General features: G+C 43.8%; 2 long non-coding RNA genes across 2 annotated transcripts in view; one reads left to right on the top strand and one right to left on the bottom strand.

Moving 5' to 3' along the window:
• The window catches only part of LOC118016441, a 9,941-nt gene extending 8,336 nt beyond the window's left edge, over positions 1-1,605 (top strand). The window contains exons 2-3 of the long non-coding RNA XR_004680830.1: positions 16-162; positions 1,337-1,605. This is a non-coding gene — a long non-coding RNA (uncharacterized LOC118016441). The remainder of the gene's footprint in view (positions 1-15; positions 163-1,336) is intronic.
• A 38,550-nt stretch (positions 1,606-40,155) lies between these two features.
• Positions 40,156-67,734, bottom strand: LOC118016440. The gene is made up of 3 exons (XR_004680829.1): positions 67,313-67,734; positions 66,514-66,564; positions 40,156-42,158 (listed from the first exon to the last, which is right to left on the bottom strand). It is a non-coding gene; the product is annotated as an uncharacterized LOC118016440 (long non-coding RNA).
• Between the last annotated feature and the right edge of the window lie 4,355 nt (positions 67,735-72,089).

Here is a 72,089-nt window from a genome sequence, read left to right as displayed (position 1 = left end):
ATCGTGTCCTTTCAGGCTGGGAATCAGACATATTCTCCACTGTAGCTGTAGCCCGAGACTGGAGGAACCCTTTCTATTAGGTTCACGCTGTTGAGATCGCCTGAGAGACGGTGACACTCATGAGGAAGCAAAGAGGAGGCCACTGAAGTGGGACGAAGACAGGTAGGATTTGGTATTTCTGTGCAGAAATTCATTAACATGGCTTTTCGCGCTGTGGCCTTGCCAGGATGCCGTTTGACAGAGAGCTCTCTGGCCTGGCTGTGAGGCTGCCCCTCAGACGCCCTGGAGCAGGTGGTCGGGCCTGGTGCAGCCAGTGCCAAGTGGGTGCAGGTGACCCCTCAGTGGCGAGTTGCAGAGACACCCCCTTCTGTGGGGGGTGGGGGGGGAGTGTGCTTCACGCCCACTCGCACCAGGAGAGGCCACAGCTCCTAAATGCCAGGGAGGAAAGCAATGGAACTTACCTGAGTCCTCAGTACATCTTCTTATAGGGCTCCTTTGTGTATAAAACCTCCAGAATGCACATTTCATTCCTCCTCACAACGTTTTCATCTGAATACTTCTTTGAAGCTAAGAATAAGAGTTCTTTAGAAACACAGCGGTGTGTGTATGTGACATTCTGTTCCTAGCATTCGGTGTGGAAAATCTCCATTCCAGCTCTGTGTATTGTTTGGTTGTCTTTAAATACCATATTTCAAATTACATTATGAAAGAGCAATAGAGAAGAGGCAGAGATGGTCAAACCTTGTAGTAAATACCCTTGTTACCTGTAACACTCTCAGGCAATGAGCCATAGGTCCATGTTCTCTAAAAGATCATGTTTCCCTGGGTTTGTTCTCTGTGCTATAGGATCTTGCTCTGAAGGGTCCTCAGGATTTACCCAGTTCAGTTCAAGGTAGAACAGTCTGGGAGAAGGCTAAGAGTATAGCATACATGGTTGAGCTCATGGACTCTGAGCTTGGGTCCAAATCCTGCTCCTGACCTCTCCAGCCCTCAGTCTCATTAGCCATGAAAAGAACAAGATAAGGACAACAATGTCCTTGCCTCCCAGGGTTTTACAGGGATTAAATGAGCTCAAATTTGTGAGCTCTATGTAGCATTTGTTATGACTCAGGACTGCCTGAGCACAAGGCAAGAATTTGTTGGAAATGACTTTAACCCATCTTCCACAAGGAGAAATACAAATCTCTCTATTTCTGCATCTACTTACATACAATGAACATAAAGGCTACACAGTGAGTTCACGTATTCAGGTCCACAACCTCGTCGTTGAAAGACTATTGATGACCCTTATCAATCATGGCCAAGAGAATAATTTCTTATCCATCTTCTCTTCCAGCTCCAGAGGACTTTTTCTTGTGTGTCTGTATCTCAGCAGTCCATTCTTGCTCCATTCAAAATGCTGAGACATCTGCTTCCTGCTCCAGCATCCCTACTATTAGCCCTAGCAAGCTAGTGGCCAGGTATGAACTTGCAAAAAGCACATTAAGAACTGAATGTTTAGGGGCTCCTGGGTGGCTCAGTTGGTTAAGTGGCTGCCTTCGGCTCAGGTCCCATGATCCCAGGGTCCTGGGATCGAGCCCTGCATCGGGTTCCCTGCTTGGCAGGAAGCCTGCTTCTCCCTCTCCCACTCTCCCTGCTTGTGTTCCCTCTCTTGCTGTGTCTCTCTCTGTCAAATAAATAAAATCTTAAAAAAAAAAAAGAACTGAATGTTTGATAATGAATTTTCACAAAAGGAATGATTTTCCTCCAATTGTCTCTATGTCTTGTTTACCACTGTGTTTCCACCTAAGCACAAATAAACAGGATAAAGCAAATGTATACATGAATGGAAAATGGTGGCGCTCTGACTTCTGGGACCTCTCCCCTAACCCCGAACTAAACGGCATAAGACCCTTCCTTTGTAATATCATGAAATATGCTCCCCCTCTCGGTAAATGTGCCTAAGAGAATTTTTACTTTGCCCATTCACTTCAATAGTAACCCTGTATTGATGGCAATGGCTACGTGGAAATGTTTGCTTTTTTTTTTTTTTAACAAAGCTCATATATTGCTTTTATAGTTTAAGAAGAAAAGCATTAGTGGAAAAAGTGGAGGGAGATGTGATTGTGATCTTGGAGCCATGTCACTGTTGTTATTAACTCATCTTAGCATCCACTAGCAAATGAACAACAGAGCCCATGTCTGTCTTTGGTGTCAGTGACATGGGTCTCAATTCTTATGCCACGGCATAATATCAATTGATTTTCAAGGTGGCAACCTGGTTATCTAATTACGTTCAAACTCCTCCAGGTCAACACTCTTCAGAAAAAGATCTAAACTCTTTAATACTTTTGATATTAGTGTGATTTATGCCTTATATTTGATTTTTTTATAGACAGAAAATATAGTGTCTATTAAATAAACTCTATTGTAAGTCCACTGGGCTCAGCAGTTAGGATTTAACTATGTAGACAATATTTTTGAAATGCTATTGCATGAAAGTATTATCTTACACATTTTATCCTATTTTTGTAAGAGATATTCAGCCAAACATACCCACATGTACCCTCATAGCCATATACATAAGTACTTCCTCAAAAGGTTATGATTGTGATTTTTAATAGTACCATATTTTACCCAACTTTAGAGGAGGCAATTTCTTACATGGCCAGTGAATTATTATAACACCATTTAAATACAGAAAATGTTATTCTCATACATGTTAAAATTCCTTAGTGTAGCGGGTAAACTTGAGGGCTCTGACATTGAAACACCTGGGTTAAACCTTGGCTACATCATGGTTATCAATTAGGATCAAGTTCAGCTACCTATAATAGAAAAGCTCAAAAGGATAAAGGCATAAACAAGATAGGAATTTATTCTTCTTTCAGAGAGAAACCCAAAGGAAGATATTCCAGGGCTCTACAATTATTTACTACCCAGGCCCATGGCTAACCTCCACATTACATTCTCTAGAGCCTGACCTGCATCTTACAGGCATAAGATGGCTGTGGGAGCTCTGGCTACAGTATGGAGAAATCAGCAAAAAAGGCAAACACCTCCTTTTTAAACGACTCCTGTAAGTCCCACACAATACCTCCTCCTACACATCATTATCTAAATGTTGGTCATAGGGCTGCATCTAGCCATGAGAGAGGCTGGGAAATGCATAATTTTAGCAGGGAACAATATAATCTAATATCTTGGGCTGAAAAAATACCCCATCTACTAGTGAGATTATATGGTAGAATTTAAGGAAGATGTTGATTACTGAGACTCAGCCATTCAAGTACGCATTTATTTAGAGGAGATGTTCCTCCAGGCCACACAGAAGTCCTGGGATCAGCGTGTATTTGTGGATGAACTTACTGTGCAGCATGTTTTCTGGAGAGCAGCCAGTTGTTTTTTGTCTCATTTCTCACTCTACGCTCCAACCACACTGGGCTACTCTGATGTCTTCGCAATACACTGTGGTCTCATGCCTCTTTCTTTCTTCATCCACTTCTTCTGTTGGAGATGCCTTCTCCACTCGTAACCTCAGGTCTACTGGCTAAATTCATCTCATTCTTTAAGATGCAGTTCAAATGCCTCCACTTCCTTGAACATCTTTTTGGCCACTTTAATATAAATAAATCCTTGGTCCCTTGGCTGCAGATTACATTCTATCGTTTTATCTCTCATATCACAATTTTGTGTACATGTCTTATTATTATATTTTGCACCTCTTGAGGGCAAATATTGTCTTATTCATCTTTTCGTCCTTCTCAGTACCTAGTACAGAGGATTGGTGTATAGGAGGCGCTCATTAAAAACACATCGATGAACTAGCGGTACAGGAAGTAGTGAAGAGAGTGCACTTATTTACACAACCAGGATAATTTTTCAATTCTAGAAGATTAACTCTCAGAAGCTGTATTTTGATGCAGTTCTCTGACATTTATTGATGCATTTCCACATGTTGAATTTGGTGCAGTTAGTAATAACTTCTGTGCTAACAGTTTTGGCAAATGGATTATCATATAAACAAATATGTCAACCAGCAAGGTCATAGCAAAGTTGGGTCTAAACTTCATAACCATGTTTACAGCTTGCCATCTTGTCCACTAAATTCAGCTGCCAGGCTTCTAAAACAACAGGCTGAAGTGATAAGTCTAGCTTTGGCTTAACTGATATGTTACCTGTCACAGTGCCAGTAGTCTGTTCACTTAGACGGACTATGGGAACATAGTTGTGGATTAATAAAGATGTCCTATTTAAATATAGGAGAGGGCATTAAAAATTTGAAGCCACGAAGACTGACTGCTTCAGTAGCACAGAAAACAGTGCCTGGATTTCACCTTTAGCACTAGGCACTAAAAGAAAAGCTGAGAACCTGAGGAAGATACTTAAGAAGACAGGCTAAAATAGTTAAGAATAAGTATAACAAAAGAAGTACAAGATTTATACACTAAAAAGCACAAAACAGAGACTCTGTGAGGGACTTTATTGGTCATCTAGACCACATTTTCCAGCCAATATAAGAAGCAATTCTGTATCATTCTTGGCATACTGTGCTCTTCCTCAGCAAAAGTTCTTTAAAAAGAAGTCACATGGGGGGGCGGAGCAAGATGGCGGAGGAGTAGGAGACCTGGATTTCGTCTCCTCTCAGGAATTCAGCTGGATAGGGATCAAACCTTTCTGAACACCTACAAACTCAACAGGAGATCGGAGAGAAGAATAGCAAAAGCTCTCTGAACAGAAAAGCGACCACTTTCTGGAAGGTAGGACTTGCGGAGAAGTGAATCCGGGGCGATATTCCGGAGGATAGACGGCGGGGGAGGGGCCTCCGTCGGCCGCTTCTGGCAAGTGATAGAACCGCGGAGCACAAAATCGGAACTTTTAAAAGTCTGCTCCGCTGAGGGACGTCACTCTGGTGGCTAAGCGGGGGGTGGAACCCCCCCGGAACAGTGTGGTCTCAGGACCCTCGGGGTCACAGAAAGACCGGGGGTACCTGAGTGTGGCAGAGCTCCCAGGTATCCGAGCAGGGAAGCCGGCTGCAGAGGCGGAGCCCAGGCGCGGGCTCTCAGCTCGGGGTTGCCATAAACCGTGATCCGCGGCACAGTCGGGCCACTGCTCCTCCAGCAGGGACCCAACAAACGGCAGATCCAGGGAGACTCACCTTCCTCCCCCGGGAGGAGCCGCGCGGGAGTGCACCGCAGGGATCTGCTGGGTTTGGAGACTCCACCTGGGGTCGGGTGCCAGAGATAGAAACGCGTGGTCACAGGCCGGGGGAGCACGGAGTGCGGCCGGAGACCGGGGAGACGGGAGTGACTGACGGCTTTTCTCTGGGGGCTCACTGAGGAGCGGGGCCCCGAGTTCTCGGCTCCTCCAGAGCGGAGATTGGGAGGCTGCCATTTTCACTCTCCGCCTTCAAAGCTGTACGGAAAGCTCACAGGGAACAAAAACCCCGGAGAGCAAACCCGAGCAGATTACTTAGCCAGGAGGGGGCAAGGACGGGGCAATTCTGCCTCCGGCAGAGACATTTGGAAACCACGGCAACAGGCCCCTCCCCAGAAGATCAGCGAGAACAGCCAGCCAAGACCAAGTTTACCAATCAATGAGAACGGCAGAACTCCAGCGCTAGGGGACTACTGCACATAGAATTCACGGCTTTTTTACCATGATTCTTTAGTCTTTTAAAGTTAATTTTTTTTAACTGTCTTTTTGTCTTACTATTTCTTTTTGAATTTTTCTTTTTCCCTTTTTCAACCAACATCTTATCAATCCCTTTTTAAAAAAAACAAAACATTTTTATTTTTCATTTTTAGAGTCATATTCTATCCCTTCATAGTAGTTACCCATATTTTTGGCTCATATATATAAGTTGTTCTCTCTTTAAAATTTTGAGATAGTTTCTTCTAACAGATTAAAATATACCCTAAATCTCTAGTATATGGTGTCTTCTATTCCCCTGCCTGATCACATCCTCTCCCTTTTTTTTTTCTTTTTTTAAATCCTCTTCTTTCTTTTTTCAAACAACTTCTTATCAAATCCTTTTATAACATTTTTTATAATTTCCAGTTTTACAGTCATATTCCATCCCTTCATCATATCAACCCTTATTTTTGTACATATATAAGTTTTTCTTTCTTTAAAATTTTGGGAGGCACTTTCTTCTAAAAGACCAAAATACACCCCAAATCTAATGTGTGACACTGATCTATATACCATATAGATCATATCTGATCACATTCTGGTTTTCCTTTTGTTGTTGTTGTTTTGTTTTGTTTGTTTTTGTTTTTATCTTTATCTTTTTTTTTTTCTTTTTCTTTTTATTCTTTCCCTTTCTTATCCCACTGTTTCAGGTCTTTTCTGATTTGTTTAGAGTATATTTTCTGGGGACGTGGTTATTCTGCTAGCATTTTGTTCTCTCATTAATCTATTCTCCTCTGCACAAAATGACAAGACGGGAAAAATCACCTCAACAAAAAGAACAAGAGGTAGTACCGACTGCCAGGGACCTACTCAATACGGACATTAGTACGATGTCAGATCTAGAGTTCAGAATCATCACTTTAAAGATACTAGCTGGGCTTGAAAAAAATATGGAAGTTATTAGAGAAACCCTTTCTGGAGAAGTAAAAGAGCTAAAATCCAACCAAGTAGAAATCAAAAAGGCTATTAATGAGGTGCAATCAAAAATGGAGGCGCTAACTGCTACAATAAATGAGGCAGAAGAGAGAATCAGTAATATAGAAGATGAAATGATGGAAAATAAAGAAGCTGAGAAAAAGAGAGATCAACAACTACTGGATCACGAGGGCAGAATTCGAGAGATAAGCGATACCATAAGATGAAACAACATTAGAATAATTGAGATCCCAGAAGAAGAAGAAAGAGAGAGAGGGGCAGAAGGTGTAATGGAGCAAATTATAGCAGAGAACTTCCCTAATTTGGGGAAAGAAACAGGCATCAAAATCCAGGAAGCACAGAGAACCCCTCTCAAAATCAATAAAAATAGGTCAACTCCCCGACATCTAATAGTAAAACTTACGAGTCTCATAGACAAAGAGAAAATCCTGAAGGCAGCTCGGGAGAAGAGATATGTAACCTACAAGGGTAGAAACATTAGATTGGCAACAGACCTATCCACAGAGACCTGGCAGGCCAGAAAGGACTGGCAGGATATATTCAGAGCACTAAAGGAGAAAAATATGCAGCCAAGAATACTCTATCCAGCTAGGCTGTCATTGAAAATTGAAGGAGAGATAAAAAGCTTCCAGGACAAACAAAAACTAAAGGAATTTGCAAACACAAAACCAGCCCTACAGGAAATCTTGAAAGGGGTCCTTTAAGCAAAGAGAGACCCTAAAAGCAACATAGACCAGAAAGGAACACAGACAATATATGGTAACAGTCACCTTACAGGCAATACAATGGCACTAAATTCCTATCTTTCAATAGTTACCCTGAATGTAAATGGGCTAAACGCCCCAATCAAAAGACAGAGGCTAACAGACTGGATTAAAAAACAAGACCCATCGATATGCTGTCTGCAAGAGACTCATTTTAGACCCAAAGACACCCCCAGATTGAAAGTGAGGAGGTGGAAAACCATTTACCATGCTAATGGACACCAAAAGAAAGCTGGGGTGGCAATCCTTCTATCAGACAAATTAGATTTTAAACCAAAGACTGTAATAAGAGATGAGGAAGGACACTATATCCAACCTAAAGGGTCTATCCAACAAGAAGATCTAACAATTGTAAATATCTATGCCCCTAACATGGGAGCAGCCAATTATATAAGGCAATTAATAACAAAAGCAAAGAAACACATCGATAACAATACAATAATAGGGGGGGACTTTAACATCCCCCTCACTGAAATGGACAGATCGTCTAAGCAAAAGATCAACAAGGAAATAAAGACTTTAAATGACACACTGGACCAAATGGACTTCACAGACATATTCAGAACATTCCACCCCAAAGCAACGGAATACACATTCTTCTCTAGTGCCCATGGAACATTCTCCAGAATAGATCACATCCTAGGTCATAAATCAGGTCTCAACTGGTACCAAAAGATTGGATCATTCCCTGCCTATTTTCAGAACACAATGCTTTGAAACTAGAACTCAATCACAGGAGGAAAGTCGGAAAGAACTCAAATACATGGAGGCTAAGGAGCATCCTACTGAAGAATGAATGGGTCAAGCAGGAAATTAAAGAAGAATTAAAAAAATACATGGAAACCAATGAAAATGAAAACACAACTGTTCAAAATCTTTGGGATGCAGCAAAGGCAGTCCTAAGAGGAAAGTATATAGCAATACAAGCCTTTCTCAAGAAACAAGAAAGGTCTCAAGTACACAACCTAACCCTACACCTAAAGGAGCTGGAGAAAGAACAGCAAATAAAGCCTAAACCCAGCAGGAGAAGAGAAATCATAAAGATCAGAGCAGAAATCAGTGAAATAGAAACTAAAAGAACAGTAGAACAGATCAACGAAACTAGGAGCTGGTTCCTCGAAAGAATTAACAAGATATATAAACCCCTGGCCAGACTTATCAAAAAGAGAAGAGAAATGACCCAAATCAACAAAATCATGAATGAAAGAGGAGAGATCACAACCAACACCAAAGAAATACAAACAATTCTAAGAACATATTATGAGCAACTCTATGCCAGCAAATTCGATAACCTGGAAGAAATGGATGCATTCCTAGAGATGTATCAACTACCAAAACTGAACCAGGATGAAATAGAAAACCTGAACAGACCTATAACCACTAAGGAAATTGAAGCAGTCATCAAAAATCTCCCAAAAAACAAAAGCCCAGGGCCAGATGGCTTCCCAGGGGAATTCTACCAAACATTTCAAGAAGAATTAATGCCTATTCTTCTGAAACTGTTCCAAAAAATAGAAACGGAAGGAAAACTTCCAAACTCATTTTATGAGGCCAGCATTACCTTGATCCCCAAACCAGACAAAGACCCCATCAAAAAGGAGAATTACAGACCAATATCCCTAATGAACATGGATGCAAAAATTCTCACCAAAATACTAGCCAATAGGATCCAACAGTATATTAAAAGGATTATTCACCATGACCAAGTGGGATTGATCCCTGGGCTGCAAGGTTGGTTCAACATCCGCAAATCAATCAATGTGATACAATACATTAACAAAAGAAAGAACAAGAATCATATGATCCTCTCAATAGATGCAGAAAAAGCTTTGACAAAGTACAGCATCCTTTCTTGATCAAAACTCTTCAGAGTATAGGGATAGAGGGTACATACCTCAATATCATAAAAGCCATCTATGAAAAACCTACAGCAAATATTATTCTCAATGGGGAAAAACTGAGAACTTTCCCCCTAAGGTCAGGAACGCGGCAGGGATGTCCACTATCACCACTGCTATTCAACAGAGTATTGGAAGTCCTAGCCACAGCAATCAGACAACAAAAAGAAATCAAAGGCATCCAAATTGGCAAAGAAGAAGTCAAACTCTCACTCTTTGCAGATGATATGATACTTTATGTGGAAAACCCAAAAGACTCCACCCCAAAACTGCTAGAACTCATACAGGAATTCAGTCAAGTGGCAGGATATAAAATCAATGCACAGAAGTCAGTGGCTTTCCTATACACCAACAACAAGACAGACGAAAGAGAAATTAAGGAGTCCATCCCATTTACAATTGCACCCAAAACCATAAGATACCTAGGAATAAATCTAACCAAAGAGACAAAGGATCTGTACTCAGAAAACTATAAAATACTCATGAAAGAAATTGAGGAAGACACAAAGAAATGGAAAAATGTTCCATGGTCATGGATTGGAAGAACAAATATTGTGAAGATGTCAATGCTACCTAGAGCAATCTACACATTCAATGCAATCCCCATCAAAATACCATCCACTTTTTTCAAAGAAATGGAACAAATAATCCTAAAATTTGTATGGAACCAGAAAAGACCCCGCATAGCCAGAGGAATGTTGAAAAAGAAAAGAAAAGCCGGCGGCATCACAATTCCGGACTTCAAGCTCTATTACAAAGCTGTCATCATCAAGACAGCATGGTACTGGCACAAAAACAGACACATCGATCAATGGAACAGAATAGAGAGCCCAGAAATGGACCCTCAACTCTATGGTCAACTAATCTTCGACAAAGCAGGAAAGAATGTCCAATGAAACAAAGACAGTCTCTTCAACAAATGGTGTTGGGAAAATTGGGCAGCCACATGCAGAAGAATGAAACTGGGCCATTTCCTTACACCACACACAAAAATAGACTCCAAATGGTTGAAAGACCTCAATGTGAGACAGGAGTCCATCAAAATCCTAAAGGAGAACACAGGCAGCAACCTCTTTGACCTCACCCGAAGCAACTTCTTCCTAGAAACATCGCCAAAGGCAAGGGAAGCAAGGGCAAAAATGAACTATTGGGACTTCATCAAGATAAAAAGCTTTTGCACAGCAAAGGAAACAGTCAACAAAACCAAAAGACAACCGACAGAATGGGAGAAAATATTTGCAAATGACATATCAGATAAAGGGCTAGTATCCAAAATCTATAAAGAACTCATCAAACTCAACACCCAAAGAACAAAGAATCCAATCAAGAAATGGGCAGAAGACATGAACAGACATTTTTCCAAAGAAGACATCCAAATGGCCAACAGACACATGACAAAGTGCTCAATATAGCTCGGCATCAGGGAAATCCAAATCAAAACCTCAATGAGATACCACCTCACACCAGTCAGAATGGCTAAAATTAACAAGTCAGGAAACGACAGATATTGGCGGGGATGCGGAGAAAGGGGAACCCTCCTACACTGTTGGTGGGAATGCAAGCTGGTGCAGCCACTCTGGAAAACTGTATGGAGATTCCTCAAAAAGTTGAAAATAGAGCTACCATATGATCCAGCAATTGCACTGCTGGGTATTTACCCCAAAGATACAAAAGTAGGGATCCGAAGGGCTACGTGCACCCTGATGTTTATAGCAGCAATGTCCACAATAGCCAAACTGTGGAAAGAGCCAAGATGTCCATCGACAGATGAATGGATAAAGAAGATGTGGTATATATACACAATGGAATATTATGCAGCCATCAAAAGGAATGAGATCTTGCCATTTGCAACGATGTGGATGGAACTGGAGGGTATTATGTTGAGTGAAATAAGTCAAAAAGAGAAAGACATGTATCATATGATCTCACTGATATGAGGAATTCTTAATCGCAGGAATCAAACTGAGGGTTGTTGGAGTGGGGGGTGGGGTGGGAGGGATGGGGTGACTGGGTGATAGACACTGGGGAGGGTATGTGCTCTGGTAAGCGCTGTGAATTGTGCAAGACTGTTGAATCTCAGATCTGTACCTCTGAAACAAATAATGCAATATATGTTAAGAAAAAAAAAAAAGAAGAAGAAGACGAAGGTAGCAGGAGGGGAAGAATGAAGCGGGGGAAATCGGAGGGGTAGACGAACCATGAGAGACGATGGACTCTGAAAAACAAACAGGGTTCTAGAGGGGAGGGGTGGGAGGATGGGTTAGCCTGGTGGTGGGTATTGAGGAGGGCACATTCTGCATGGAGCACTGGGTGTTGTGCACAAACAATGAATCATGGAACACTTCATCTAAAACTAATGATGTAATGTATGGGGATTAACATAAGAATAAAAAAAAAAAAGAAGTCACATAATCATAAAAAAAAAAAAAAAGCACAAAACAGCATTGAAAGAAATTAAAGAAGACCTAAATAAGTGGAACAACATTCCATGTTCACGGATTGGAACTATTCATATTGTTAAGATGGCAGTACTCATCAAAGTGAACTATAAATTTGACACCATCTCTATCAAAATACCAGTTGCCTTTTTTTTTTCCGGAATTGACAAGCTAATCCTAAAATTTCTATGAAAATGCAAAGCACCCAGAATAGCCAAGATAAAAATCTTCAAAAAAAAAAAAAAAAGGAACAATTAGAGGACTCAAAATCTTGACTTCAAGACTTACTCCAAAGTGCCAATAATCAAGACTTGTGATATTGGATAGACCTAAAGATAGACTTACAGGATAGATACATAGATCAAAGGAATATAATTGCGAGTCAAGAAATATACCCTTGTATTTATAGTCAATTGATTTTGGACCAGAGTGTCAATATAATTCAATGGGATAAGAATCGTCTTTACAACAACTGGTTCTGGGACAAATGGATATCTACATGCAAAATAATGAAGTTAAACCTCTACTTCACACCATACACAAAAATTAACTCAAAATGCATCACAGACCTAAATTTAAGAGCTAAAATATAAAAACCCATAGAATAAAACATAGAAGTCACTTTTAGTGTTTTTTGATTAGGCAATGCTTCTTAGATATGACACCAAAAGCATAAGCAACAGAAGAAAAATTGAATTGCATTTTACCAAAATTTTAAAAATTTGTGCTTCCAAAAGACCCAATCAAAAAAATGAAAAGACAATCTGGAGGATGGGAGAAAATATTTGCAAATCATATATCTTATAAGGGTCTATGATCCAAAATACATCAAGAGCTCTTACAATCCAAAAATAAAAAGAAAATAACCCATTAAAAAATAGGCAGACAACTTGAACAGACACTTCTCTACACATCATCTAAAGTATAAGTGGCTGATTAGCACATGAAAAGACATTTATAATCATTAATCCTTAAAGAAATGCAAGTAAAGCACAATGAATTACCACTTCATGCCCACTACAAAATAAAAAAGAGAAATAATAACAAACATAGGTGGAGATGTGGAAAAATTGGAACTCTTAAACACTGCTGTTCGGATTGTAAAACGATGCAGCCCCTTTTAAAAATGGTTTGGTTGTTCCTCAAAATGTTAAACGTAAAATTATGATATGATCTATTAATTCCACTCTTAGGTCTATGCCCAAGAGAGTTAAAAGCATATGTCCCACAAAAAAAACTGTGCATGAGTGTCTATAGCATCAGTATGCATAATATCCAAAATGTGGAAACAATCCAAATGTCTACCAACCGACACATTGATAAAGTATGGCATAACCGTCCAATAGAATATTATTCTGTTATTAAAAGGAATGAAGCACCGATATGTGCTACTACATGGATGGACCTTGACTATGCTAAGTGAAAGAAGCCAAATATAAAAAGTTACATGTTGTGTGATTCCATTTATATGAAATGTCCAGAAAAGGCCAATTCATAAGGACAGAAAGTAGATTAGTGTTTGCCCGTGAATGGGGAAGGTGGGAATATGAAGTGATTGCTTATAAGTACGGGCTTTCTTTGGGGGATGATAATAATGTTCTAAAATAAGATAGTGGTGATGGTCGCAGAACTCTGTGAGTATACTAAAAAACACTGGTCTACGGCCATACCACCCTGAAGGCATCTGATCTCATCTAAAAGACACTGAATTGTACACTTTAAAAGGGTGGATTTTGTGGCATGAGAGTTATAACTCATTACAGCCATTATTAAAATGAAAAGAAGGAAAGGAGGGAGAGAGGGAGGAGGAGAGAGGGAGGGAAGAGGGAAAAGAGGAAGGGAGGGAGGTAGGAAAGAAGGAAGGAGGGAGGAAGTTACTGAAGTGTAGCTGAGCCTGTTGAACAGCCTGAGCTGAGCTCTGTTCTCTCTGCTGAAGGGAGATGAAAAGTGTTCAAGTTACTTTAGAGACATCCCAGCATGTCCTAACAGACAAGGGACTTGAAAAAGCCATACCCTGGTGGGGAGTGTGTTTCCATCATTAAAGGAGCACAAGGGGCTCCAGGGATTCTGGAAATGTTCTGTGTCTGAGTTCGGGGTCAGTTTCATGAGTGTCCTTACGTGCTAAAACCCCTCAGGCTGTACATGTGTGATTTGTTTGCTTTTCTTTGTTAGACCTCAATAAAACTTACTTTAAAAAACCAGAGGTCACGCTGTTACCTTTGATTTTCAAAGGACGGAGCTTTCTAACAAGTAAGTCCAAGTGCAATGTGGAGAAGCTCAAGAGAATTACGAGTGCAGCAGTTACCTGGAAGAACCACAGCTTCAAGGGAAGAGAGGACAAGAGGCCGAGGGGCCAGTGAGCCTCAGGAGGCAGGCCAGGGCCTCGGCACAGCATCTGAGGACTGACCCCTCTGACAGGCAAGCTCAGTTTTGCACATGCTCAGAATACAAGGCCAGAAGCAAGCTTTTCCCAGTCTCCCTGCAAGGTTACAAGGGCCGAGAAGGCAGGGCCCCCGCACGCCTTGTCCCTCACTGTGTCTGCAGTTCCCACCACTGGCTGCACACAGTACACACTCTTTTAAGTGAATACATGAATTTTTGTTCACTGATCCCCACGTTCACAACGCAGTTACTTTCCCATCCTTGCTGGAGACGGGAGTGTCTTGTTCATGACAGTGAATGTGTCACGAATGTTCACGCCTCGGTGCCTGGCAGGACAGGGGCCCCGGCAGGATCCAGGGCCACTTGGTCTCCCATGTGGAAAAGTGAGTGCGTGTGGCCAGCCAGATGTTCCTTATGCAACACGGGCACATGAAGGCAAGTGGCAAACCGTACAGAAGACGCTAGGCATAGAGGACATCAAATGTTGCAAAAGTAGCCCCTTTTATGGGCTTTGCCAAATTAGTCACAGACCACCTGTTGCAGGCCTGCATCATGAGCACCGGCTCTCCGGAACAAAGGCCTTTATCCCTCTCTCCTTTGGTGTCTGAGCTCCCACACACAAGGATTTCATGGTTGGGGGACTGGGCTCCTACCGGCTGGCTTTACCCGGAACATTACCTTTCATGGTGAACTTACTTTGTGTGCCCTGGTCAAGTTCACATTTAGGAATTGTTACTCCAAGGTCATAGACACCACATAAGTGGGCCTTCCCTATGAATTTGAAGATCTTAAGAAACTACAGCTTTGAGACCTGAACTTCCTTTCATGACTTCCATCTCAAACATAGACAAGTCTGCATTTCCTCTCTGAAGCTATTTGCATTCCCAACCAAAACATAAGGTTCCTGAAAACTCTTTTCAATTAGCTTTCCAAAGGGTTAAGCTAGTGGTCTGAGCAGTGCAGAGGATGGGCAGGACAGAGTTTTGGCCTTGACTCTAGGCTGGTTCATGTGTGACCTGGGCCAAGTCTCTTTCTTTCCCCTTTAACAAAGATCCACAGTCTAAATGATGAGGCAGCCCAGATCCCCCACCGTCCCTTTCAGTTCTAACTGTAAATGGTCCGGAACTGCCCTACAACCTGCTAGAATCCAAGTTATCAGACTCTAAATCTGCAGAGCTTAAAGATACGAGCTGTGCTCAAATATGCATAACAAAACCTCGTTATGTTATTCTCCAGGGGCAAGAGCAACAATGATTTGGTAGAAGTTATTCAGGAAAAGGTCTGGCCAACTAGAAAAATCTTTCTCTAAAAACAGATATGAAATAGGCCAGCTTGTCCTAGGAGGTAGGGCATGACTCATGAGGGTAAGCCTATGAGGAGTCATCAGCACTTGCCAGAGATGCAGCACTGGGTTTTCGAGAAAAGCGTGAGTCTGGATTAAGACCCACCTGGGTTTGACTCTTGACTCTGAGACTGACATAAGCATGTGACCTTGGACAAATTGTTCGACCTCTCTGAGACTCAGGTTTCTAGGATGTAGAGTAGAAATGATGATGATAGCTGCCCAGGGGTCCTTGGAAGGCGAAGCACGGAATGCTTTAGTGCAGTAGGGGACATGCGGTAGGGGGCAGGGACAAGCCTTCAGCTCCACGGGCAGGTCTCATCAGTAAAGTTTGTTCGCCTGTTTTAAGAAAGGGAGGCTTAAATATGTTTTTAAAGAGAGGGGCAGGATTTTAGTCCGAAGGGAACTGTTCTGAGGAGAACGCACCCCTTGGCGGAATCATGGGAGGGAAGGGCAGAGGTGGAGGAAGGAGGTTCTGTGCAGGGCAGTCCATCAGCACCAGCTCCGCCTTTCACCCATGCTTTTCAGCTAACACCCTCTTCCCTGCCCACTGCCACCCCTGCATGTCTTCCTGCTCCTGCACCGCCAGTAGAGATGAGAACTGCCTGACTGACCAAGCACTGGGTCTTCTGAGTATCTTTTGTGTTTTTATTAAGCAAAAGCCATATTATTTTCCCATGAAATGTCATTTTTGTGTCACACAATATGCTCAGCTCAGTGTCACCAAGATGAATAAAACCATGAGCCAGCAGAGCCTCAGATCAACTCCTGCAAGCAAGGTCAGTGGTCCCTATCCTGACCACCCTCAAAGATCTTACTTTGCCCTGATGAAGCCCAGAGTTGGGTTGGGAAAATGAGGTGTGAATGCATTAAAAAATCAACAAATGAGTAAGGCAATGCATGGCAAGTGCAAAATGAGTGGAGACTCGCAGGGCCACAGAAACTCGTCAAAGTGAAAGGAGACCTCCATGGACTGGGGAGGATGGAGAATAAACCAGAACGTTCTCATTAAGGTCCCAAAGCATGAGGAGGTGTGAGGAGGTGTAGTAAAGAGTTGGGCGGGGAACTCAGGAGAAGGAGACAATTGAAGGCGAGACGGTGAACGCATAAATGGACAATACTTCTAGTACACAAAATTAGCGGCCATATCCAAACGCTTGGCCCATTTCGAAGCTCTGAAAGATCCCTCGAGGTCCTCTCAGCCATATGTAACCATCTATCGGGCTTCCTGGCTCACCTTAATGAGCTCGGGGTGCTGCTCATCGTGGCCACGTGGCTCCCACCCACGATGGCCTGGAGAACCACAAGAACCTACAACACTTACTGTGTTTCCAGTGTTTTATCTCAGCCATGGACATTTTCCTGCTTCAAAGACATCGCTAGGTTTTAGAATTATAAGATCTGAGAAGGGGTTCAGGAGTAAGATCTTGATTCTAGTCAAATATCTACCGCATAGCTGTGTGCGAACTGGGTGGACCACCCCCAGCTCTGAGACTCCCTCTCCTCACCTATGAAACAGGTGAAACAACCCTCACCCAGCCACCTCCCACTCAGGGTTATGGCAAACGTGAGGCAACATGGCACCAGAGATGAACACTATTGTGCACTAGCTCACAGATTCTCAAATGCTACTAAACCCTTGAGTACTGCGAGGTACCTCAGGGGTAAAGGAGCCAAACAGGGTGAACCCCAGCTACAGCCTACAATTCCAGCAGCCTTGTTTTGGGTTGCTATACACATAAAGGTTTTACATTCATGCTTGTACTTTAAGGAAGAATTCTATCCATTAGGGGGAAATTTTTTCTAAGTTATTAATAAAGTTTAATCTTTAATCTCCTCATTTTACAGGAAGGAAAACTGAAGCCCAGAGAGGTTGGTCAGTCTGCCCAGGGACACACAGTGGCAGAGGTAAGATCAGAGACCTTGTCTAATGCTCTTGCTTCTGCACTTTGTCCACTACTTTGTCATTGGTGCACCAGATGCTGGAGTGTTTTATGAACAAACAAGAGAAAACAACTCCAACTCCAAAGTCCCTGCCCCATGGTGTAGGTATGCCCCTACAAAAGAACAGCAGTGTGGTTTATAAACCACAACTCACCCCCAAGACAATGGAGTGACTCCAGAAAGTTGGGGGCGGAGCTGCTGAGCTCACGTGGTGGGCACGTGGATGAGGCTCTGCCACGTGGCTAGGACACACTCTCCAGCATGTCTTGCTTCCAGCTCCTTGGCATGATTGGCCGCTGCCTAGCAAACAAACAGCACCAGTGACACCATCCCCACTTCATCACCTGCATACTTCAGGCCATTCGAACAATGTACTCTTCAAAACAAAAGTGGCATTAATTTTCACCAACGTTCTCCCTTCCCACCCACCCCCCCCCATTTCCCAAAGGACTCAAATTCCTCCTTCCGGCAAGCTCAGTTCTATTGGGTTCAAGACTAAAGTTCAAACTCCAGATTACCATTTGGTAATAGATTTGGAAAATCATCTCATTCACAAACAATTGAGGTTTTATAAGATAGTGTGTGTTGTTAAAAACATCCCAGTATTTTTAAAGAGGAAATTCCAGAAATTCTATTTTTTCTTCATTCTTATCTGATATTTCTTGTTTTCTACAGGACGTGAAGGTTTTCTCCTTGGAATATTTAAGAAGAAATATGCATAAGAAATATGTCAAGTCATGACATGAATGTGTACCAAGGTCTGAGAAATGGTCCCTGATCTCAAGTGGCTTCCAAGCTTATTGGAGAGGTATGATACCATAGATAGTTGTATCGCATATACAGGACTTGTGTGTGTGTGTGTGTGTGTGTCTATGCATGTTTATGTATGTGCATGTGTATGTGCATGTATGTGCTGCATGTCTCTGTATATGTGTGTAGGTGCATGTCCCATCAGTTCTGCTTGCTGTAGAGGATCTAAGGCCATCACTGTCCAGAACAGGAAGAATTATTGTGGTCCTGAGAGGAAGCAGTGCCTGCACAAGGACCTAGAGGTAGATTGGGAAATACAGATGAGAGTGTTCTAAGCCAAGAAAATAAGTGAACCTAGACACAAAGACAGGACCAGGGGCCTACAGGGTCAAGGGGGACTTTGTATGTGAATTAATCTTCTAGAACTGATTCCAGGATCGGAACCAGAACTGGTGCTTTGTCTAATGACATCCATAAGCAGAAGATCAGAAATTAATAGGATTAAATCAGCACAAAGCCTACTGGTATTATGGGCAAGACTTCATTCATTGCCTAGGGAAATATGCATGATTTATACCCGGGGTTGGAGGTATAGGGTCCCATCCCAGCCTCCAAAGTTGCAGTGAAAGAGCCTCACCTGGCTATGTGAAGGGGGACATGCCTGTACCTGGGGCTCACCAGCCACAGAGGCACAGACTTCCCTCATTTCATCTTCAGTAAAATAAACCCAGGAACAGATGTGATTATCATCCCTGTTCTGCAGATGGTAAGTGAGGCACGGAGAAGTGAAATACAGCTCTAAAAGGAGGAGTCCCAAACAAAGGCAAGGACCTGCCTCCAGATGCCACACTGTGCGTTGTCACCACACCCTATGCCTGCTTGTGGCCCATGCTCTGCTTTCCCACCTGGCCCAGGGGAAGGGAGTCGGCCCAAGCAGGCGCTCAGGGCAGATGCACATAGGTATGGCTGTCGTCAGTGTCTTGGGGTCGAAGTGAACCAGGAGTAGTACACCATGAATGGATCATTTTAATCAGCACCATAAATATCTTCCCGATGGGTTCGATATGTAGAGGTATTTGAAAAGCCTTAATTTGCTAAGACATTCTGCATTTTTGGAACACTGTTTGGAGGCTTCTTCAAAGTGTAATATTACAGAGCTCGAGAGAATGGATATGGGCAGGCCTCTGGGTCTCTGCCCTACTCACTATAAGCAAGTAGCAGCACAACTGATTCTGTTCCTTCCTGAGTGGGCGGATGTGCTAATGAGCTGAGGGTATAGGCAGTAGAAGCAGACAGAAGGAAACCCCAAGGCCGTGAATGGCAAGGATACAGGTTCAGCATACATAGTCATGGTCCACCTTGGAGTGTCGCACAGGCCAAACAGGACAGTGCTGACTGCAGAAAGAGCTCTGTGAGCCATGCGAGGGGAAGCCTGCAGGTCTTTCCTATGAAAGAGTGGATGGTGTAGCCATAAGGAGGCTCACAGGAACTGGCCCCGAGTGGACAGAACTTTGCTACTTCCAGGGCCCTGCTCTCTGACAAAGCGTGCTGTTGTAGAGGAACATTCATTAGAAATGATGGTGAAATTTAACTAGGGAGCATAAGAGGCTGCTTTCCACTCAAAGATCTGGGGCAATGAAGAAATTAAAAATCTGGAGCTTAGGGGTGCCTGGGTGGCTCAGTAGGTTAAGCGTCTGATTCTTGATGTCGGCTCAGGTCATGATTTCAGGGTCATTAGATCGAGCCCTGCATCAGGCGCTGTGCTCAGCAGGGAGCTTGCTTGGGATTCTCTCCCTCTCCCTCTGCCCCTCACTCTGTCTCTTTCTCTCAGTGCATTTTTATGCCCTTCAGCTGGGAGCACTATGACTCCAGAAATGGCTCCAGAAGGGAAGCAGGGCCCATTTAGGTTCAAATGGCCTATTTATTAGTTAGAATTAGGTCTAGAGCAAATAACAGAAAATATCCAAATAACAGGACTTAAAATACGAGGAGGTGAATGTCTCGCTCGCACACAAGTCTGGAGGTGGGCATTCCAGACCTGTGAGTCCTTGGAAACCCAGGTGCCTTTCAGCCATCCCTGGGGTGGTTCTCATCCTCAGAGGTCAGTATGGTGTCTTCCAAGGTGTTAGCAGCCAAAGGAGGGAGGACATGGGAAATGGGGCAAAGGGCACGTGCCAATTGTCTCTTAAGAAAAATACCCTAAAGTTGCCCCAAGACTCCTCTGCTTGGATCCTATTGGCTAGAACGTAGTCTGATGGCTTCACCTTTAAGGGAGACTACAAAATGCAGTTTTTATGTTGAGAACCCATGGCTCTGGCCAGAATGTCTAGAACCCTGGAAGAAGTGAAGAATGGCTTCAAGAGGTTCACTGGCAAGCTCTAACGAAGCCCTTTCAAGAGAAGTTAATTCTTTCCACAAACATGTGCATCCTGCAGAGCCTCTGAGCTTCTCATCCCTGCCAGAACAGTCTTCCTAAAGCAGATGGACCCATGTTCCTCCTTCCTTGAAACCTCCTATGACTCTCCACTTTGGATGGGAAGATTTGCAGACTCTTTCCTTACAACTGCACACAAGATTCGGATCACTTGTTGCTACCTACCGAAGCTGTCAGCCTCACCCCAAATGACAGCTACCATTTCCTTCCTAGTGTGGCTCTAGCACTTTCCACCTACCACCATGGCTCTAATGAGATTACAACAAATTGTTAAATTTCGTGAACAAGGGACTAAACAAACCACATACAGACTCACGGATGAGAAAGACAGCTGGATATCTTGGTTAGAAGACCACTTAGGAGTGGGACAGTCACAGCCAACCTTGGGGAGGGAGCAGAACTGACAATCTCTTTTTGTCCTCTTTGCAGTATCCTGCTGCCCTCAGACTGCCACGTTCTCTTGAGGGCAGGGTGGGTAAATTACACAGCTGGATAAGTCATGTTTGCACAATGGTTAGTGGAGTCGCCAGTTTTATGCAGTGTTGCCATCACAGCCCAAAGACCACGAGAAAAAGAAGTCCATGCCCTGAGTGTCTAGGAAAGTACAGTCTTACTAGTGAGACAGGAGAGAATGTTGTCAGGAGAGGGACACGTGCTGGCGTTAGTGTGGCTTTGCTTCTGCACAAATAATTATTCTACAAGCAGATCTTGTCCTTGAGGTATAAAAGAATAAGGAAGAAAGAGCCATGTAGAGTAGACCAGAGAGCTCAGAGTATCACTGCAAATCGATAATGGACCTTTCTCTTCCGATTATCAAGGGGAGTGTGTTACCCAGGGTCCTATGATTATCCTCAGAACAAATCCCTTTCATGAAGTTGAGCTCACTGACACCTGAGTTGTGTTGCCAAAGGAAGTGGACATGGACTTATCTGGACTGGCTTGCGAGCATGAAGGTGCCACTCAGTAAAGCGCAGAAGCATCGTAGACAGGCAGCAAAGAGTCTAACTCTTCTCACTGCTCATTGCCATTCCCTCCCATCTTCTGAGAGTTGGGAGCTCAAGTCACAGTCTGGTTCTGGTCACCATTCGGCAGGTGTCCATTTACAGGAACTCTTCTATGCACTGGTGATAGAGTGGGGAACAGCATATAAGAGCTTCTTACATGGGGATTCCCACCTAGCAGCCCAGCATCAGAGTAAATTCAACGTCCACGCAGATGATCAACCCAAAGTCTAGTCTCTAGCAAGTTTCTAGAGGCAGAAAGTACATCAGTGGCTGCCTGGAGCTGGGGCAGGGGAGGAAGGTATTGGTGATCCCAACAATTCCTCCTCCTTGCATTCCCCCATAGCTTTTCTTCCTTTCCGTCCCTGTTATCAGCGCCTAAAATTAAACCCCATCATTTCTCACCTGGCCTCCCTGCCTCCAATATCCTCCTTTTTGATCCATCCCCATGCTGCCATGGAGGCAATCCCCCAGAAAGGCACATATGGTCACACCGTCTCTGAAAGATTCTGTGATATCTCTCTGTTACTTTACAGAGCTCTGTACCCTGGACTACACCAAGCAGACCCCTGACCCCTGCCTCTCCTTCCTTCCCTCTTCCCTTTTAGAATTGTCTGTGGGATATTGACCTGCAATTTCCTCAAAGTGCTACACTGGTTCCTGTCTGGGACTCTGCTCACAAAAGCCCCTCTGCCAGGATGACCTTCTCCCACACCACCTTGTCTCAATCATGAACTCAATTAAGCTTGTTCAAGTCCCACTGTTTCCCTGAAGACTTCCCATTTTCTCAGAAACCCTGCCTCTCCTGACAACAATGATAAGCCCTCGAGTGTAGGGGGAATTTGTAGCCTCTAGACCACAAGGGTGACTTTTCTCCCTCTGTCGCACTCAACACTGGCTTCCTGCAGTGTGAACCAGCCCCAGGAGGAGGATGGAGGGAGTTCTGCCCCAGGCAGGAGAGGAAATTTGAGGTCCTCTGCTCCAGATTGTGACTTCTTTCTTCCCAAAGTATCTAGAATCAAAGATAACTTCTGCTTCAAATGTTAATTTCCTTCTGAAACCCCCCCCCATCCAGTCTAAACAAGGCATTTCTGTTCCTCTTATAAAACTAGCTTTGACCCTACTTCTTGTGAAAGAATATTCTAGCCTTATCGTGCTCCCTGCCTGGATTTCATTACAAAGCTCTCTTACATCAACTAACAGAGATGTTTTTCCTAATCATTCCTCCCTAATCTACAGGATTCTTCCCTGCCTGCAGGAAGGGATGGAGGCAGTATCAATTTCCTTTATCGCAGAAGGAAGGAAGGAAGGGAGGAAGGAAAAAAGGAATAGAGATAGGGAGGACGGAAGAGAGGGAGGAGGGAGGAGAGGAGGAGGAGAAGAGAAGAAGGAAAATTCCATCCCTATCATGTGCACATGCGCTCCTCAGGCCTGTACTTTTCTTATTCCCATGATAACCCACCGGTGTTTATTCCTTCTCAATTCCGGGGGTGATCAGATAGTCTCAGGTTAGTCTGAATGCGTGATTATCACAGTTTAAACTGTTTTTTTTTTCCCAGTAAAACTTGCATTTGGGTAAAAGCCTACAATGAGTCAACTCACAGAAGTAACTAATTTCAAAGACATAACTAACATTTCTGGAAAGATAGCAGGACCGCTGGAGAGGAGGTGGGTATTTCTGGTGGCAGAAGGCACCCTTCTGCAGTCACAGGGACTGAGGTAACACACGACAAGCACAGACCTGTTCTCAGGCAAGCGTTGTGCTCTTGCTTTTATAGTGTCTTCCCTGTGAAGAAAGCCCTTCCTCGCAAGAAAGTTTTCAGTCACATCACCAGGCTGCTAAATGGAATTGGAAGTAGGACTTGGAGCTAAGCAGGAGGTCAGGAGAGTCAAAGGAAGAACCCCTCCTGGCCTGAGGCTCGTTGGTTTATCTAGAGCCTTGCCATCATTTGATGGCCGTGGGATCCGGCACAACCTACAACAGGAATTTCACCCCGGGGAGCCCCCTCCAACACACGAAAAACATTAACTCCATGAGCTGGCATGCTGCCACTCAAATGAGCCCATAGGCCAGTTCCTTTAAAATAAAGTCCTAATAACTGATGCTGAGGGTTCCCATCGCGCAGGCAGGGACAGTGCTAAGAGGTTAGCCATGTGGGTAGGTAGAGAGGACACTGAAACTTAGGAAAACGAAGCAGCTCCCCGGAAGTCACGGGCTGGTGGGCTGGGTGCTGACTGGATCCCCCCCTCCACTCACTGCACCCCCCCCACAGGAAAGGCGGGGCTGGGGCCGAGGCTGCACCTAACCGCAGATGAGGACAGTGGGAACCTAATGATACACCCATTAAAGCAACGGTTTGGGGGTTATCGAGCATATTTGTATTGAGTCTGTTGCTCTGAGAGAAGTCCTCTAAAAAGCGCACAAGAGAAGAATCTGGTTCGGGGCCCTGCACAGGCTACATCTCAGCAAAGCAAGCCGTGCCCTCCGATGACCGGCCAGGGCTGCCTTATGTTCTGCTTAGTAGGGTGGAGGTCCGGAACAGGCCCAAGGGCCCCGAGAGCCTCTCCTTGAGCACCGTAGAGCTCCATACACATCTAGCTAGGCTCTCCTTAGCTGAACGTTTAAACACACTTTTTCGTTTCCAGGAAAAGTTCAGCTGGGTCTGTGCTGATTCACTTATGTGTGAAATCAGCAAGGGCATTGTTCTGGAAAGCCAGCGAGGGACTCTGTATCTTTCAAAACTGGCCCTTCCCCTGAGCCAGGAAGCGGCCCTTTCCTCAAAGCAGAGGGAATGCAAAGTCAGCCCCTACCTAGCAGAATGTGGCCTGGTGGCTGGGCCGGAATGGGGCTATGGCTGGTCCCAGTTGGGGTCTGCTCTTTAGCCCCTCAGGACCTGATCCCAACACCACTGATGATGGAGGGTCCACTGCAGTGTAATCAAAGGCATCATCTCCAACTTCTCCAGACAATTTAACTTAAGGCAAAGAAGAGTCCTAAAATCCTGAGATTACACAAGTTACTTGATATTTCTGAAAGAAATTTAAATTTTTCTCAGCATCTCTAAATATTGATAAAAGTGTTTCCCACCAGAGATCATGGCATTTGCAAAATGACTTTGACCATGGGGAGGATGACAGTTCCTCCATCAGATCGGCTCTTGCCACACCAGTTGTGTGTTCCCACGGAATCTTCAGACAGACCCGAAGATTGGGGGGGATTATAACCTCCCACTGGAGTCGAGCACATGGCTTGCAGGCTCAGGGAAGCCAGTGTGGGGGCTGTTCTGCCCAGAGGAGTCCAGCTAGAGCATAGTGGACAGTTCAGCCAGTGGGCCACCTGTCCCCCGAGACTCACTGACTTCCAGATGAAAGCCACCTGCCCCGGGGTCGCTGACTAGGAGCGGGAAGAGGAGCCAGGTTCCACTTTTCTCCCGTCATGCTGGGACCATCCCACCGAGTCCTGGGAGCACCACAGGGTTGTACCACGTAACTTAACACTTTGTTTCAGCAGTGACCCATCAATCCCTTTTCAATCCTATCTGAAGAAGGCCAACGATACGGTCTTAGAAATGTGAGGTCATTGGTCAGTGACATTAATGTATGAGAAACAGCCAGACTAAGCACTGCATCACATCCCCCCATTAAGATGTCCCTTCGGAGCTAAAGGGCTTGGGTGGCGGCTGCCTGTGGGGCTGGCCCAGGGCTGTCCTCTGGGAGGTCCTGCACCAGAGACATCCTGGCTGTGGGCTGTTGCATCCTGGGCAGGGGGCCCGAGCTGCAGAGAGCCAGCTGGCAAAGGATACGGTGCTGCCCGATGATGTCAAGGGAAGGCTGGGGCTCTGACACAGGGAATCTGCCGGTCAGAGAGTGGGGGCTCGCTGCTGGGCAGAGACATGGCTACTGTCCTTCCACCAGCTTTCCCCAGGCACACCCTCCTTCCCTGGTCCTTTCCTGCTTGGCGTGTTCACTCTGAGCAGACTTTGCCACGTGGAAATGTTAGATGGCCCACTGACCACTACCAGTTTCCTCAGGAGGAATAATTTGGATTCTCTTGCTTAATTAAATGATTAATTAATCCAACAGATATTTGTAAATGGCTTGCCCTGTGTCAGGCATCATGTCAGGTGCTGGGGCTGCTGAGCACTCTGCCTCCCAGTTATGGATGCTCCCAGTTAGGGATACTCCAGTGAAGGTGACAGGGTTGTGTGAGGGACCGAGATGGGGAGTAGAAGCACTACTGTCCCTGGTCTTTATGCTCCCAGGGCTGATGGTCCCCTTCACACCCAACCTGGGCTAGTGGCATGAGGTCCTGCCCTGGAAGGGAGCCTGTCCCCAGCCTGCCCCTAGATGTCCAGCCCATCCAGCAGGGAGGAAAGGTCAGGCAATTAGATGAGCCCCATGAGCTCATAAACCAAATGTGCCAAGCAAATGTGATTCCAGGAACCAGAAGACTTCATTCCCTCTCTGGAAGGGACTTACATATCTCTTCCTTTGTCAGTTCAATTCAGTGAACATTGTACGACTCGACTACAATAAGTCAGGCTCTGAACTAGGCTGTGAGCACCTCAAAAGTAATTAAGACACGTTTCTTGCCCTCAAGAAGTTTATAGAGGAAACAGACATAAATGTATTTAATTTCAAAGCAAGGGAAAAAAACTCTGTTCATTTTTCAGATGTGTAAGAAACACTATTTCTTACTTTTTTCTATAACTCAATTTAATTGGTAATAGCCTGGACCCAATTAAGGTAGGACAGCAAAAGCCTCTAGCAGAGACATCACCAGATATAACAGTAATGGTAATACTAATGACAATACCTTCTGCAAAACTAATGAAACACACAACAAGCTTGGGAGTATTAAAAAAAATTTTTCATTTCTGTTGAAGATTTGGGAATGAATGAGTGCTAGATATTTAGAAAGCCAAGCACACAAAAAGAAAATGAGACCATCATTATTTCAAGGAGGAGAAATTTGCACAAAAGGAAAAGTGATCATACTGTGTTATATGACTCAACTATAAATCAAAGTGGTATAGTCCAAATAACATAAATGAGGAATGTTGTTTTAACCAAAAAAATGGCAGCAGAGCGATGTCAGCAGAACAGGATGAAGGGAGAAGGGGGGCTGGCAAGTTGTAAGAAGGCAAACTCTTCATCAACGAGTCTTCCTAACATGGAAAACCGAGAAGTGGCCACAGAGATCTGTAGACATTTGGACACAGAGAGTTCAAAGCCCAAAGAAGCAGGCAATTCAGTTGAGCGAAGTTTCCACAGGCGAGCAAGAATCAGGAGTTGGGAGTGGACAGAGCAAGTAACTATTTTCTCATTAAAAGCCTCTCAGTGCTCTTGGCTTCTTCTACTCTGTATATGCAATCCTTTACTTTTTTAAAAAAGGACAACCAGGGGCGCCTGGGTGGCTCAGTCGGTTAAGCATCTGCCTTTGGCTCAGGTCATGATCCCGGGGTCCTGGGATCTAGTCCTGCATTGGGCTCCCTTCAGAAAGAGTTTGCTTTTCCCTCTTCCTCTGCCTGCCACTCCCCCTGCTTGTACGCGCGCTCTCTCTCTCCCCATCCTGGTCAAATAAATAAAATCATTAAAAAGAATAAACAAAGTCATAAATAAATAAATAAATAAATAAATAAATAAATAAATAAATAAATAAGGACAACCAGATTGTGTGAGAGGAAGAGACAAGACTTGGTGGGAATAGTTGTTTGCAAGAGGTTTTCTATAACAGGTATCAAAGCTTGTCAACACGAGCCTAGTTGTTGCAGGTTTTGTTGCGTGGTTGTGATTGTTGTTGCATTCTTCCGACAACGGCTTCCATGTTTTGAGTGTCCAGTCTTTGGTGCCACACCCCTCTTTCTGCCTTCTGGCAAATGACTGCAGCGTCCAACACCCCACAGATGTGGTGAAGACAAACATGGCATCTGCATTAAAATAATCCCAATCCAAAATTTACATTTGGGGGAACGTTGTTAATAAATGTCCATTTGGAGAGCAGTTGTAGTAAACTGTAAGTTTCAAATCAGAGCTGATCTGTGCTGCAAACCCAAATCTGCAAGCGTTTACGAACATCAACCCAGTGGAAATGGCACATTGTCATAAATTCTTCATACAGGTTAACACAACGCGTAAATGTAACCCTAAATTTTATTTTTAGAAAGTGATATAGCTGAATTGATTTTTAAGAGAGTATAAAAGAAAAAATCTATATCTTGGGAACTGATAGGGCTAAGTTATTTACCATTTTTACTGTTCAATTTCCGCTGATAGAAACAGGAAGGAAGCCGTAAAGGGCCTATCCATTGAAAAGAGACCAAACGAAGAATGCAAATAAATCCTGGAACCCAGTGGTTATGGTAACTGACAAACTCAGGGATTTTTCACATCCTCTCTGGGGAGAAGAATATTTTATGCTAATTTTTGAATGGTGATTGATGGCATTTAGCCTAATACGTAGATCCCAGCGAGAAAATAAAAATTTCCATGAAGAAAACACTTTTCTGCTTGCTGCCAGTTCCAAGGCCTCAGAAACTTAAAAAAGCAGATGTGTTTTTGTGCCCATCAAGCTTGCTTGATAGTCTTGAATCACTATAATTCAATTTTCAGTGGTAATGGCAAGTTCTCTGTTCCATTTTGCTTGTGTCTGAGGCTTCCACGCAAGACCGGTTGTGTGGAGCCCATGGCCATGATATTTCCTCTCAGCAGACACTACGATGCCCTGGGGTCTCTGGGCTTGTTATTGTGTCCTTTAGGGATCAAAGTTGAGTGTCCCTGGGCCACCAACAGAAGCCCCCGGGGAAAGAAGGGGCATCCACTCCGCCACAGGATTGCGCGTGGACGGCTCTATCACAGAGCCCCGAATACACTGCACCAATCACACCGGCTGTTCCTGTTTGGCTTCCAACTTCAAAGCTTCCTGCTTTCCTGAACAGGCATTCCGAGTTTTATTTTCCAATGCTGCAAACCATGCAGTTCCCCAAGAGCACTAAAGGTCAAGCTTTTATCCCAGGCCTAAAAGAATATGCACTTGGATCCTTTCCTTTTTTGTTTTCCTTTGGGGAAGTCATAAAAACAGCTTTGATAATTAGTAAACAGCCAACATTTTCCTAACACTCATAAAACATAAAGGCGATGTGAAAACCCAGCTTTGCTTTCAAGTCTCTTGGAGGCTTTCGTTCCAGCGGCCCCCATTCTTCCCGAATGCAAGCTTGTTGTTCAAACTGCTTTTCGAGGTCTGTCCATATTGCCCGGTTCTCCCTGCGGGGAGAGTGATCAGGTTCACGTTTCTGTCCTGACAACGGTAGGTAAATTCACTAAAGGTAAAGGAAACCAGCCCGATTCGTGATAGATTAGAGGCTAGAATCAAACCCTGAAGACTGAAGATATTTCACTTTTCATTAGACACAGAAGCTCCATATTTGTTGTACATTTCTCTGTCTTCCTGGTAAACCCAGTGAAATCACTAAAAACACATGGAAGAATTTTTAATCTGTTTTGAATTACTTTAAAACTCTCAACCCAGCTTCTTCATTAACTCAAGGAAATGAAAATATTAGTGGCCAAATTTGAATCCATGATATGTGGTTGCCGGATGCCACATCACAAGAATTGGCAGACTGATCACCTGCCTGTTCATACAACCCAATGGCTCTTCAAAGAGCAAGCAAGATGAAAATCTGCTATGGCCAAGTCTGGGTGACACTCCTCTTTCAGCTAAGAAGCCTTGCCTGTACAAAGGAGAGCATGAATGGGGAGCAAAGTGCCTCCTGGGTCTTCGAGGGCACAAAGTTGAGCTCTGTGGGCCATAGTAGTTTAACTCCAATTAATTTCTGCTAATAATTGATTGCAAATAGATTAACACCCAACAAAGGGGAAAATATGTTGGCTCCCTAGTTTACAAAAGAAGCAACACCTTCAATTCATGGACTAGATGAGAAGCATGCAGAAGAAAAAGAGAAAAGCTAAGTAATGCAGTAAATTAATTAAATTAGACAATGCCTGGTCAGACTTGTTTATTGTAAGTACAGAAACGTTGGCCAATATGAGCAGTAAATGTATTTATTGAAACCTAAATTCACATCCCAAGCGAGGCTGGTGAGGACACACAAGCCTCCCTGGCAGGCACTGCAAGCTGGGGTCGGTCCCACCAGCCATCTTGGCCCAGGACCAGAGGTTTGTGTTCAGCAGTGTTTGGGGGAAATTTCTGGAGTTGTCAGGCTGATTCTAATTATCAGAAGACGTGTCGAAGAGCAGGACTCTTACCCCTCTGAGGACTGGTGGCTCATACAGAGTTGGAAGCCTATATCGCCCACCATCCCAAAGAAACTTCAAAAAATACAGTATTATAGGGGTCGCCTGGGTGGCTCAGTCATTAAGCGTCTGCCTTCAGCTCAGGTCATGATACCAGGGTCCCGGGATCGAGCCCCGCATCAGGCTCCCTGCTCAGCAGGGAGTTCTGCTTCTCCCTCTCACATTTCCCCTCCTTATGTTTCCTCTCTTTCTGTCTCTCTCTCTCTCTCTAACAAATAAATAAAATCTTTTTAAAAAAATACAGTATTATAATGATTTTGATTAAAAGGCTGATAACCTAAAATAAATCCACGAGTGGATTTAGGTGCTACAGCCACCAACAGCAAGAGGGAACTCACTCTATAAGAAAACAAAGAAATAAGACTCTTTTGACAAAGATAACTTTCTAGCAATTTCTCTTTGGGTTAAGCAATCCATTCCAAGATGAAGGGAGAACAGAAGTGTGGAAAAGTTCAATGCCTACATTAACAGGATTTATATTTGACAAGGTTCATATGTTACCTTCAAAAAGAGGTCAGACTATCTCAATAACATTTCTGTGCTCCAAATAATACTTGACTATAATGGTGTTTGGGTGTTAAGATTTGGGGAGTATAGATTCTCACCCAGTGTAAGATTTAATCTTTCAAATATCAAGAGCACTCCAATATGCTAACTGCTAACTGATGTAAACTCTCCACTGGAGAAACATCAATGATATGTCAATAGCGTGTGAAACGGTAGAATCATGCCTTAGAATCTGGTGATTTACCATTTATTTGGTGGTGACTGGCAGGCAGTGCTGCTACTTTTGCTGGGTGGAGGTCAAGGCACCCAGGTGGACGCCTGGACACCTCCCCTTAAGATGTTGGCTTGAAAGGAATCTCTGAGGCCGTAGATAATTTTCACCTCGCTGGAAATAGACACAGCTTCGGAACTTTCACCTAAGCATTTTGGTGTGGCGGGGCGGGGGGGGGGGGGGGAGTAGTGAGGATCCAAGTTTCATTATCCCAATCCCCTTGCGGATTCCAAAACCCCTCCTGAAACAAAGGGCATGGCGGCAGATCCATCTGCCCTGAAAGAAAAGGAAAATCCGAGGAGCTCAGAGCACAGAGCACCGTGTGTTTTCCCAAGGTCCCAGATGGGTCCCTTGTCCCTTGACTTATGGAGGGTGTCCAACCACTGCAAGGCTGGAAGCCCTGGGTTTTACGATCACCTTAGCACGCACCCCTTCTAAAGTGCATTTTATAAATTGAGATGCACCCCCACATGTTTCTGAGCATTCTTTCCTTCCCACAGGGCTTGGAGCCATGGATTCAATTAACTCGAGATCCAATGCAGAATGTTGGGAAAAGAATTTTTTTTTTTTTTTTTGGTAAGTCTTTTAAAAATCTTCACAAGTTCCATCTGTGTTTATCAGGGTCAGCACCACCCAACTGTCCTTCCGAGACTGGTGTTGAGACCTACAGCTTCGGCCTCTGAGCAAGCAGAGTTTATGAGCCAATGTGGATTTTCACAGAAGTCCACTGTTCAACTGAGACCGAGTAGTCCAGAAGTGTGAAAATTATATTGCGCTCACCCCATAATTTACTTTTGACCCTCTTGTGAAGGACAAGATTCATTGTCACAGGCTGACTTACAGTGTTCACAAATGTTACGTGTCTCTTCTTTAAGGGAGACCCCCACAATTTCACAGCCCCCCTCCTCGCGCCTGTGTCCGAAGCCGTCCCCCCTGCAACAGCGCATGGGCCTCCCCTGTCCAGCCTCAGAGCAGGCTTCATGCACACTGACAGGAGATGTGATCAAGAAGGGAGAAAGAGGGCATGGAGGGACAACTATACTGGTCTGCTGGGTTTTGCAATTGCTTTGGAGCTGTTGCTGAAACCCTTATGTTGCTGGAGTATTTCTAACATCCAAAAATGCTAGATAGGGAGATAGCTGGAGATGTTCCAATGCAATGGCTTACCTTTTTTTTTTTAATGAAAAACAAACAAACCAATTTTTTTTAAAGTGAAATTATAGAAAGATCAAAATAGAATTAAACCTCTCTTCAGGCGGTTTAAATGTTCAGTGTTTAGAAAACCCTGAATACTTATCCAAGCCCTAGGTTTTTTCAGAGGTGATTGAGGACCCAGTGACATAGTTCAACCTCTGTATCCTCCAGAGGAGGCAACTAAGGTCCCAAAGGGGCAACAAGGCTCCCCCACGGCCACATAGCAAGGCAGGGGCAGAAGCTGGTGGAGAAGCAGCATCTTTCAGCCCTTCCTCTGCACCCCACGGCCCCTCCCCATCTCTTCAGCAGCAGACTCGCTGCCTTCAAGTAGCCAGATCCTTCAGTGTCTCAATAAAATGGCATTAAATCTCTCTGTCAGCTCCTGAGAGCTGGAAGCCAGGCTGTTTCTAAGCCTTCATTAAATATGAGTGTGTAGAAATCCAGTTACGCAAAAAGACTTCTCAAGGGCCCTAGCCACATCTTAATAACCCCATCCTCCCTTGCATACCATGCATGAATAATAAATGTTTGCTCAATTGAGAAAAATAGAAGGGGTGGCCTCGGCTTCCAGGTTTCCTTTTTGTTTTGTTCTGCTTTGTCCCGTGTCTTGGGCCCCCCGTGCAGAGAGTGTGTTCAACGCACCCGCCAGGTCGTAGCACTTTATTACTACTGGTCTGTGCAAAATGCCCTGATGGTATTTGTTTCTTTATTCATTCTTTCTTGTCCTCTGTCCTACTTTCCCTGATGGCCTACGGCCCCACTGCAGGAAAGCATCTTTACTTATTCTTTAAAAAATTTTTATTTATTTGAGAGAAAGCACAAACAGGGGCAGGTGCAGAGGAAGAGGGAGAGAGAGAATCTCAAGCAGACTCCCGGCAGAGCGCAGAGCCTGACGAGGGGCTCGATCTCCCAACCCTGAGATCGTGAGCTGAGCCAAAACCAAGAGTCAGAAGCTTAACCGACTGAGCCACAAAGGTGCCCTGCCTCTTTGCTTCTTATTAATCATTAAGTAACAACTTTCTGGCCCTTCCAAATATTTCAGGAATTGTATCTCATGCTCTGCTTAGAGACTCAGAGATCCTAGTAATTTTCTATAAAACTAACTAATCTGTTTATTTTGATGGTGCAAAAGCTTAATAAAGCTAGACTATACCTCCCCTGAATGGTCTCAGCGTTTACAGGCATTTGCAGATTTGTGGTTCTGATTGTTCAAGTCATAAACAAGTAAATGCAGAGAGATGGATGCAGTTTTTAAGAATGCTGCACCCTTTTCTATCTTGGGGCACTTAGAGAAGATTCTTTATTACATGAGGCATAAAGAATTTTAATAAGCGTGGAGGGGCAATAATAAAGGAGACAGTTTTCCTTCAAAGTTGGGCTTGAAGATTTAAAAATACAGGATTTTATCTCATGCTCAAGTATTAATTAATGTCTGATAATTCATAAATAATCCTTGAATATACTTAGTCAATTTTCATTGACTAAGTTTCATTGAATACACTTAGTACAAATTTCACGTACGTATGTGTGTATATGTATTTATATATATACATTTAAATATGTATTTATATGTATATGTATCTTTAATATACTTAGCCAAATTGCCAAATTATGTACATATATCATATAACCACATATCAACAATAATGAGGTGAAATTGTACAAACTACTTCCCTGGCATCAGTATGTATTGGTGCAGCTTTTGGAAAGCAATATGGCAACTTCATTTCAAGAAACAATATTCACAAATTTGATTCAATAATCTTTCTCCTGAGAATTTATTCAGGAAAAGAGCCTATAAGAAAAATTCAAAAAAAGAAGAAAGTTTACATATTCATTATAGAAGCTTACGGTGAAATAAACAAAACCCTATATAAAGAAAGAAAAGTGTGTAGGTTGTGGAAAATGTCATGATGTGAATAAGCATGGTGATCTAACGTGATAGAGAACAATGGGGGTTGCTTTTCATGGGGTGCTCAGGGAAATCCTCTCTCAGGGGGTGGCATTTGAGCAAAGACTGGAAAATGAGAACAAACCCGTCATGTGAAAAGGTTGGGAAAGAACATTTGCAAGGATGTCGACCACAGACATCTTGAGGTAGGAGGACATTGGTGAAGAACAGGGTAGGTCAGCATGACCAGGATGCAAACAACAAAGCAAGAGGGGCAAAGGGTTGAGTCAGAGAGGCAGGTGATGTGATGTGAGAAAAGCATAAGGATAAAAAAAAGTGTGCTATTGAGCACCACTCCATGAGGATTTTACATGCATATTAAAACAAATTGAAAGGAAATATGGGAAAATAAAAAAGGAATTAGGCATGGATTTTTTTTCTTTCTTAAAATTTGTATTAATATTTTTATAATATTATTCACACACAAAAATTAAGATGTCCTTGGTTAAATATACAAAAGATATTGTACCATCATGACATGAAATAAATCTTTCTTCATTTTCAGTCTGCAGAGTTGACATAGATGTTTCTCGAAAAGGGTCTCCTGCATGGTGGTGCTCTCCAAGCTACTAACCACAACAACGTTACACCATGAATCCATCAAACTGAATCTACTTTGAAATTCAGTTCACTTTGGCTAACACTGATAAGCACAATTCTATGGTCAAAAGTTGTTCACAGTGTAAAGGAAGAATTCTAGTAACATGAAATTTTTGTTTTTATTTTAATTGAGACATAATTGCCATAAAACATTTTATTATTTTTAATTGTACAACATAATCACTCGGTACATGTATAATAGCAAAAGTTTAGTTAACATCAATCACCACATAAAGTTAAAAAAATGTTTTTTCTTGTGATGAGAACTTTTTTTTGGTAAGATTTTATTTATTTATTTGAGAGAGAGAGTATGGGTAGGGGTGAGGGGCCGAGGGAGAGGGAGAAGTAGACTCCCCTGCTGAGCAGGGAGCCCGATGTGGGGCTTGATCCCAGGACCCTGAGATCATGACCGGATCCGAAGGCAGACATTTAACTGACTGAGCCACCCAGGCACCTAGCTTGTGTTGAGAACTTTTAAGCTTTACACTCGTAGCAACTGTAGTCACCATGTTGTATTACATGTCCAGGATTTATGTGCCTTTTGACCACCTTTCCCCCATTTTTCAAACCCTCTACCCCCATCTCTGGCAACCACCAATCTCTTCTCTTATTCTATGAGTTCAGTTTTTGTTTCTTAGATTCCACATATAAGTGATATCGCACAGAGTTTGTCTTTCTCTGTGTGATTTAATTCACTTAGACTAAGGCCCCCAAGGTCCATCCCTGTAATCACTAATGACAGGATTTCCCTTCTTTTTTTTTTTTTTTTGATTGAATAAAATTCCACTGTGTATGTGTGTGTGTGTGCGCAACATCTTTGTCCATTCATCCGTCAGTGGACATTTAGGTTGTTTCCATGTCTTGGCTATTGTAAATAATGCTACACTGAACATGGGGGTGAAATATCCAGAGGTGGAATTGCTGGGTTATATGGTAGTTCTATTTCTAATTTTTTGAGGACCCTCTATACTGTTTTCCACAGTGACTGCACCAATTTACATTCCCATGAAAAACATGAAATTTTGTTTTGTAAAACAGACTGAGATGATAGGCCCTGAATCAGATGACCAGGCTTACCCCAAAACATAGGAAATGGACAATGCCTAAGGCATTTTACATTTTCCAAGGAAACAAAGAATACTTTAATAATCAATATGTTAATATCAATCAATGGAATATACAGTTAATGCTCACAATATCGATGTGCTTACAAACATTTCCCTGTCTCCTTTGCCACTAGGTTGGCTGTTTGACTAAATAGGGCAGACAAATGTGAGTAGCAGTGGGGTGTCACTTCCATCCTGGGGTGACTAGGTGTCTAGTATGATTTCTGTATGGTTTTTTCCCCATCCACCTGCTGGGAGTGAAAGGGTCTGAGATTTCAGAGCGCATGTGGAAGGAACACGGATCTCTGAGTCACTGCATGGATGAGAGCTGCCCACAAGTGCTGCTGGACCCCATCAGACTCTGCCTGAGGATGAGACTTTGACTATGTCAAACCGTGGAGAGCTTTGGGTGACTTGTTGCAACAGCCTGCATTTATTGCCCTTCCAAATCATGACATGCTCTGTGAGATGTACCTGTAGAGACTTCCCACTCACTCTGCTTGATTAGAACTCTGCTTTCCTAAAGGATTGAACCCTATGTCTCTTTGGAAGACACCAATCATATTTCCCAATCTCCATTATTATGTCTACAGGAAAAGAGAAACCATAAGATTCTCCAAAATGTAGAAAACAAGACATGGCCTAATATACTTGTGCTGCCAACTTGATGTTGCCTATGAAAATCCAAAGAGCTCTAACTAAATTCCAAATTGTGCCTTAGCTTGGATTTTTGTTTTCCCCTCATGTTGTTCCCTTTGCCTGAAATGCCTTTCACCCTCTTCTCTGCCTGGCACAATCCCACCACGCTTCATGGCCCAACTCAAATGTCAAGTCTTCAGTGAAGCCTTTCTCTAGCCTGCCCCAGGCAGGATTAATCACTCCTTTTCTCTGTCCTTGCAAAGGTCATCTATGACTTCCAAATTGGCACATCCAATGTCTTATTTTCAGTCTATATCCTGTTTGACCTCTTTAGCATTTGTTAGTATTGAAAATACCCCTTAAAGAAATTTTGCTTCTCTTAGTTTTTGAGATTCTACTCGCTATAGATACTCTGCCTACTTTTTTTTTTTAACCATATTTCCCAATTCCTTTCCTGGCTTCATCTATGCCCTCTCCTCAGATATTAATACCTCCCATGGTACACCCTTAGTTCTCTTCTCACTCCACCAATTTACTAAAGACTCTCATCCTCTCACTTGGTTTCCATAACCAGGAATAAGCTCATGACTCAAAGGTTGTATCTCCAGCTGAACTCTTTCCTCAGCTTCAGCCCCTTATTTTCAACTATTTACTAGAAATCTCTACCTAGATGACTTCCAGCCACTGCACAAAATGGACTAATTTCCTTCCTCCCCAAGCATGCTCTGCCTCCTGTATCCCTTCTCTCAATTAATAGCCTTTCCAGTTGTTAACTCCCCAAGTTAGTAACCTCAAGGGTCCTTGTCCACTCTTCCTTCTTCCTCATTTCCACATATAAGTTATACCAACTCCTACTGAAAAGGTCTTTATGTAAAGAAAAGAACATGGATGGGCTTTGGTGTTAGAGACTTAAATTCAAATTTTGACTCAGCCACTTGTTAGTTATATGACTTGGATCAAATTACTTAATCTCTCTGAGCTTGTAATTTCTTATCTGTAAATTGGGATAATAATTAAATCTGGAACTCTCCAGAGTGTTGCAATCAGTAAATGGGAAAACGCATGAAAAATGCCTACTGTAGGCAGGGCAAATACTCACAATTTTAATCTTTTTTTTCCTAAAAACCCACATACCCACTGCCTTAGTTCAGGACTTCATCACCTCTCACCTGCATTATTGCTATGGTCATAGAAAGAGTCTTTCTGCCTCTCTTCTCTTCCCTGCCCCCATCCCCAAGAATTCTGATTTTCCAAGTGCTGCATCCTGTGTCTTTCTCACGCACAAATCAGTCACATCACTCCCCAGCTGAAAACTTTTGCTAAATTCCCAGAGATAAAACTGCTTATCATCTTTATATCTTCTATCACTTCATCTTTCCCTGACCATATCATGTCTGTTCTACTCAGAGCTCTTTTGATTGCAGGGTACAGATACTCACTCAAACTAGCTTAAGAGAAGTGGAAGTTTATTACAAGGATGCCAAGAGCTCTTGGAAAGGCAATGACATTGGACCAAGTCCAGACCTAAGCAGACTGCCAAGCCCACTCCCCTCCTTCTGGCCCAAAAATAGGAATGTAGTAAAATGTAATAAAATAAATTTTTTGGTCTTGATGCATGTTTAAAACTAAGAGAGAAATCCCTAGGTGCCAGAAATAAGGAACTCAGATTCACAGCAGTTAGTAGGAGATGAAACCCAGTTCAGACCACATAGGTTTCCATGGCTTTGCTGCCTGCAAGATGGGTATAAGATCAAGAGAAGGAGACCAGCACAAGAGGAGCTGGATCCTATCTACCTGCATAAGGTCCTGCATAAATCATAAAGGGCTGAGAAAATAATGACAAAATTCTGCCCATTGGCCTGGGTAAACACCAGAGAGGCTTGCCATTCACAAAGGTTATGCTTGGAAAAGGGATTATGTAGTAGGAGTCAGAGCCCAGGATTAGGCCATGCATGTGCACAGAGCCCAAACTTGGACAGTCTACATGATGCCAGGCGCCCAAGAAGAGAAGCTAAATAGTGAAACCCTCCAGGCCAAGCAGGAGCAAAACCAAAGCCTTCCTGTGGGGCCACTCCTAAAGCCTGGTTCATCTGCATGTCCCACAGAAAGCAGCACCTGCCGAAGAATCACGCTCAAGGAATGATAACAGTGATGCGGGAAATGAGTCTCAGATGCCACAAATGAGACACCTACTGGCCCTAGAACTAGGGGAAAAAACTGAAATCCAAAATAAATATTATCATTAAAACTTTTTTATGTATATGTAACTTTATTAATCACCTCAAATTTCTCTTTTTGTTTATTATCTGTCACCCCACTAGAATGTAAGTGCTACGGTAGTTCACTGCTATCTCACACAGAAGTGGTAGGCACTGAATTAATAACTGAGGAATGAAAGGGGCCTTTAATAAATCTGCTCTTTACACACCAGAGAATAACCCCAAACCAGGCAAATGGCATCTTAGTAAACTTTGAAAAATAATGTTCTTATGTGCTCATAACCATGGATTCATCATTAAAACTTTTTAATGGAAAATTTCAAACACGTGCATTGGAGAAAATAAAGAAGCTCTATATGCCCATCACTCAGTTCTAACAATTATAAGTCCTTAGTCAATCCTGCTTCCTAAAATAATCCCTTTTTCAAGTTCAAAGAGATAAAGAAAAAAAAAAAGGGTTCCATAAGGCAAGAATGGAACCTTACAAAATAAGAGCAATCAGAACAAAAAACAACCATATTGGAAGTGTAGAAATATAGAGTATAATCATTAATTTAAAAAAAACCAACTTGATGGATAGTTGAACAGAAATTTAACACAACTCAACAGATAATTAAAACTAGAAAATACCTCTGAAGAAATCATCCAGAATCTAGGAGAAGGGGCAAAAGACAGAAAACATAAATAAGAAATCAAAGAGTCTGGGACGCTACGATAAAATGTTTCAGAAAAAGCAAATGGTGGTAGAGAAGACATGAGTCTTCCAAAGCTGGAGACAGAACACACTAGACCCTCAGCAGAATCCACACAAATAAATGGACTCATGGGCGGATGGTCTTGAGAATGAGGAATGCTAAAGACAAGGAGAAAAGTATAAGAAGTGCCAGAGCCACAACTATAAGTTGACCAATATGTCTCACTGGCTAAAAGACCTTGGTGCCATCCAAAATGTATTCTCTGTTTCCATCTTAACATCATCGTTTTTTGTTCCAAGCAGTACGTCAGATTGAACAAGCAACAGCAGCCCAAAACACACTTGGTTTCAGCCCCTCTCATATGATGGAGTTCTCACGTGACAAGGTTCTTGTCAGTGAGACATGGATGCAAGCTCCCACTTCTGAAAAATCTTTTTCCTTTCTGATACAGGCAGTGCCCCCTCATATAATTTTCATGGATACAGGCCAAATTTCTAATTGGTTCCTTTTGTGAAGAGAGTGAGAGACCAGGGAAGAAAAAAAAGAGAATATTCAAAATTAAATTTAAATTGTAATTTTTTATCTTTTATAATGTAATTACCCAGAACAAACATGACAAATTCCTACCATTTGCTAATTCTGGGTAATAGCTACATGGATGTGTGTTAAAATTTTGTCTAGGGGCGCCTGGGTGGTTCAGTAGGTTAAGTGACTGCCTTCAGCTCAGGTCATGATCTCAGGGTCCTAGGATCGAGTCCCCCATCACGCTCCCTGCTCAGCGGGGAGCCTGCTTCTCCCTCTGTCCGCCACTCCCTCTGCTTGTGCACATTCTCTCTCTCTGGCAAATAAATAAATAAAATCTTTTTTAAAAATTCAATTCAATTAAAAAATTTTGTCTATAGGGGCACCTGGGTGGCTCAGTCCATTGAGCATCTAGCTCTTGGTTTTGGCTCATGGGTCATGGGATCGAGCCCCAAGTTGGGCTCCACATTCAGCAAAGTCTGCTTGAAAGATTCTCTCTCTCTCTGCCACTTCCCCTGCTCATTCTCTCTCTCTCTCTCAAATAAATAAATAAACAAATAAATAAATAAATAAACCTTTAAAAAAATTTTGTCTATATAATTATTTTTTTTTAACTTTGTAAGATTAAATCCAAAGAAAATAAAAGAATCCCAGTAAAAATGACAGGACTCCTGAGAACAGAAATGAGAAGTTTCCTATAACTGGAGGCTGATCCCCTCTCAGAGTCTCCCATTGGAAGAAGATGCACAGGAACTCTGTTTCCCCCTGTAAGGCCTCTCCTTCCTCATCTCTCCTTCCCACTCCACTCCCCCGTGGCTCATTCTCCCTCATGACTTTGCACACCCAGGTTCAACCCCAACACTCCCTCAGCTCCCCCATTCATGTAAACTCATCCTCTCAGTTCCCCCAGATAAGCCCAGCAGTCTCCGGTTCCCAATTTCAGAATCCAGAGCAATGACTGACTTGGCTAGCTTGGCTTCTCAATCCAGGCCACAAGTCATAGAACCCAGAATGAGCTCTAAACTAGTTGCTTTGAAAACAGATATCTACACCTCATCCACTCAGCCATGACCTGGGGCTGGGTTCCCATGGCACAAATGTGGGTAGCAGCCACTGTTGGTGGGTGGGAAGACAATGGTCATTTTCCAAGTACAATTCTCTCAGGTGGCTCCCTCTTCCTGAAACACACCTCCCCTGCCTCCTTCAGTCCCTTCTCTGCCTGGCAATGTGTTCTTGCTCAAGAGGGAGATCAAACTTTTCTAGAAAACCACCCTCACTTCTTGAGGCAGCAATACATCCCTTCTTTATGCTTCTATAAGCACCTTGTACTTACCTCTATATCGTATGCCATTTACACATGGAATCATGACTGTCTGCTTGTGTCTCCTATACTGGACTATGATCTTCTCAAGGGTAAAGACTGCATCTTAGCTGCCCTTGTATTCCCAGTGCCCATCGTTGTCCCTACAACACAGGAGTGACTCAATAAATGGCCACTCCTTGCTCTGTGAGCCACGCCTCCTGAATATTCTCTGTCAGCATCTAATGAGTACTCTACAGAATGCCCAGAATACAGATAATTCGCAGAGTGGTGGACCTTGAGTCCGCCTTCCTCGACATACAGACAGGGAAACTGAGATGCTGGCAGATAAGGGAACTTCACGGGGTCACATGCCTGCTAAATGGGGGCACGGGGTGGGAAGGAAGCCTTTCTCCTCATCGATCAGGCAGGAGCCCTTCACAACACTACCCCTCAAAGGGCAGTGCTCAAGATGACCCACCCCAAGCCCTTAGGTTCCAGTGAACTCTAAGAATGGAATGTCCTATGTGTTTCGTCATGCTTCAATGAGCAGCTTTGGAAGCATGCACGCTTCTAAGACGTGCACCGCTCCACATCACTCCGCTTGTTCTTGATGGAGCCAGGCTCAACGCACACTGGGTCCTCCCTGCGAAAGGTCCAGGCACTTGGGCTTTGACATTTGTGTCTGAGGCCCTCTTTGCCCCCCCCCCCAGGGACAGGCAGAGCAAGGCCAGATGTGTCTCCCTGGCCCTGGCACAGCCCATTGCAGTCTATGACTCCGACCTGCCCCCGCAGCCTGTTCCACGGTGTTGGCGCAGGGCCACGCTTGCACAGGAAGCTCTGTGTATCATTCTGCACTGTGGGCAGGAACCCTGCAAAGCCCTTCCTATGACTGATAAACAGTGTTTGGTTTGGATCAAGAGGAAAAATAAGGCTCTCAGGATAATAGAGGCGGATGGGGAAAACACGGACTCCAAAATGAGAGCAAAAGAAGATTATGGCTTTGAACCACCAATGTGGTAACTAACTCTAGGAACAATGAGCGATGGAGCGGAAATGGCGGCCTGGGGAGAACAAGCTTCCTTCCACCAGCTGCAGGCAAAGCTGCAGGTTCACAGGGGCAGGGCACCGGCCGGCGCTGTGTTGTGGCCGCCGCAGGACAAACAGCGCGGGTCAAGAAAGTGGGGCCCCCTTCAAAGGACCAGATCCCAGGGCTTCAGCGGCAGCGGCTCACAGGGCGGGGTGCTCCCTCACCCGGGTGGTGGCATGAGACCATCTGAAAGGAAGAGAAAGGCAGATGGTTAGGCCGCGCTTACAACGGTTACATCCCTCTCTAACAATAGGGAGGTCGTATTACTTGTTTTGTGGAACCGCTTCCGGTGGGTGCGGGGGTGGGCGAGCCCCCCTCACAAAGGACATGTGTGAGGCAACGTCCTCACTGTTGGACCGGCTCTGGGGAGGTGTTGTTTTGCTGAGTGAGGGCCTCAAGTTGAGGGAGAAAGGAAGTTGTTCAGAGTGTTAGGAGGGAATTTGAGAGGCCCGCAAGGGGGAGAAACTTTGGGGGGAATAAAAGAAATGTTTGATGGGGAGTTTCTTGTACTCTGAGGGATGGCCTGTGATTTTTCTTCTCTGTCTCTCCAAGAAACCTGACTGAAAGTCTCAGTAACATATATGCCTTTCTTCCTAAGGCCCTGTGGGGATGGGATTTGTTCTGTGGGATGCTGATTTCAGCCTAGGGCGGGTGTCAGGTGTGAGCTGAGCTCTCTGTGGCCTGCCCCAGCTGGGTTATACTTTTAAATAATTTTTTTCTGCAGAACTTCCCATGCCAGCATCTCAGGCCTTTGACAGAAGTGCCAACTTGGCACAAATAAAGGAAAATAATTTCTTCCCTTATCTCCACTCCCAGAGCTCTGCAATTGTAGTTAAAACTAGATGATTTATTAATAATTTAATGCAGTATAGTACTTATTGAGAAATTTTGTACTTTGTTTTTCTCAGTGGCAGACTCTACGGAAGAATAGAGCTGAAAAAAAAGAAAAAAGAGAAGTTGCTAGGCAGGGCTTAGTGTAAAAAAAAACAAAATAGACCTTTTTTTTTTTTTTTTTTTTATCCCTATGGTCTAGGCCCACTGAGGATAAGCAAGCCAGGTTGCCCTAGCGTAGCTGTGGATAAAGTCTGGCAGATGGAAAGTTGAAGAGGGAAGGGATTGAGCAGCGAAGGAACAGGAAAGGAACAGGGCAGGGGCACGGATGTGGGCTCCCTGGGGGCAGGGGTCAAAGCTGGCTGGAGGGCTGGGTTGGAGCTGACTCAGTTGGGATGGCAACGGAGTTGGGGGGGCGAGGAACCTGTGAGGCCCCGGGACCTGCCATAGTCAGGACAAGTCAGGTCACGCTGCATTAACAAATACACCCAAAAACGTGGAGGTTTCACATGGCACACAAAGTGAGTCAAGCTGCTCTAAGTTACCAACTTTCCTGGGCAGTTGGCCTCCATGTGGTGACCTGAGGACCTGGGCAGCTTCCATCTTGCAGCTGTGCCTTCTAGAACACATGACTTCCCAGGTCACTGCAGAAGGGGGATGAGGGGATAGATTTCTAATGCCCAGTATGATGGCCACTAGCCACATGTGGCTATTTGAGTTTAAGTTCATGAAAATTAAATATAATTAAAAATTCAGGTCTTCCATGCCAGAAGACTAGTGGCTGTCATAGTGGACGGTACAGATATGGAATGTTTCTATCCTGGCAGAAAGTTCTGTCAGATGGAGCTGGTGTAGAGGGTCACGTGGGCTCTGTGGTCACTCTGGGAGGTGAGCTACATCACTTCTGCCACATCCCATTGGTGGGAGTCAGTCTCTTAACCCCAACTGCACTGTGACACAAGCTGGAATGTATGTGTGCCAGGGAAGAAAATGGAACCGGTGAGTACAGTACCCCATCTCTCTCAGGGACTACAAGGGGATCTTCCTGGCCTGACTAGGAGTGATCCAAGAACGGCCCACCCGCAGGTGCATCAGGGAGCTCAGGGAAAGCGCCACAGCAGAGCAGAAGCCACAAGATGGGTCCTCTCCAGTGTCTGGTATGATCCAAAGGTGGAGCCGGAGCAGGGAAGAGGGACATAGAGGCAGAGAAAGCCCCAAAAAGAGACTAATAGCTCATTTTTTTCTAAGCTTGCTGCATAGGGAATTAAGTCAGATTTTATTTGATTTAGAAAAATAAAGAAATTGGGTATTTTTTTCCACTTCAATAGCTCTTGGACAACTTTCATGTTGTGTTTTTCTGGCCCATGAAAGCAAATGAGGAACAGCCAACGTGTTCCTAAGGGTTTGAGCTGGAAGCCACCATGCATTATGTGTTCTCTGCTACCTGATATCTCCTGTCATTCCTCCCTTGGAGGTGATGTGGATCAAGGGGAAAAACACAGACTTTACAATCCAATAGGTCAGAGTTCCATTTCTGGAATAAAAGTCAGGTCCCATGAGCAGGATTAGGATGAGGTCTGACCCGGTGGCCACGCATGCAGTCCATGCCATGATGGGGAAGGAACACAGAGACCGCACACTTGGGGCGCAGAACCAAGTGTTGGGTCACAAGGGCAGCAAAACCAAAACTGGGAAAGCAATTCAGGATGTCAGAAGCCGGGAAGATCAGGAAAAATTCAGGAAGCACAATGCAAGGCAGGTCAGGGCAAAAGGTTCACGTTGAATTCTCTGTCATGAGGGCCTTGGAGAACAGGATCCGATATTGCCAGCCAAAGGGCATGGCAGGATCAGGCCTTGGGCAGACTGTCAACCTCTCTGAGTCTGTCTCTGCATCGTGGCTAATGGAAATGGTCATTCCTGCTTCCATTTGTGGCAATGAAGACTAGGGGACATCTAACAAGTTTTCTTTCCTTAATCTTTTGTTGTTCATTTAGATTCTACCAAATCTTTTCCAACTTAGTTGAAACCCTGGCTCCTTCGTAATGTTCGTGTGTGTGTGCATGTGTGCATAGTTTCTCAACTAGAATATGAGATTGTTATGAGTAGAGAACTCTCTCAGAGTAGACTTACAATAGATCTTCAGTGAGTTATTTTGTTAAGTTGGATAGGCTAGGGCCCTCACTGGTCAAGCGTGAGGTCTATTTTGGACAGAATGATAACTGACATGAGTTTTTAACTGATAACCCAGACATGACTCTGGGTCGTTGTGTCAAAGAAACCTGGTTCTAAAAGCAAAAGAAGTTATTCTTCTGAAAGCATAAATCTCAAGGCTTGTCTGTAGAATTCTGTGGCTAATTCTGCCCACAAGCATCAAGAAGAACATTTCACAAAAAGTCCAGAGAGAGAGGGACATGAATGTCCCTCTCTACCCCAGCGGGGGCTGGGGTGGGGGACTCTGCTGCCTGGGAACAGAGGCTGCAAGGCAACAGGATGAAGATGCTATAGGAAAGCCCAGCTCAGTCACAAACACTAAGCAAAAAGACAGAGAATCCTTAAAGTTTGAAGGAGGTTGTCTTGGTGACAAATAGAAGGAAAATATTGTTTACTACGCAGGCTATAAACATATGGAGCAAATTACACTGAGGATGTCAGGGGAAATTATAAATAGATTCAAAATGGATTCAGATAAATTCATGCATACTAGACCTAATTAATAGGGTCTTAAGGGAAATTTGAGAATATTCTGTAGGCATCACTGATATTTGGAGATCAACGTCACATAGGAAAACTGCAGTACTCACCCAGCACACATCTCCCAGCACCCGAGTCAGAGATAAACTGATATGGGGGATCACTAGGCTGACATTCTGTGATTTTTATTAGGTTCTTTTCTTTTTATATCTTGGAGTCAAAAGCCTTAGAGTTGTTCTACACTGAATGAGATTAAGAGAATTTACAGAGAATGGAAGGGTAGCTTGAAAAAATGGTTTACATTTCTGGGAGAAAAGATACTTACCAGTACTAAATAATTTGTAAATACAGACAATATCCTTCATTCCAAATAACCCAGTTAAACCAATCCTGGCATTTATTCAACCTCCAAAGCAGGCCATATGGCTCCAATGTGTGCCAATGAGATGTGTATTACTACCAGCCATCAGAAGCTTATCTTGTCCTGGAGACAAGGGTAAGCCTGTGCTTTAAGCCACACTCAAGCAGAAAATGCAAGAGAGAAAGGAAGTGGGTGGAGCCTGTTGTTCCTGGACATAAAAAACAAAACAATTAATTTGTCTAGAGAAGGGAAGGGTTGCAGTGGAGAAGAGCTTTAGAGATGGTCCAAAGTGGGCCCACCTTCTCAATCTGTGGCTTAGGACAGGAGGTTGGAGGAGGGGAGATGACCAGCAGAGGACACAAGGGCAGGGGAGGTGAGGTGAGGACTCTGCTCTTCTCCTGCCTCCCGTCTAGGGCTCCCAGGACTAAACTATTTTAATGTTTATGCTGGTTAGCTTGTTTGAATCTGGAATGAAGAACTGTATATGTTGACGTCTGGAATGGAAGCTGAAATGATTCCAGGATTTTGTTGGAAATGCTAACATTAAATAAAAAGGTGTAGGTTTAAAAACGTTTCAAGAAAGTTTGGACATTCTGTCATTTGGAGCGATGCATTCAAGGAGATGTTGGAAAGCAGATGATCCATCAAGATGATGAATAATAGTACTTGCCTTGAGAACACAAAGTATTATTCTTGTCCCCTCCCCCACAAAAGAAGGCTTTCCCTTATAGGTAGAGCTTTGTCCTCTGCTCTGAATTGTTAGCCTCTTCTATTTTCATGGACAACAGAGTTCTGACCATCATAATCTTTCTCCGTTTTGCTCCAGGAGCATATGAAGGAATGTTGTATAGGATTAGTGTGTCATTTGTCACATATTTGTAAAATCTTGCATTCATGATTTAGAGGAGATAAAGTCCATTCCAACCACCTCCACTGGGAAACCCATTGCCAACTCTGACATTTTAATCTTGTTTGACCCTGACTAGCAAGAAGCATATTTTATGTCACAACCCAGAACACAGGCATACACTCACACACACAACTGAAATGCAAGTTTCGTAACATAATACTTAGCCTCACTACACAGAAGTCACTCAGATACTTTCTATTCTCCTCATTCATTTTTGGTAATGCTAATCCATGTATTTATTACCCACAAACAGCTTGTGACCTATAGGGGGAAAACTCTTGAGTATGAGAAGAATGCATACACTCAGCTCACCCCTCACAGACGTCATATTTTCAGCCAGACCTGAGCAGCAGGTGGATCTGACAGATAATGGCATGCCCAATTTTCCCCACTGCCACTTCCAAGGGGGCTCCCCCTTCTTTTAGGAACCCCGGAAGGAGGCCTTTCCACAACCCACATGTGCTCCTGGTCAGAATGATGAGATGGTCAAATATCTCCCTCAATCTGCTCCTCCCATGACCAGTACCACTTCAGATCTGACAGCATCCAATGCAAAGAGTTCAATGTGACTCAGCAAATGCTGATGGACAGAATGAGGAAACAGTCTATTTGTCTTTTCTCTCTGGATTTTAAATCTTTCCATTCTATAAATGATGTACAAATCAGGTTCACCAATGTCATGAAATAACTTCTAGACACATAATCAAATTGTACCCAAAGCATAACCTCATCCTAGTTGATAGATTTAGTTGCATATAAATATTAGACAAGCAGGCAGATAATGAGATGGTTATGTATGACAAAAGCTCAATTAACTTAAATTCAATAAAAATTCTTAAATAATTACATTTTTATTTATGTTACTAAATTTCCAGAAAAAGAAATAAATGAGAAAACTGGGAACAGAATTTTAAAATATCTACAGTTCCTTACAACTCATGTCCATCTCAATTCCCCAGATCTCTTACATTCACAGTACAGGACAATACGAATGAATCTTCATAATAGAGGAATTGCATGTTGACTTTTTGAATGAATCAGAGGAAGTCAGAATTAATGCATGAATGCATTTTAGAAAGGCTTTTTTAACAAGGACTGAACCAAAGGAGATTTGAGCTAGGCAAAGCAGAAAACTGAATTTTAAAGTCTTTCATTCATTGAAAGAAGAGCAACTATGAAGTGATAGTTTCATACACAATACCCACAGGTCTCTCATAAGTCGTGTATAATTTTCCCACCTGAAAGACAAGCAAACTGAGACCCAGAGTGCAATTCTCACCACCTCTACGTGGCAGGGCTAAGAGTAAAGCACAATGAGTCATGGGCTCCAAGCCCATGCTTCAAAAAAAAAAAAAAACAACAACTCCCCCACACGACCTCCCCAAGAATAGTTTATTTACACTTCGCTTTTTTTTTTTACTCTCCATGTGTTGATGAATTTCACTTCTCAAATTACAACTTCTGCTCCTTTCACCATGGTGATAGAAAATAAAGCCAAATTCTGGATCTCCAACCAAAATGTCATGAAGGGCCTTCATGTCTTCACCCTCTGTGGATTGCAAACCGTACACCCAAAGTGTACCTGCTGGCCTCCCCGGGTGGTCACTCATAGGCCCATGGTGTGCCCCGACTTCCACGTCCCTGGCATCAGCCACCCTTCCCACGCAGGCTGCGTCCTCAGAGCTTCCCCGTTGGCCTGCGCCGGGGCCGGGTAGATGGGCTATCAGTTACCTCCTCCAGCAACCATATCTGAAATCAGCCTCTCTTTCCCACTAATGGTCCCTCAGGGAAGGAGGTTTCTCATGACTAAAAGTAAACGAGGTAGGGGGCACATTTATGAGGCAAATAACAAAGATTGTGACAATTCTGGACCGAATAACACCTGTCTGGCGCCTGTTCAATTCCTGAACTCGCGGTGCTGCTCCCGAAAGCTGTCCTTAACCTCCGCACAAGGCCTGGCTGGGAATCCCACGGGGCTGGGTGTCTGGCCGGCTCCTCCCTGGAAAAGCTCAGGGCATTTCCCCATAGGTACGGACAACTCTCTCTGGAAAAACATTTTATTTAAAAACCTATCTGTGTGCTGGTTCTGTGAAATTCCACCTAATTTAAATGCTGGACAAACTCCTTTGGCAGGCAGAAGTGCAGAGTCCTGGCGTGTGACACGGCTGAGCCTTGGGCCACACTTGAAACGCAATCATGCCTGTGCTCCTTCCTCAAGGAAGCCAAGGACACCAGGTAAACTTGAAAAGTGTAGGCATTGGCCTGCAGAAGTTTCTAAACCCCTGCCTTTCCCATCAGGACTGCTGGAAAAAAAAAAAGAAGGGTCTCTCCAGGACGGTTCAGAAGGCCGTTTGGCCAGGGCCTCAAGGAGAGCCAGGGGAAGGTTCTGGGCGTGAACCAGGTTTTCTGGCCTGTCCTCATCCTCAAAGGGAAGGGAGCAGTTGGTGCAGCTGGGGATTCTGTTCCTCTAATTATTCCTGTTAACAGAGGCTTGCATATCTTTTCATTTTCATCCTGAAATGGTTAGTTGTTTTTTTTTTTAATTTTATTATGTTATGTTAGTCACCATACAATACATCATTAGTTTTTGATATAGTGATCCATGATCCATTGTTTTCGTATAACACCCAGTGCTCCATGCAGTACGTGCCCTCCTTAATACCCATCACCAGGCTAACCAATCCCCCCTCCCCCCTCCCCTCTAAAGCCCTGTTTGTTTCTCAGGTCCATAGTCTCTCATGGTTCATCTCTCCCTCCAATCCCCCCCCCCATTTTTCCCTTCCTTTTCCTAATGTCCTCCATGTTATTCCTTATGTTCCACAAATAAGTGAAACCATATGATAATTGACTTTCTCTGCTTGACTTATTTCACTTAGCATAATCTCCTCCAGTCCCATCCAAGTTGATGTAAAAGTTGGGTATTCATCTTTTCTGATGGCTGAGTAATATTCCATTGTATATATGGACCACATCTTCTTTATCCATTCATCTGTTGAAGGGCATCTCGGCTCTTTCCACAGTTTGGCTATTGCGGACATTGCTGCTATGAACATTGGGGTGCATAGGGCCCTTCCTTTCACTACATCTGTGTCTTTGGGGTAAATACCCAGTAGTGTAATTGCTGGGTCATAGGGTAGCTCTATTTTTAAATTTTTGAGGCACCTCCACACTGTTTTCCAGAGTGGCTGTACCAACTTGCATTCCCACCAACAGCGTAAGAGGGTTCCTCTTTCTCCACAACCTCTCCAACATTTGATGTTTATTTCCCTGTCCATTTTGGCCATTCTAACTGGTGTAAGATGGTATCTCAATGTGGTTTTGATTTGGATTTCCCTGAAGTGGTTAGTTTTGAATGCTGAGGTTTCATATTGAAAATATAATGAGAACCTCCATGAATTTGGGATGAGATGCAGAAAATTGCACAGGTGGCATTTCTCTCTGGGGACCGGGAAAGGGAAACCCTGGATGCAGAAAGTGGATCTGGCACCTCCCAGAACCTTCAGGTCACCGAGCGGCACACTTCTTTGGGTTCTAATTTTCCAACTTTTTTCCTGAGAAATGTCACTTCCCTTTGTCTCAGAGTCATAGAGAAGGGAGACACGCTGTGGGAAAGAGCAGCGTCTGGTACTACCAAGCAATTACTCGGAATGAAAGGCTGGCCATCACATAACTAGCACTGGGGAAAAGGGAGGTCAAGAAGAGGCCAAAAAGAAAAAAAAATCATTTTTTCTAGACACTACCAGAAGAAAACCAGGCGAATATTTGGTTTGGGCTTTGTGGGTGTCCAAATAACCAGGTAAAACAGTTTTAAAAACAGCTAATATAACTATTTTGAGTTTGTGATGCTGAACAACTGGCCTGTCTGCTATTCCCCCCCTTGGAAAGCTCACAAGGAATGAAAGTCTACTCTGTGCATCATGGAAGGACACTGGACATTTGACAACATCTTTTCAGGGACTTTTATGGTGGCAAGTAAATTGTGCCCCATTGCTTCAAAAATTACCCCCCTTTTATTGTTTGATCCCCAGATATGACTTCACATATTCTCTGTTCTTAAAGAAATTTCTGAATTCAGAACACTGCCCACTGAAATCTGTGGTCTTTATTCCTGGGTGTTTTCGGTCCTGGGAAACTAGCCCTGCTGACACACCCAGGTCAGGGCTCCGCTTTGGGCGAGGTGGTCCCCAGGGGCCTCCATCACTGCTCTGAACAATCCAAGTGCAGCATGTGTCCCTACTCACTGGCCTTCTACATCTCTCCACACAGTTGTTCGACCTGCCACAGTGACAGCCTCAAAAGCGAGGACCATTTTTTCTGGATGAGAGCCAAAGGAGAGGGAAGAGCCATTCCCTCCATGGGAATGAACTTGTCCCTGTTCTCTTGGTAGTGAAGTCTGTGACCTTGAAGACAGTAAGGATAGTTTTGCTCATTTTCAAACTCTTAACACCATCTTTCCAAGCCATAGAAGTTGTCAGAAATAAAATGTGGGCATCATGAATACATTGGAAAAAGAATGGAAAATGATCAGTTATTTGTAGATAGAGTCCCCACTTACTATCCCAAATTCATTTGATAAATGCCCTTATTCCTGGTTGACTTGATCCAGATACCCTTCAGAGGGTGTTACCACATGAGCAGATTATCACTGGTCTTTGCCATCAAAGAACACTGAGTGGCTAAAGTTGGATGGAACCAAGGCTGTTTAGTTGTGAGGTGCCCTCTGCAAACTCTCTGGGTGTTCATGCCAGACTTCTGCCTCCATACTCACTGCAGGCCAATTTTGCAGCTAATTTGAATCCATGCAAACCCCAGGGCAACCCCAAGACTGCAAGAGTTAGATACCTCTGACCTGAAGGACAGCTCCCTCCTGCCCTGAAAGACACACTCCGTGCCTTTTTCTCTCCCACACCCCCACAAGGACCCCCCTTGCTGAGACCAACTGGCTTCCCCTGCTTGAAGGACAAAGAATGGAACTGTTTTTTCTATAGGGCATGAGGGAGAAGGGCAGCAACATCTTACCACTTCTAATCTGTGTACCACTTGGATCAAATCTTGAAGTCTCCTTGGCCCTCAAAGACCAGAATCTTAGCCCCTCCAGCCACCGTAGTTTCGGAAGGTGTACTAGAGATGTGGCCAAGGTTTTACCACTTGGCTAAATTCCTAAGCCATAGTTCTTGGTTATGGGAGATGGTTTTGAAATTGGTGCCGTGGAGCTTTGCAATTTTATTTCTATAATATATATGAGTATCCGTTTATTGGCATTCATACATACATGTTATCAAGATAGATTATTTGCATTTGGAATATGTTCTGAAAATCTAGAGTGGTTCTACACTAGCTAAAGCTGGAAATGTGCTCGAAGAACAGAAGCATAAGAGTGAACGTGAGCCAGCCTTGGATCCTACCGCTCTGTGTTGGTGGAGCCTGCAGGCCTTGGGCAGGAAAGCCTGAACGGCTAATGCTCGACCGCGGGTGCTTGACGGGCTACTTGGGGCTTGTTGGGACATGCCATTCAATGGAGTCTATTTGCAACTTTGTTCCCAAGCAGGAAGCGATGCTCGCTACAAAAAAGACTTAGAATGTTCCTCCATAGCCAAGGAAAAGGAGAATATGGAAGCTGGTCCCAGATGCCACACAGATGACACAGCTAGAGAAAAGGCAGATACAGGACCCAGAGAACTTTAGTTTTAGGGACAATGAGCAGAAGCAGTGTCTCCAAGGGCTCTGCTTTCATTGGTGTGGGGTGGGACCAGGCTCCCACACTTGTTAAAAAGCTCCCTAGGTGATTTCACTGTGCAGCCAGCTGGAGAACCTCTGGTTTAGAGCTTAAGTAGTAAATCAAATACAGTTCCTACCATGGTGTGATTCTGTCATTCTCAACAAATCTGCTTGCTACTTTCAAAGCACTCTGAGTTCCTTGTTTTTGGTTTTTTTGTTTTGTTTTTTGTGGGGTTTTTTGTTTTGTTTTGTTTTGTTTTGTAGGGTTTTTTTTTTTTTTTTTTTTTTACAGAGAGAGAGGGGGGGAGCACAAGCAGGGGCAGTGGCAGGCAGAGGGAGAGACAGAAGCAGGCTCCTTGCTGAGAAGGGAACCAGGTGTGGGGCTCGATCCCAGGACCCTTGGGATCATGACCTGAGCTGAAGGCAGGCACTTAACCGACTGAGCTATCCAGGCGCCCTCCTTGTTCTTAATAAAAGAAAATAAAATCTAAACCATCCTGAGTTACCATTTCTCACTTATCATATTGGCAAAAGTCCAAAGATTTTACAATCCACCCAATGGGGAGGTTGTGGAAAGACAGCACTCTCCTGTACCGAGGGTGGAAATGTAAGAATGATACAACCCCATGAAGGGCAATTTGGCAAAATCTAGTGAAACTTCAAGGGCATTTACTCTTTGACCTAGCAATTCTACATCTGGTAATTTATCCTACAGAAGGAATTGCGCACATATTTACAGTTATCTATTGCAGCATTGTTTGTAATGACAAAAGACTGGAAACAAGCCAAGTATCCATCTACAGGAGATGAGTTGAATGAATCTTGATACATCCACACAATGGAATACTATGTAGCTATGAAAAACAGTGAGGATACCATTCAAAGAGAGATGTGGGAAGATGCCAGAGCCTAGTGAAAAAGGAAAGATGCAGGAGGGTGGGAGTGGGTGAAAGTGGTCAAAATGTACAAACCCCCAGTTATAGAATAAATAAGTCATGGGATATAATGTACAGCAGTGTGACAGAGAGTTAACCATTCTGTATTGTATATTTGAAAGCTGTGAAGAGAGTAGATCTTAGAAGTTCTCATCACAAGAAGAGAAACTGTAACTATGTGTGATGATAGATGTTAATTAGTCTTATTGTGGTGATCATAACACAAAATACACATATATTGAATCATTATGTTATACACCTAAAACTGATATAACATTATATGTCAACTGTATCACAATCAAAAATCAAAAATAAATATAAAAAAGAAAGGCGCAGATAATATAATAATAATAATGGAGAAGGACAAGAACATATTTCTCACATTCTTTGTTTTTGAGAGAGAGAGTGTGTTGTTCACATTTACATAAAGCATCACTGGAATAATATATGGGAAACAGATAAAAGTAGTGATAGAGAGGAAATCATGGGCTGTTAGAGAACAGGGTGGAAGGGAAGATGTGTGGGAGTCAGACTCCTCAATCTATACATTTTTATATTTGACTTTTGAATCATGGATTTTATATTTGACTTTGAATCATCTGAGTTACACACACACACAGGATGATCAAATACAAATATCTAAACTGGACAAGACTTACTTGATGTTTGGTCAAGATTCCAGCACCCAGAGGTGCAAAATCAAGTGACTCAGAACTTTATTTTAACAAAGATATTTTTTTTGTCTTTTAGGGGTTGGTATGCTTTAAGTCAAGATAAAAATTAGAATAAAATTATTAAGATTCGGGGGGGCAGAGGAAGATGGCAGAGGAGTAGGAGACCTGGATTTCGTCTGGTCTCAGGAATTCAACTGGATAGGGATCAAACCATTCTGAACACCTACAAACTCAACAGGAGATCGAAGAAAAGAATAGCAACAACTCTCTGAACAGAAAAGCGACCACTTTCTGGAAGGTAGGACATGCGGAGAGGTGAATCCGAGGCGATATTCGGGAGGATAGATGGCGGGGGGGGGGGGGGCGTCTGTTGGCCACTTCTGGCAAGTGATGGAGCCACAGAGCACAAAACCGGAACTTTTAGAAGTCCGCTCCGCTGAGGGACGTCGCTCCGGTGGCTAAGCTGGGGGTGGAGCCCTCATGGGACAGTGTGGTCTCAGGACCCTCGGGGTCACAGAAAGACCGAGGGTGCCTGAGTGTGGCAGAGCTCCTAGGTATCAGAGCGGGGAAGCCGGCTACAGAGACAGAGCCGAGGCACAGGCTCTCAGCCCAGGGTTGCCATAAACCGTGATCTGCGGCACAGTTGGGCCACTGCTCCTCCAGCAGGGACCCAACAAGCGGCAGATCCGGGGAGACTCCTCTTCCTCCCCCAGAAGGAGTGGTGCGGGAGTGCACCGCAGGGATCTGCTGGGTTTGGGACTCCACCCAGGGTCGGGTGCCAGAGATAGAAACGTGCGGTCACGGGCCGGGTGAGCACGGAGTGTGGCTGGAGACCGGGGAGCCGGGAGTGACTGACTGCTTTTCTCTGGGGGCTCACTGAGGAGTAGGGCCCCGAGTTCTCAGATCCTCTGGAGTGGAGATTGGGAGGCCGCCATTTTCACTTTCAGCCTCCAAACCATACAGAAAGCTTGCAGGGAACAAAAGCTCCCGAGAGCAAACCCAAGCAGATTACTTAGCCCAGACCCGGCAAGGGCGGGCCACTTCCGCCTCCGGCAAAGACGTTTAGGAATCACGGCAACAGGCCCCTCCCCCAGAAGATCAGCGAGAACAGCCAGCCAAGACCAAGTTTACCCAACAATGAGAACAGCAGAACTCCAGCGCTAGGGGAATACTGCACATAGAATCCATGGCTTTTTTACCAAGATTCTTTAGTCTTTCAAAGTTAATTTTTTTTTAACAGTCTTTTTTTTTTTTGAATTTTTCTTTTTCCCTTTTTCAACCAACATCTTATCAATCCCTTTTAAAAAAAATTTATTTTTCATTTTTAGAGTCATACTCTATCCCTTCATAGTAGTTACCCATATTTTTGGCATATATATATAAGGTGTTCTCTCTTTAAAATTTTGAGATAGTTTCTTCTAACAGATCAAAATATACCCCAAATCTCTAGTGTATGTTTTTTTTCTACTCTCCTGCCTGATGACATTCTCTCCCTTTTTTTCTTTTTTTTTTAAATCTTCTTCTTTGTTTTTTCAAACAACTTCTTATAAATTCCTTTTATAAAATTTTTATAACTCTCATCTTTACAGTCATATTCCATCCCTTCATCATATCAACCCTTATTTTTGTACATATATAAGTTTTTCTTTCTTTAAGATTTTGGGAGGCACTTTCTTCTAACAGACCAAAATACACCCAAAATCTAGTGTGTGACACTGATCTATGTACCAGCCTGATCATATTTGATCATATTCTGTTTTTCTTTTGTTTCGTTCTGTTTTTGTTTGTTTTTATCTTTTTCTTTTTCTTTTTCTTTTTTTTTTCTTTTTCTTTTTTTTCTCTTTCCCTTTCTTTTCCCCCTGCTTCAGGGCTTTTCTGATTTGTTTAGAGTATATTTTCTGGGGACGTTGTTACCCTGTTAGCATTTTGTTCCCTCATTAATCTATTCTTCTCTGGACAAAATGACAAGACGGAAAAAATCACTGCAACAAAAAGAACAAGAGGTAGTAACGACTGCCAGGGACCTACTCAATATGGATATTAGTATGATGTCAGACCTAGAGTTCAGAATCATCACTTTAAAGATACTAGCTGAGCTTGAAAAAAGCATGGAAGTTATTAGAGAAACCCTTTCTGGAGAAATAAAAGAACTAAAATCTAAGCAAGTCGAAATCAAAAAGGCTATTAATGAGGTGCAATCAAATATGGGGGCGCTAACTGCTAGGATAAATGAGGCAGAAGAGAGAATCAGTGATATAGAAGACCAAATGATGGAACATAAAGAAGCTGAGAAAAAGAGAGATCAACAACTACTGGATCACGAGGGCAGAATTCGAGAGATAAGTGATACCATAAGACGAAACAACATTAGAGTAATTGGGATCCCAGAAGAAGAAGAAAGAGAGAGAGGGGCCGAAGGTATATTGGAGCAAATTATAGCAAAGAACTTCCCTAATTTGGGGAAGGAAACAGGCATCAAAATCCAGGAAGCACAGAGAACCCCTCTCAAAATCAATAAAAATAGGTCAACACCCCGACATCTAATAGTAAAACTTACAAGTCTCAGAGACAAAGAGAAAATCCTGAAAGCAGCTCAGGAGAAGAGATATGTAACCTACAATGGTAGAAACATTAGATTGGGAACAGACCTATCCACAGAGACCTGGCAGGCCAGAAAGGACTGGCAGGATATATTCAGAGCACTAAATGAGAAAAATATGCAGCCAAGAATACTATATCCAGCGAGGCTGTCATTGAAAATTGAAGGAGAGATAAAAAGCTTCCAGGACAAACAAAAACTAAAGGAATTTGCAAACACAAAACCAGCCCTACAAGAAATCTTGAAAGGGGTCCTCTAAGCAAAGAGAGAGCCTAAAAGCAACATAGACCAGAAAGGAACACAGACAATATACACTAACAGTCACCTTACAGGCAATACAATGGCACTAAATTCCTATCTTTCAATAGTCACCCTGAATGTAAATGGGCTAAATGCCCCAATCAAAAGACACAGGCTATCAGATTGGATTAAAAAACAAGACCCATTGATATGCTGTCTGCAAGAGACTCATTTTAGACCCAAACACACCCCCAGATTGAAAGTGAGGGGGTGGAAAACCATTTACCATGCTAATGGACACCAAAAGAAAGCTGGGGTGGCAATCCTTCTATCAGACAAATTAGATTTTAAACCAAAGACTGTAATAAGAGATGAGGAAGGACACTATATCCTACTTAAAGGGTCTATCCAACAAGAAGATCTAACAATTATAAATATCTATGCCCCTAACATGGGAGCAGCCAATTATATAAGGCAATTAATAACAAAAGCAAAGAAACACATCGACAACAATACAATAATGGTGGGGGACTTTAACAACCCCCCTGACTGAAATGGACAGATCATCTAAGCAAAAGATCAACAAGGAAATGAAGACTTTAAATGACACACTGGACCAAATGGACTTCACAGACATATTCAGAACATTCCATCCCAAAGCAACGGAATACACATTCTTCTCTAGTGTCCATGGAACATTCTCCAGAATCAATCACATCCTAGGTCATAAATCAGGTCTCAACCTGTACCAAAAGATTGGGATCATTCCCTGCCTATTTTCAGACCACAATGTTTTGAAACTAGAACTCAATCACAAGAGGAAAGTCAGAAAGAACGCAAATACATGGAGGCTAAAGAGCATCCTACTAAAGAATGAATGGGTCAACCAGGAAATTAAAGAAGAATTAAAAAAATTCATGGAAACCAATGAAAATGAAAACACAACTATTCAAAATCTTTGGGATGCAGCAAAGGCAGTCCTAAGAGGAAAGTATATAGCAATACAAGCCTTTCTCAAGAAACAAGAAAGGTCTCAAGTACACAACCTAACCCTACACCTAAAGGAGCTGGAGAAAGAACAGCAAATAATGCCTAAACCCAGCAGGAGAAGAGAAATCATAAAGATCAGAGCAGAAATCAATGACATAGAAACTAAAAGAACAGTAGAACAGATCAATGAAACTAGGAGCTGGTTCTTTGAAAGAAATAACAAGATTGATAAACCCCTGGCCAGACTTATCAAAAAGAGAAGAGAAATGACCCAAATCAACAAAATCATGAATGAAAGAGGAGAGATCACAACCAACACCAAAGAAATACAAACAATTCTAAGAACATATTATGAGCAACTCTATGCCAGCAAATTCGATAATCTGGAAGAAATGGATGCATTCCTAGAGATGTATCAACTACCAAAACTGAACCAGGAAGAAATAGAAAACCTGAACAGACCTATAACCACTAAGGAAATTGAAGCAGTCATCAAAAATCTCCCAAAAAACAAAAGCCCAGGGCCAGATGGCTTCCCAGGGGAATTCTACCAAACATTTCAAGAAGAATTAATACCCATTCTTCAGAAACTGTTCCAAAAAATAGAAACGGAAGGAAAACTTCCAAACTCCTTTTATGAGGCCACCATTACCTTGATCCCAAAACCAGACAAAGACCCCATCAAAAAGGAGAACTACAGACCAATATCCCTGATGAACATGGATGCAAAAATTCTCACCAAAATACTAGCCAATAGGATCCAACAGTACATTAAAAGGATTATTCACCATGACCAAGTGGAATTGATCCCTGGGCTGCAAGGTTGGTTCAACATCTGCAAATCAATCAATGTGGTACAATACATTAACAAAAGAAAGAACAAGAATCATATGATCCTCTCAATAGATGCAGAAAAAGCATTTGACAAAGTACAGCATCCTTTCTTGATCAAAACTCTTCAGAGTATAGGCATAGAGGGTACATACCTCAATATCATAAAAGCCATCTATGAAAAACCTACAGTGAATATCATTCTCAATGGGGAAAAACTGAGAGCTTCCCCCCTAAGGTCAGGATGTCCACTATCACCACTGCTATTCAACATAGTATTAGAAGTTCTAGCCACAGCAATCAGACAACAAAAAGAAATCAAAGGCATCCAAATCGGCAAAGAAGAAGTCAAACTCTCACTCTTTGCAGATGATATGATACTTTATGTGGAAAACCCAAAAGACTCCACCCCAAAACTGCTAGAACTCATACAGGAATTCAGTCAAGTGGCAGGATATAAAATCAATGCACAGAAATCAGTGGCATTCCTATACACCAACAACAAGACAGAAGAAAGAGAAATTAAGGAGTCCATCCCATTTACAATTGCACCCAAAACCATAAGATACCTAGGAATAAATCTAACCAAAGAGGCAAAGGATCTGTACTCAGAAAACTATAAAATACTCATGAAAGAAATGGAGGAAGACACAAAGAAATGGAAAAACGTTCCATGCTCATGGATTGGAAGAACAAATATTGTGAAGATGTCAATGCTACCTAGAGCAATCTACACATTCAATGCAATCCCCATCAAAATACCATCCACTTTTTTCAAAGAAATGGAACAAATAATCCTAAAATTTGTATGGAACCAGAAAAGACCCCGAATAGCCAGAGGAATGTTGAAAAAGAAAAGAAAAGCTGGCGGCATCACAATTCTGGACTTCCAGCTCTATTACAAAGCTGTCATCATCAAGACAGTATGGTACTGGCACAAAAACAGACACATCGATCAATGGAACAGAATAGAGAGCCCAGAAATGGACCCTCAACTCTATGGTCAACTCATCTTTGACAAGGCAGGAAAGAATGTCCAATGGAAAAAAGACAGTCCCTTCAACAAATGGTGTTGGGAAAATTGGGCAGCCACATGCAGAAGAATGAAACTGGACCATTTCCTTACACCACACACAAAAATAGACTCAAAATGGCGGAAAGACCTAAATGTGAGACAGGGGTCCATCAAAATCCTAAAGGAGAACACAGGCAGCAACTTCTTCCTAGAAACATTGCCAAAGGCAAGGGAAGCAAGGGCAAAAATGAACTATTGGGACTTCATCAAGATAAAAAGCTTTTGCACAGCAAAAGAAACACTCAACAAAACCAAAGACAACCGACAGAATGGGAGAAGATATTTGCAAATGACATATCAGATAAAGGGCTAGTATCCAAAATCTATAAAGAACTTATCAAACTCAACACCCGAAGAACAAAGAATCCAATCAAGAAATGGGCAGAAGACATGAACAGACATTTTTCCAAAGAAGACATCCAAATGGCCAACAGACACATGACAAAGTGCTCAACATCTCTCAGCATCAGGGAAATCCAAATCAAAACCTCAATGAGATACCACCTCACACCAGTCAGAATGGCTAAAATTAACAAGTCAGGAAATGACAGATGTTGGCAGGGATGCGGAGAAAGGGGAACCCTCCTACACTGTTGGTGGGAATGCAAGCTGGTGCAGCCACTCTGGAAAACAGTATGGAGGTTCCTCAAAAAGTTGAAAATAGAGCTACCCTATGACCCAGCAAATTGCACTACTGGGTATTTACCCCAAAGATACAAATGTAGGGATCCGAAGGGGTAAGTGCACCCCAATGTTTATAGCAGCAATGTCCATAATAGTCAAACTGTGGAAAGAGCCAGGATGTCCATCGACAGATGAATGGATAAAGAAGAGGTGGTATATATACACAATGGAATATTATGCAGCCATCAAAAGGAATGAGATCTTGCCATTTGCAATGACGTGGATGGAACTGGAGGGTGTTATGCTGAGCGAAATAAGTCAAGCAGAGGAAGACATGTATCATATCACCTCATTGATATGAGGAATTCTTAATCTCAGGAGACAAACTGAGGGTTGCTGGAGTGGGGGGTGGGGTGGGAGGGATGGGGTGACTGGGTGATAGACACTGGGGAGGGTATGTGCTCTGGTGAGCGCTGTGAATTGTGCAAGACTGTTGAATCTCAGATCTGTACCTCTGAAACAAATAATGCAATATATGTTAAGAAAAATAAAAAGAAGAAGATAGCAGGAGGGGAAGAATGAAGGGGGGGAAATCAGAGGGGGAGACGAACCATGAGAGATGATGGACTCTGAAAAACAAACTGAGGGTTCTAGAGGGGAGGGGGGTGGGAGGATGGGTTAGCCTGGTGATGGGTATTGAGGAGGGCACTTTCTGCATGGAGCACTGAGTGTTATGCACAAACAATGAATCACGGAACACTACATCTAAAACTAGTGATGTAATGTATGGTGATTAACATAACAATAAATAAATTTTTTAAAATTATCAAGATTCATTCAAAGGAGCTTAAGAGTTGAAGAAATTTAGAAATAAATTATCCTACCCATTTCTCTTTCAGATTAGGACCCTCAAGCGCAGAGTTTCTGTTCTATGCCGAGGGTCACACAGTTAGAAGCAGAGGCAGCCTTGCATCATGGCTCCTGGCCCTATCTCACTGCTCTGTGCTCAATCCTAGGTCTCGTGGCAGAACGGAGGATGGACTCCAAGACCATCCCCAAAATGCTGTTAGCCCTAGAATGGAGAGCTTCTGAGGAGAGATGGGGCAAGGAAGTGAAATACTTTCAGCCTGGAGATGAGAAAAAAGAAGAAACTTAATAAAAGTGAATCTTACATCTAATAAATTGGAAAGAGAACAGCTGTTCTCAATCTCTGGTAAAGAGGGAGCCAGAATTTATGCCAGAACATGAAGCATAAGATAAAAAGAGGAAATTCCTAATCTGGTTAGAGATGAAGATATCATCAAAGAAAGCTGTGAGGTTGCCTTTACTGGAGGTCTTTACAAAGAGATTTTTTTGTTTCTCTCCAGTAGTTCTTCTTAAATTACGTTTTATTTAACATATTTCTAGAATTTTAGAAAAACCTCACCTAAGGTACCTGTACCAGCCATTCAACACACACACACACACACACACACAGCAAATACTGTTGGGGGAGAGAGGCAGTAGGCTGTGCTCAGAGCAACCCCCCACCAGGTTTTGGAGGTGGGGGTGTGACTGGAGTGTAGAGCAGAGCAGACCCTATGGTGGGGAAGGATGTGTGTTCTGAAGTCACACTACCTGGTTCCAGTCTCAGTTCTGCCACTTGTCACACCAGCTGTGAACCTGACAAGTGACTTGAGGTCCATGTAACACGTGCATACCATTCAAACGTGCTACGCTTTAGCACAGGGCTTGGCCCACTGTAAGCTTTCAAGAAATGTATTTTGTGGTAGAGCCCGCTGTATCCCTGCTCTTCATTGGCACACAGCTAGACTGTCCCAGCATCTCTTGTGGCTTGGCAGGTGGCATTGACTGAGTTCTGACTCACGGGAGGAAGTGATGTGTGACGGCAGTTCTGGCCCTTTAAGACTTCCTACACATCTGCTTCCATGCCCTTCAGCCCTTGGCTTGATGCAGATGAGCAAGGAGAACCTGAAAGCCAAGAGTTGAAAAGGACAGCACCACAAGAGGAAAAGAACTGGGGCTCGCATTGTTGCTTGAAGAAGAGCTATTCACTGATGGGGAAAACCCATTGGAAACTATTACATGAGAGACAAGTAATCTTCATTCTTTTGAGCCACTGGCATTTCAGCTTTGTAGGTCACAGTGGCTACCATCATACCATAACTTATCTAGAGAACGATTAAGGACAGTGGCCTTGGGGGTGGCTTCTTCGGTCTGGCATGAATTGATGTTTCTTTCCATGCTCCAGAATGGACACCAAAACCACTGGCCATTTTCCATATGACATCAGCCCTACGTGAAGTAACATGAGGTGCCCCATGCAGCACAGAAAAAAGTCCCCTGCTATGAGTAAACATTTGCTGAATGAATGAATGACCTTCATGCCAACTCTTACAGACACGAAAGGGTATGATTCAGTATTTTATGAATAATCTATCTTGTTTGCTACGTATTTTACTTGTATTAAACACTAAATTGAATCAGATAGTATTTCTTTCTCTGTATGCCATTTCTCATCAACTTTTTTGGCACAGGATATTATTATTTAATTAACGTGAAACAATATATATCAACATTGATAAGAAGTTGGTATAGTAAGCTGAAAAATTCCCCTTTTCCTAGCTGGAAAATTCCTGATCATTTGGGTCTCTTCTACTTCCAAAGCAATGGCCAAAGATGAGAGAATAAGTTCCTTTGTTCCTCTGCCATGTGCCTTCTTCATGATCCCATGGCAGTCCCGTGGGAAACCCTGGTGGTCACTCTCTTTGATGCTTTTCCGGGGCACTCAAGCAGCTTTCACATCATGAGCCTTTTTCAACTTGAAGATAGCTTCTGACTTCATGTTCAACATGTGAATCAGATGCTGAGCAGTCGTGTTGGGTTGGGAAGTCTTTGTCCTAATTCACTGAAGTCCATCTTTTTCATGAATGCGTCATGTCTATTTCCTGTCAGTAAGACAGTAATTGCTAACTTCCCATGGAACACATTTTTCTAAAACCAATTCAAAGACATCTCTCAGCACCCTCTCTTGATGAATAAATAAGTAATTGGATGTTGACATGATGGTTAGATGGATGTGCATCTTCAGTAGCCTCTACACCTACTTCTCAGAGCCCTAGGAACCTCAGAATCTTTGTGGGCCTCTGGAGACTATGTTTCAGGAGTTTAGAATTTAGACCAGGTGGCCCTCCAAATGGTCAGCTGTGCTCCCTAACCAACCAACATTCCAAGTAACCCATATTGAAAAATTTATACTTACAGGCAAAAGCGTACAGACCATCTTCTCATAAATACAGAACTACTGGAAACAATCAAATAATGGGGGATGTTGTGCAAGAAGTATACCTCTTCCCTCTGGCATGATCATGGATGGTTTGCCTCGCTTTTCTAGCCTGTAAACACTGCCTGCTGTGTCATTTACAACTGGTCTGTGATTGGTTTTGAGAGCCTGTCATGTGCTTTCTTAGAAGCAGCAGCGTTTGAGGTTGGAATGTCAGCATTTGTTCATTCGAGCAGCAAGTCCAGCCAGTTGGCAATGACCTTATGACACTCAAATATTAATACGAAGAAACAATCTTTTTTTCATCTAAGGTGCTTATAGCAGATTCACCAAGGAACTTTCTTTACTGTGTTATTCATTCATACTGTGAGGAATACATTGGATTCCATCTGCTTATAGCCCTGTAGGGAGAACTCATGGTGGCTTTTATCCAGCAAGTCTTGGCAGACTCCAGCTATACATTGTTATTTGATTAAAGATTTGGCATATGCGCTAAGATAAGCCTTTTTATGGCGTTATCCAGAATGAGCTTCCTAGTAAATGACACACCCCTCAAAGAATGCTTCCAAAGAGGCTGTCATAAAGCTTCCTGTGGGTAGAAATTTCATGTGCAGCCTGCTTACTTTATTTCATAAACCTGGTAGAATACCACTAACCCACTCCAGCATTTCTTGAACTCTTTCTGGATGTAGGGGTGGGAAAATCCACAGAGGTTCTGGAAGAGCCAGAGCGCTGTTTTGTGGTAGTTGGTGCAGATAGCAGTAGATCGCAGAAGAATGACTGGGAAGAAGGAGAAATTCTCTATGTTCTGGGCCCTCTCCTTCTTTTCCATTCTGCCTAGATTTTTGACTCAGCTGTAACAGTAAGAGAAAGACTGGACGAAAAGTGATGCAAGCAGCTGTTGGCCATAGCAAGCCTGCAAGAAAAGCTAAGGAGCCTTTTGGAACATGGAGAGCTGTCGAGTGATGAGAGATATGTGAAGCCATGGGGTTCTGCCTGAAAGGACACAGTGAATGCTAAGGACTCTGCCTGTTCAAGAGGCCATCAAGTCATGTCGGGAGGACTGAGTCAGCCCCACCTGGTCAAGCTCAGTCCCGCAGGAGACCTTACTGCTGGGGAGGAAGCCAGTGCCGCCTTCCTGCTGAGTCCCTGGGAGAGGCAGAGCCAGAAGACGGTCCTGGCCCAAAACTCAAACAGACTGGTCCCATCTCCTTTCCAGAATCCCCTCACTGCACGTTGCCCAAAATATCCCCTCTGGTTTAGCAAGACAGGGGCTCCCAGAAGGTAGACATCAGCAATACTGGAAGCTATCTTCAGGGTCAGGGATTAAGTTCCCTTCTGCAAATGCAATCTATGGGACTGTCTGGGAAGTTTCACTTGGGACAGCAAATCTCTCACAAGCATTTCAGACCAGCGGGTTCTAAGGAGAGAAGCCACACCTCCCGGACTATAAGAATTTCCTGGGCAGAGTTTTACAAAGTCTCTTATCCCGCTCCAGCACCCAGGTCAGCAAAGTCAGAAACATCCTCATGCACCAAGGGCAGGAGATGCCCCTCACCACCTGCCAGCACCTCCAGGGCTCTCCCACGGCTGCTCTAAAGTTAACCACTGGGCTCCATACCCTCCTGGCTGGGGGGAGGGCCCCAGCAAGAGGACCTGTAACTGGCTGGGAGAAATAAAGAAGTTTCCTGCTCCTTTCTCTTAGGCTGAGACTTTGGGATCCACTCTAGGGGAAAGATGGGGCTGCGAAGGGGTCATTGCCCACCAGCCACATGGCCAGCTGTGGCTCACCATGCACCTTGTAGAGGAAAGGGTGCCCAGGAGCACGGAACAGAGTGTGGTGGCCCGGGTAGTGCCCAGGTTTGTCCAGCACCTGCAAGCAGAGATGATGGGGGATGGCTTGTAGAAGGTAGGTTCAAGGTGAGGGAGAGACAAAGAGACCTGGGCCATGCATCCTCCCATGGAAAAGACAGAACTCTCATCTTGTGTGTGAGCAGGAATGCAGGGAGGGGGAGAGGATGCTCTTTCTGCTCGAGGTGGTGTGTTTATCACTGTTCTCCTCTTTGGCTGAGGATAACTCCACAAGGGCCCTTCTTACAAAAAGAGCCTTCAGCTCCCTCAAATAGATACAGGAACCCCCAGGGATGTGTGCTCAGGCAGGGAGTGGATGCCAGAAGCTGTCATTAGGACATAGTCCCCTCATGCACAAGTGGCACTTGTCACCTGGGTCCCTTCCCCCACCCTCTCCTGCTGTCTTGGGATCCTCCCAGTGCCTTCCTCACTTCTGTCCTGCAGAATGCCCCAGCTCTGAAGTGAACAAAGATGGAGTGTGAAGAGTTTCTGAGCTGGGCCACGAGGGCGGGGAAGGCCAGGGAGAAGGGCCCCCGCCCCAGGCAGTGCTTGACCTTGGAAACTGCCAGAGGAGGGGGCGTGCTGATAATGTTCCACACAGAACAGGCAGGGAAATGTAAGATAAGTTCCTAATGCTTCATTCCTGACAGCACTGGCTTCTCTCTTTAGGCCTCTTACCCAGCCCCTACTGGACATAACAAATGCAGGGAACATTTCATGAAAAGAGCTCCTCTCGGTGTTGATCAGGGCTACTCAGATGCAGGTGACGCCAGGCCCTCCCCAAAAGTCCTCCAGCCAGCCAGAAGCTCCCCGCTCTCCTCATCGCCCTTCCCAAAGGGCTCATACCCAAATGTGGCATCTCTGAGGCCCCTAAATGTCACTTGCTCCTTTTCCCCTGGTTGATTTTTCCCTTTCAAAACAAAAGTACCTTCAAGTGACTGCACTTCCACCAGGAAAAAATTCTCAAGTGCTTTCAGCTCTGAAAAACAGAAAATACTCTAAAATAAAACCCATTGTTAGGCTGCCTGGAGCTTCTGCTCAGGGTGGGAGGTGGCGGAGAGACTCGCTCCTTCAAAGGCCTTTCCATCTGGAAGGGGCAGCGCATGGGGGTGTTTGGAAAACCCTGGGCACAGGAAATGTGAACTCTTAAAAAACAAACAAACAAACCAAACAACAAAAGAAAACTGCATTATTATCCAAAAGCGATCTGAATGGAACCACATGTGTCTTCTGGGTGAACAGAGCACTGGGCCTGTTCTTTGTGCCCTGGCCAAGCCCTACCCTCCCTGAATTTGAAACAGGCAGCCCTGGGCAGGCCCCCCCAGCCTTCCCCCACCAGCCCCCTGGGACCACTTCCCTGGGTCCCTCCCATCCTGTGAAAACCCCCTCACATCATGGCCTGTTGGATGAGCTCCTTCACCAACCTGTGTGTGAGCGACAGGCCTCTCGGGCCAGGCTCCAGTCTCAGCCGGGAAAGCTGGGAGTCAGCAGTAGGATTTGGGCAGGTAGAGGGAGGAGCCAGACTATGGGGCATCAAGCGCCAGGCCGTAAGCAGGGAACCCTGGAATAGCCTCTGCAAAGCCTCAGGAGTGTGGTAGGAACGAGAAGGGGCTTTTATTCTGGCCACCTGCTGTCTACAATCCTCTCCATTCCCCAGTCCGAACTGCCTCTAGACTTAGAGTAACAACTTATATTTGGAGAAAAGAACGTAAAAAATTATCTTTTACCTTTAGTGCCTAGACCAGAGGGCTCTTCTTAGCCTGCATTTCCCCCAGCGGAATGGTGCAATTGTAGATCATGTCCCCATCAGGCCAGACCTGCCCTTCATGGATAACCTTCTCTCTGAACCCTGAAATGGGGCCTGTGATGCTCCCAGTTGTTCTGTGGAAGTGGCCAGAAGAATGGAGCCCCAGGCGGGAAGCGTCAAAACTATCTCTGCACAGAGCTGCCTTGAGCCAAATGAGAGTTTCTGGAATTTGAACACATGACACAGACTCAACACAGGAACACATGGAACACATGGAAATGAGAGTTTCTGGAATTTGAACACATGACACAGACTCAACACAGTTGACAGAAGAGGGTGTCAGTGTTGTTCACAGAAAAAAACATTTTAAGGAAAAGCGTGTTTGGCCATTTCTCTGAGCCATAAACAAGCCAACACAAACTAAACAGGGGACTCCAGGGGCACTAGCCAGTAAACTAGAGTCAGGCCAGCTTCTCTGTCCCAGTACATTCTCTTATTCTGTACCTCCAGAGGGAGGGGTGAGCACGGAATGACCAAAGGAAAGGTTTCAGAGGAGAGTCTGCATGGAGTTGAACCTTTTCAAGTGATCTTTAAAAAGACCTGGGCAACTAAGAGCTCATAAGGAATTGTGAGATCTAAAAAGGCACCAGACTGCCGTGACCAGAAGGATCATGTCCCAGCTCTGGGGACTGTCTGAACGAGAAGCTTCCAGTTGGCCTGTTCTCAGAACTAGCTGGAGAAGGCCTGAGCTAAGGAGACAAACACCAGGTCCGGTCACAAGGCATCCACCGCTCTGTCACTTGCTGAGTGACTCACCTGTGCTGCTATGCTTTCCCACCTGTGAAATACGACATGCCCTGCTGGTCCCACAGGGCTTCTGTGAGGATTGAACAGGACGGCATATGTGAACGTATTCAAAAACACTGAGGCATAATAAAAATCCGGCAATAGGGTCCTATGGGACTGGCCCTTGACTGAAAAAAGTAATAAAAGTAATGTTTTCCTTACATGACAAAAATACTGCTAGGATTTCTGGAGCATTCTTCAAACTTGCTCACCACTGAAGTAGATCTCTATGGCTCTAGAAGCCAAAGAATGAAGCTCTCTTGTGGATGCATGAGAATCTAGCAGTGGCCTCATTTGGTTTTCCAGTCATGACCTGCCTCTCTGACCTGCTCACGATTGCTTTGTCCCTGGAATCCTAATCCAGACTGTGCATAATGATTTCTACATCATAGCTGGAGGCAGTTTTCAAATATTTTTTTCCCAATTCCTCCAGAGGAGGAACGCCATTTTTATGGACTGAAGAAGCTCCCAGAGGAAAGTTATGCAGCTCGTGAGGACACCCCTTCCCCCATTCCCTGTATCATTCAGGCATGTACAAGTTGGATCACCGTATTTGTTGGACAACTCCATACATTTGGGGCTACTCTGTTTTGTGCGGTTGCCCTTTGGGGGCTCTAAGTTCAGGCTGCCCACCCCCTTGATTGGGTGGAAGGTCTTCCTGAAGGGAAGGTATCGTTCTCTCTGGAGCCAGTTATGTGTTATTTTCTACACTTTCATTCTCTTCTATTATTCCTCAAATGTAATCAAGTCTCATTAACATTATACCCTGTTCTCTACCACATAACTGGGAATTAAGGAGACCGTCCGTCCACATTCCTGAGGAAGAGACCAACAGCAGGGTACCATCCCTAGAGCCATAATGTGGTCTGAGCAATGAGATACCCAAGCTCAGGTGAATCTTGGAGATGTGACCTCTGAGCTACAGCTGCCCCTCCCTCCACAGCCAACCTGGAGGATCTGGGACAGGCCTTTTTAAGATGACCTGAAGGTTCTCATGTGAATGTCAATCATAACCTGAGCATGTCTCAAAACTCAGTGGGTTTAGAAAGAATATATACTCATTTCTACTGTCCCCTTTAAAAAAAAAAGTTTTTATTTAAATTCCAGTTAGTTAACATAAAGCATAATATAGTTTCAGGTGTACAATAGAGTGATTCAACACCCCACTGTCGCCAGTCATTCCAGAGATTGGAACGACTCAACCTTACCTCTTGGCTGTGCCTATCTTCCATCATAAGCTCTAAAACTCTCCAAACAGTACTGGGACACAGTATAAATGGAAGAGATTTCATTAAACAGAATCCTTCCAATGTAATTACAAGGCCAAGAAACCATCAGCTCAGTTTCTAGCCTTGCATGTCTCTTCTTCTCCTCACTGGCACACCCCCACTGTGGATTACCTCAAAGGAGAGTCTTCCCAAGCTTCACTAAGGATTTCTGCCAAAGATCCAAGTTGTAATTTTGTGAGGAGATCCGATTCCATCTCCATGGTTTGAGTCTGAGTTTACTGCTTGCATTTGGTTTGAAGAGCCTTCCATGCAGGTGTTTCTGGTGCTTTATCTGCAAGTCACCATGGTGCTAAATGGTAAATTGTGGCTGCCAGCACCAACTCTGCCTAGGGAGACACCGCAGTGTGGGTCAAGCCCATTTTCAAGGGGCTCAATGTCAGAATCAAGACCTATGGGTGAGACTTAGAGAAGGCAAGATTTTAGATGACAAATCGGAATCATTCTCATCCTTTAGGGAGCATATTGGGGAAAGCTAACAATGTGATCAAATAATAGCACTAACATTACCACTGCTTGTTAAGCATTTACTATTGACCAAGCATTATGCTAAACAATTTATGTGCTTTGTATTGATTGATATTCATAGCTAAATATTATTGTGTCCATTTTATGGAGGAGAAAACAAAGGCTTAACAAGTTTGCCTGGGGTCTCATAGCCAACAGATGGTAGAGCCAGGACTCTGGTCTAGTTCTATCTTCCTCTACTACTTGTCTATGTACCAACCCCCTTTGTAGGTTGCTATTTGCAAATACAGAAGATGGCCCAGATCAGTCTTGGCAAAACACAGTGCATCATTTCCTTTCTGCTGGCCTGAGAGTGATGTTTGAGAAGGTGTCTCTGGAGGTCGGAGGAAAATGAGAAAAATATGCTTTGCCTAAACCAGTACCCAGTTCAAATAAGATCAAGCAAAGAGATTTTATTTTGTATTATTCATATTATTATTTCATTCCCCAAACTACTCCCAATCTCAATCAGTGCCATTTGCAAGGAAGACTGGTCCACAGCAAACAACACCTGCCTAGCTCTATTCTTCACGGTCCCCTGCAAATTGTCTATCATAGCTTTCCTGTAGCCAAGACTCCAAGACTCTTAGGAGCAAGGTTGTATTGACATAGGTTATTGAGAGAATTTCATAAGCCAGAGCTGCAGGAGAATGAAGAAAATGGGCAATTTTGTATAAAACACGTTTTGCATTCCTGTACCCTGCTTCCTGCTCAAGTGACATCTGTCAGGCTGATGCTCCATGAGGATGCCATCCCTGAGCTCCTGAAAAGGGTCCCTGTAGGGATGAGCCTATTGTGTTAAAGCTTAAGTCAATTCCAAAACAACTTCCTATAGGAAATAAAAACTGGAAGAAAGAGAAAATACAGAGAATGTCTTTTAAAATAGCAGCTAAGTCATGCAGCATGGAAGTATGAGATTAGCAGTGAAAATCAGTTTAGTAGGCATGCGTTCACCTCTTCTCTGTCTCCACCCCTGCTCTGGAAAGGAGAAAATGGTACAGCTGGCCAGACTTTGGGAAACGCAGCCTGCGTGCAGTCTCATAAAGCATCCTGCAAGAACTAAGTATCTGAGAAGCAATTCAAATGCTATTGACAGAAACCAACTGGATTGTTTTTATGAACAAATCTAAATCATACCACATACTCAGGGCTGGTTTTGAAAAGAGGCCCCAAGACCTTTTTCTCCTACAGAGCCATGTGCTTCTCCACACACAAGCCTGGCTGCAGGGGGTGCCTTCCCGGCTGTGGGTGCTGGTGGTCTGTCTCCTAGAATGGGGGCAAGAGGCTGGCATTAAATGGCCCCCCAAGTGCTCATTTGACACATGTTCTTCTTTTGTTCCTCTAGGAAAAGAAAACGCATCTTCATGTCTGCATTTATCTCAACTGGTTTGGTGGGTCTGAACCCTGAAAATGTAGGCCAGGTAGGGACCCCTTTGTAAGATATGCTCAACATAGAAAACCCGCATGGGTGCAGCTTGGCTGTGCTCTCAGATCCCTGGTTCCGAGCTCCACAAGCCTGGCAGGGTTCAGGCCTAACAGCAGCGAACAGACGATCGTTAACACATGGGCCACAGCAGTGGTAGAGCTTTCGAGAACCACCAATTGCCATCTGGGGTAGGGGAGCCAAGGGAATCTGAGGGAGTGGTCTACTCAGAAAGACTAAAGTTCCAGACACAGGAAAGGGTCTTATTTCCTCTAGGACCTTTGGAAAACTTGGAGAAAATTGGATTTCAAAGCCTGACACCAGAACGGAGGCATGCTTTTCACTTCAAGCAGGAATTCCCGCAGTCCTGCTGAAGTCCTAGAAGGGAGGACATAACTCACCTCACCTGGCTGCCCCACGAGATCAAAGGCTCCCCTCACCCCCGGGGGTATCCGTCTGGGGGCTAGGTTCCTCGGACTTCTTCACAGACTCATCATTCTTTCCAGAGTGGACCCAGCTCTGCGTGCTGTGTGGAAACCGCCTGCTTACAAAACACTCTGACCATTGCCAGATGTGGGCACCTGGCCAGCTTTTACATAATTCAGGCTTTTCTTTGCTCAAGATGATACAATTTAAAGGAGCCTTAGAAGTTGGTGTGTTTTAACCTCCCTGCATGCTTCCCTTCATCTCTCAAG

Source organism: Mirounga leonina, unplaced genomic scaffold (assembly GCF_011800145.1).
Source record: "Mirounga leonina isolate KUSES-001 unplaced genomic scaffold, KU_Mleo_1.0 Mir_167, whole genome shotgun sequence".
NCBI classification, from domain to species: domain Eukaryota; kingdom Metazoa; phylum Chordata; class Mammalia; order Carnivora; family Phocidae; genus Mirounga; species Mirounga leonina.
Note: the sequence above shows the minus strand (reverse complement) of the source record. Positions and strands in the feature narration are given on the sequence as shown.